This window comes from Castanea sativa, chromosome 11 (assembly GCF_040712315.1).
Source record: "Castanea sativa cultivar Marrone di Chiusa Pesio chromosome 11, ASM4071231v1".
Taxonomy (NCBI): domain Eukaryota; kingdom Viridiplantae; phylum Streptophyta; class Magnoliopsida; order Fagales; family Fagaceae; genus Castanea; species Castanea sativa.
The window spans coordinates 44,833,988-44,901,282 of NC_134023.1; the positions used below are offsets into that span (position 1 = coordinate 44,833,988).

The window sequence follows — 67,295 nt, forward strand, 5'->3', positions numbered from 1 at the left end:
TGAATCTGTGAACTGTGATTTTAATAGTTAATAGTTATTATTAATTTTTTATATAAGCTATAATGTTGTGACTTGGGTTTGATTTATTATTAATTTATATAGTTATTATGAATATGTGATTTGTGATGTTATTGTTAATAGTTAATAGTTATTATGAACATCATGTTTTAGTTATTATTTACTATTGCTCTTAAATTTGGTATATGTTTATATAATGTGAAAAAGTATGCTTAGCAATACATTAAAAATATAAATATAAATATTTTAATAATTTTTTAATCGCCACACCCTCCTGTGCCCCGCCGCACCCGCACCTGCACCCTACTTTTTCAAAAATTGCTGAGTCCCGCACCCGCACTCGCACCCGAATCCCAAAACGCACTCGTACTTCATAGATTAATTATAGTATCACAATACTTGTCCAACAAAGTGATGTGTTCCTTGCACTTACTGACCATCATGGCCATGTTGTTTTAATAGTTTTATGAACCTAATCTTCCTTTTAGATGAAATAATTTATCAAGGATAACCTTTGTTGTCTTTTATTTTTTTGTTCCTGACATTATTTTAGGTGATAGGTTCTTATGCAAGGCCTGGGTTTCCTCCTACTTCTGATAGTAGTTTATGGCCGGTAGAATTCAAGCAACACGAGCCTTAGAACTGGGCTAGGGCAGGCCCCTACAGAGTGGTTGGAGTGTTGTTGAATTCTACCAACCACAAACTATTCCAACCCAACTCACCCTAACAGCAGACTCTAATTTGGGGTGTCTCTTCCTTTCCTCCACCCTCTTTTTTTTTAATAATTTAATTGCTACAATAAATGTGAAAGTGTGATTATTTTTTTTTTTTAGACACTTTCAATAAATGTAAAAGGATGTCTTTATCATCAGATCAAGACACTAATCAGTTTTTGGTATAGGCGGGGATTGATCCCCAAGAGGATTGAACCCCAGATCTCTAATTCAAAGATTTTACCAGTCAAGCTAACTGGAACTCACTGAAAGGGTGATTCAAATGTTAGTTTTGTCTAGTAATGTGATTTAACTACAAGGTTCTTAATTGCTAGACCCATGTCAAAAGATGTGTTATGTGTAAAAATCTAATTCCTTTTTAAACTAATAATTTTCGATTTAGTTTTTTAGAAGATATTTTGTCTTTGTTGTCCAATGGTCACCCGCAAGTTATATGATTGTTAACTTTAACATTGATTTGATGGCAAAGTGTTAATTAGAAAAATTAGTCTAATTAGGGTGTTGATTAGAAGTTTGGGGTGCATATTGCAAAGTATTCACATAATTTAGGGTTGTTATTTGGATTGAACCTAGAAAGAAAAGCTATAATGGCATTTAGTAGAGAAATCAAATAAAGAAAGAAGCAAAGAAGAAGAATAGACAGAGGAGGAAGCAAAATTTGTACCAGCTCAAATTACATTCACCAACCAAAATTGTAGATACAGTTTGAGTATCTTTCAAGAGGCTTATCATAACAGATTAATAACTAAAATGAAAATTTTCAGCCATGTTGATCATTGCAATACGAGATTTTGCATTGGTTTTAATTAGAGTTTTCTCTACAACTTCCTTGTTCCACAAATACCAAATAATTACTCAAACTTCTTTGTTCCACAAATACTAAATAATTACTCAATAAATTCTTAGTGGCAAAAGTGTTTGGTTAAGAAACTTTTTCTTTTTTCTTTTTTTTTTTGAGAAGGAATAAAATGTTTGGTTAAAAAACTTGAATCATCATAAAATAGAATTAGGATTAAGACTACTAAACTAACTCTTGACATAAAAACATCTTGTGTCAAGGCTCCTGTATGTATGCTATCTATCATTTTAAGCAAGTCATCCATTATTATAGAATTACCCTTTAGTCCCTTTATGTGCTACACCGTCATGGAAGAGATTAAGGTATTTCATTACATGTAGATATGAAGTTGAGATCATTACATTACATGTACTACTAGAGCATTACATTATATATTGTGGACGACCATAATACATGTACTACTAGAGCATATTATATATTGTGGATGACCATAATACAAAAGCTTACACATATTTTTATATATTTCTTTTATAGAAAGGTTAATGAATGCCCTAAGAGTATTTGTTAATAAATCATTTTTAAAAACTTTTTATAAGAAAAGAAAAGTGTAACTAAATTTTTTGACAGTTTTTTTTTTCTATAAAAGTAATATTAAAATTTTCCTAAAATAGTTTATTAACAAATAGTCTAAAAGCACCTATTAGAACTTTGCCTTCCAGATTCCCAGTTCTAGACCAACATTGTAGCATTATCTATTTCAAGAAAATTAAAATTCCTCGTGCATCCACCACCTAATGTGGTTGGATTAAATTTATTTTATATATGTATATAATAAGTATTAGCCTTGACCCTTTTCTTTTGAGAAGGAAGTATTAGCTTTAACCTAGCTACAACTCCCACGTACGTTATTATTTTTGAGAAGGTAGTATTTGCCGTCTCTTGCTTCTCCAGTAAGGCAAAGCCTCTTGCTTCAACAATTTTGCAAAATCTTTACTTCCTCCCTGAATTCTTTACGAAAATTTTACAAGCAGGTATGATTTCTTTTATATTTTCATAATCTCCCTTTCTTTTGCAAAATCTTTACTTCCTACCCTAATTCTTTTACGAAATTCTCACAAGCAATTCCCCAGATTCTATCTATTTTTCCTTCTTTCTCTCATATAGTCATATATAACTTTTTTCTTTTGTATGTTCTTTTTCATCACAATTTTGTTTTCTGTGTTTCTCCAAATAAAATTTGAAAGTTTTGTACTGTTTGATGTTTAATATTAGCAGAAATCTATAAACTAGTAATAGTCTGGTGTATGTAAATAGGACTTGACTTTTTTTAGTATTTTTCTATATGAGCATGAGTCCAATTTCTTTTTTCTTTTTCTTTTTCTTTTTTATGAATAAGTTCAATTTCTTTTTTAATTGGTTATGGGTTATATCATATATGAAATAGATGTCATTATTCAATTATATTATATATAATTTTAGACATATAATAAGGTTACTATCAAATTACACATACACTAATGTAATTCTTTTGGTAATAGAGTCATGATTTAGTGATGTGAATAATATACTTTGTTTATAAGATGATTCAGTCAAAGTCAGTGAGTCGCCAAAAGATTTATATGATGCTGAGCTTTTTTTTTTTTTTTTTTCTGAGTAATATAGGTGGGAGTCTGAGATATTATTGATCATAAATAATGAAGCCAGAATCAAAGAGAGTTTCCAAAACTCACACGCACGCCCATGGCATTAATTCCAGCAATTCTAAGCTGAAAAAAAAAATGCTTTGACTTCACAAAAGTATCGGAGGCCTTGAATGCTGCACAGGAAAAGGGTACTGTAGGAGCAGTTGTAGACAATAGTAATGATGCTTCTTCTGCTTCTGCTGGTTCCATTGATGACTTCAGCAAACTCTTGGAGGTAGTGCATGGCATTCAAGATGAAAAGAAGAACGAGTACCATACAAATAGGGACACAACTAATAGGGACACAACTATTAGAGACTGGCAATTAACTATTAAGATTGCTGGATACAGAAACAGAAGAACTAAAAGATGCGGATATGCTTATGAAGCAAAAGACAATGCAGAAACTACAATTTTTGTAGGTTGCAGAAGTAGTGGCGCTAGAACTCACCTCATGGCAATTCTGGAAGCAACGGTGGAGGCACTTTCGAAGGCTAAAGAACTTGGATTTCAGAGCATCATTGTACTAACTGGAAGCAAGGAACAAGCAAAGATAGCAAATCTTCACTATCTCAGACAGCAAGGAGTGATGTTCAACATTAAGGCTGCAAGTAAACTTATATTGTCTAGTGTGTTTGATAAGGCCTTATTTGCCTCGAAAATGCATGTTCACCTCTGCTGGGTGCACCCAGCGTTTTTGCAATGCTTAACCTGAAGCAATCTTTGCATGTACTGCAGAGTCAAGGTTTTCCTTTCAGTATAAAGATTGATTCATAAGTGTTTGTTATACCCCCTGTATTACATATATATTCGTAAACATGTACAAAATGCATTGACTTCAAGAGAATTGTGAGTTCAACTTACCATTTTGTGTATTTGCCTTTGAGTAATTCTAGGACCATATTCTTTACCATATATTTTTTCACAATTATCTTATATCACATGAACTCACAACTTTTATCAACCCAGGTCTAAACTTCCAACACTATGAACTCATCTTAGTAAAGAAATTCAAAAAATCACTTTTATCAACCCGGGTCTAAACTTCCAACACTATGAACTCATCTTAGTAAAGAAATCAAAAAAATCATGGAGCATAGACTTACCCCCAAATCAAATATGACAATCATCAAACTTTGTTTAGCGCAGCTGCTATCAATTGATTGATGATGATATAAGAAAAGAGACTTATTGTTTGGGCATCATCTGTACTAAATTAACGTGACAATCATTAATGTTCACCATAATTGTTGGTAATCTCTACAATAATTTTGGAGAGGTGCTACGTCCACAACATTTTTACAACATTTTTACAACAAATCATAGGTGGTTAGTTGTTATTGGTTCAAATTTGAACCTAACACTAAGATTACTTTTTTGCCCCAACAATAACAACCAGTAACATCCTGCCACTTAGGATTTGTTGTAAAAATATTGTAAAAATGTTGTGGACATATCATTTCTCATAATTTTGAGAAAAAGCATAAAATACAATACCAAAAAGAGAGTAGTATCTTTGACCTGTTGACTTACCGACGCCCTCTCTAACAAAGGACTCAGTGCCCTGTGTTGTCACAAATCCAAGTAATGGAAACTTGACCACGCTTGGGGAACCAACCCCAAAGGCCTTAAGCAAGAGTTTGGCAAAAAAATTAAAATGGGTTCATCACTTTTAGTCATGTCACGTAATAAAGAAAGAGATTTTAAGTGTGCATTTGGATGAGATTTTAAGCTGATAGTTTGCTTAGAGAACCCCCAGGGCCACAGCAGTGGAGCTAAAAATTTAGCTATTTACTTTATCTATTCTACCTATTCACTTTACAAAATATGCTGCAGCAGTGGATTTATTTTAGCTTTCAACACAATAAAATAATATAAATATTACAATAAAATAATATATCTACTACAATAGAATAATATATCCACTACAATAAACAACAATCACAACCACCCGCAACCGCTATCGCTGCCACTACCGCCACCACTACAGCCACCGCCACCGACTCTTCCACCGCCACCGCAATCACTACCACCGCCACTACCGCTACCGCCACCGACTCTTCCACCGCCACGGCCACCGCCTCCACCGACTCTTCCACTGCCACTACCGCCACTTGATATCAAATAATCGTTTAGTGTTAACAAGTGATTTTTTTAACCCCAAATTATACTTATACGTTTTTCTTTTTTTACTAAAACAATTTCTCAATCATCATGATAGCAAATAAAAAACTAGAGTAACAATAATATTTTGTTTTAACCCCAAATTATATATATACAAATTTATGTTTTGACTAAAAAAAAAATTCTCAATATAGTGTCTCAATCCTCTAATATTTTATTCTGTCTCTCCCTTTCTTCTCTATCTTTCTATTTCTCTATCTCTCCTTTTCACTCTTTTTTTTTTTTCTCTTCACTCGGTTGTTTTTGGTTGGTTGAATCGATGTTTACAGAGTTTAAAGCGGTGGTTTGAATCGAATGGGTTTCATCGGTGGCTTGAATCGGCGTGGGTTGCAAAGGTGGTTTGAATTGGCTGGGTTTCAGAGGTGTGTTGGTTGAGTTTCAATTCGAGTATTGAAGTTGAATTAGTGTCTGGGTTTCAGAGGTGGATTGAATCGGCGTGGATTGCTGAATCAATGGTGGGTTTTTGAATCATTGTCGGTGGTCTGAGCTTGTTTGAATCGGTGAGAGTGGTGGAGCCATGGAGATCAAATTGGTGGTTGCGTTTTGCTTGGGTTTCAGTTGTTGAGTTTTGCATTTTGAATCGGTGGTGGGTCTGAGCTGATCGGTCTGAGTTGTTGAGTTTTGAGAGATGAGAGCCTATATTATTTTAATCGGGAGCTGAATTAAAAAAAAAAATTTAAAAATTAGCTCTTAGCTACAGTGCACATGTATCTATACATGTGCACTGTAGCGATTAAGCTAAAAAATTTAGCTATACCTCCACTGCTGCAAGGGAATTTTTCGTGTTTTGGTGGAGTTAAAATAACTATATAGCTATTTAGCTCCACTGATATAAGTGCTCTTATTGTGTCCACTGTTTATAGGTCTCACGTGAGTCCCGCAAGAAAGAAGCTTATTTCCAACTTCAATTAGTTTATTTTTGCCACAGCGTTATGAATCCCACTTGTTTTTGCTCCCCTTTTTGCTCATTGTGGCCTTACAAGTCCCATTCTTTTTTCTTTCTTTCTTTTTTGGCTATTGTACTCTTGACAAAAAAAGCAATCAGCTCTTAGTTTTCATCTATACAATATGTGCAATAAAAAATGAAATAAGCTATTCCAAAACGAACACAAGTTTCTCATCCAACCAACAAATTGTTGAGCAAAATTTTGTGCAACTCTTAGTACCACAGCACTTAAGGCAGCCAATTGAAATCTAGTACTTCACTGTTTCTCGTTTAACTCAACGACTTCTTATGGCTATATATATGAAGAGTAGTTATGTTAACAAGTGTCTTAATGACATAGGTTAAAGATTAATAATTACTCAATTATAAGCTAAAATGCATACTTTTTAAAAAATTAAATATGTTAATGATTTATTGGCTTACACGCACAAATTTATTGTGTTTGTGTGTGTTTTTTTAGATATATGTGTATAGTTTGAATTTATATTTTGAAAAATGTATAAAAAGTTATTTAATAAAGAATTAAATGTATCTTAACCATTACTCCTATCATATTCGTTAACAAAAAAACCATATAAGAAAGTCTTAGTGTGATTATAGTTGGGGGGATATAGGGATGTTGTCTGTATTCTATAGATGTGGATACAAAGAGAAGTGTTATGTCTATAATATTTTTACAATAAATCATAAGTGGTAAGTTATTATTGGTTTTAATTTAAACCTACCATTGAAATTACTTTTTTGTCTGCAAATAACAACCTGCCACTTATGATTTATTGTGAAAATATTGTGGATATATTTCTCTAATACAAAAAAGCTCATATATTTTCATATTTTTATTATTATTTCACAACGGTTTACTCATACACTTTCTCCTTAACCCAATTGGTTTTATTGTTCTTTATTTTGGGGGGGGGGGGGGGGGGGCCATGGAAGACTGGGCCTTCTTGTTAAGCCCACATATTTGCTCTAGCCTCACCTTGGAATGGGCTTGCTTGCCCACCACGTTACAGCTTTTGACGGCCACCGCCGCCAGCTTTGTTTTCTATGTTTCTACAATTTAAATTTGAACGTTTGTGTTTGATGTTTAATACTAGCACAAATCTGTAAGCTTCAACAATTGAAAAAATTGTGTTCATGTTAATAGTTTGGTGTGTATGCATAGGACTAGACTTTTTTGTTGTATTTTTCTATATGAGCAATTGAGCATAAGTCCAATTTCTTCTACTTTTTTTTTATGAATAAGTTCAATTTCTTTTTGAATTGCTTATGGCTTATATGAAATGGATGTCATCATTCAATTATATTATATATAATTTTAGGCATATAATAAGGTTATCATTAAATTCCACTTAACACTAATGTAATTCTTATAATAAAAGAGTTAGAATATAGTGATATGAATAATACACTCTTTTTTTATGAAAAAACGGGTGATATGAATAATTTATACTATATACAAGAGGATTCTTCTCTTTTCGATTGGATTTTTATGTGGTTCAAAAATACCCTCATCATTAAGAAATGGGGTCATAAATGTCTAATAACAAATTTTATTTTGAATTCAAAAAGAGATTTCATAAAATTTAGGATTTTTTTTCCCTTCAAATTTTAAAAAATTACAGTTACTACTTATCTCTAAAATTTATACTTTTATTTGTTTAAAAAATAAAATATATATTTCTAAATTATAATATATGCAAATTATTAACTTTTATCAAAAAAATAAAAGAGCCTAGTCTATACTTCTATACTATATATAAGGGGATTCTCTTCTTTCAACTAGATTTTTATGTGGTTCAAAGATACCTTCATTAATGAATGGTAACTTTATTTAGAAATAGGATCATAAATGTCAAATAACAAATATATATTTCTTATTTTTTTCCTTCACATTCAAAAAAGAAATTATAGTTACGGCTTATCTCTAAAGTTTATCATTTTTATTTATTTGAAAAATTAAAAATACATTATTTTTAAATTATAATAGATGCAAATTATTAACTTTTACACCAAAAAAAAAAATAGAAGAGTTTCTAAGTACGAGCGTAAATGCGTGTTTAGAGGCCAGTATACTTATAAGATGATTCAATCAATGAGTCGCCAAAACATTTATATGATACAAAACTTTTCTTTTAACTAAGTCACTAAAATAATTTTCCGATTCATCTAGGTGGGAGTCTGAGAGATCATTGATCATAAATAACGAAGCTAGAATCAAAGGGTTTCCAAAACTCACACTTACTCCAATGGCAGCAATTCTAAGCTGTAAAAAAAATAAAAAAATAAAATAAAAAAGTAGAAGAAGAAGACGAAGTTTTGACTAGACTACACTAACGGCGGCCGTGTATGATGCAAAGGAAAAGGGTGTTGTTGGAGAAGTAAGCTCTTGGAGGTAGTGCATGGCATTCAAGAGAAAAGAAGAACAACGGATTTTTTTGCAAAATAATATCATTTTCCTAACAATTTTGTTAGTTAATAACGTTTCCAAACCATTTAGAAAATTAGCATCTCGAGTCTATTAGACTTGAGTTCCTAGTCCTTTAGCAACTCGAGATTAAGAGACTCGATTTTCGTGTGCTAGCAAAGCTAAGGTGGACTAAAAATCCATGAGGAAATCGAGTATTTACCATCCTCTTCCTTCGTTCTTTTTCTCTTTCTTTTTCTTTTTTTTTTTTCTTTCTCCATCTGCCATCCCACTCCCTTCTTCCAAGCCCCAAAAACCCAAGACAGTTCTTCCTTCTTCATCTAAATCCATTTCTCAAAATCCCAAACCCATTTCTCAAAATTCCAAACCCAAAATCGGAGCAAAAATCCAAACCCAAAAATCACGATTTCGGCACCGGAGCGCCATGGTTTTGATGATCTCGACACTAGATGAATATTTTCTGTTGTGGGTTTGTGTTTTCAGTTCTTCCTTCTTCATCTAAATCTATTTCTCAAAATCCCAAATCCAAAAATCATGATCTTAATTGAAGCAATAATCCAAACCCAAAAATCACGATTTCGGCACTGGAGCACCATAGGTTTGACGATCTCGGCACTGGAGGAATATTTTTTATTGTGGGTTTGTGTTTTCAGTTCTGGGTTTGTGTGTTCTAGGTTGGTCGGAAGGAACTCGAGTCTCAAAAACTCCAGTCCACGTGGATTACACATGAACTTTTTTAATACACCTCAGCTATGCACCTCATGGAAATCGAGTCTTTGAAACTCAATTTGCGACAGTGAAATCGAATCTAAAAGACTCGAGATGTTAATTTTCTAAATAATTTGGAAATAGTGCTACCTAACAAAATTGTTTGAAAATGTGTATTATTTTGAAAAAAAAAATCCAAAGAGCAACTACCATACAAATTAATAGGACTACAGGCCACACATGACACAACTTGCGGAAATGCTTTTAATGCGAGAAAAATTGCAGAAATTAGGGCCCGTTTGGTACCACAACTTAAACAATTGTTTTCAATCTTTAAACAATATTATATATATTTTTACACACTTTTTCACATACATGTATTTTTAAAAAATACAAACAATATTACTAGAAGAACATTACCAAATGGACCCAATTATTGTAGGTTGCAGTAATAGTAGAGCTAGAACTCACCTCATGGCTATCCGGGAAGCAGTGATGGAGGCACTTTTGTACGCTCAAGACCTCGGATTTCAGAGCATCTTTGTACTATCCCAGACAGAAAGGAGTGATGTTCAAAGTTGAAGGCATCTCCTAAATTATTTTGTCTTAGTGTGTTTGATAAGGCCTTATTTGCCTCAAAAATACTTGTTCACCTCTGTCACTTGGGTGCACCCAGAATTTTTTTGTAATTCTTAACCTGATGTAATCTTTGCATGTACTGGGTTCATTCCGTGTAATCTTTCCAAATCTTGACTTCTAAGTTACTATTTTAATGCATTTTGTTCATTTGTTTACTAATGTGTAAAGTAGCTTGTATATAACTGCATTTCTATATTTCCACAATAATCTTACATGAGAAATTATAACTAATTAATTGTTATTTTTACATGAATCTACTACTTTTTTTCATCACTCATAATTTACCACATCAAAATTGTGGCACAAAACGATGTTATCCTTTTTCTTTTTTTTTTCTCATATTTTGATTTTGACCTTAATATTTGATTTTGGAGTAATGCTACATATAGAACAAATTTAATAACATTTTTCGCACCAATTAAATTGGCAATCTTTTACTAGTTCTCAATTAAGTCCACTCTATGTGTTTGGACTTTCTTTTGATTTTGATATGTGTTCCTTGCAATAATTGACCATCATAGCCATGTTGTTTTATGAACCTAATCTTCGTTTTAGATGCAATAAGTTATCTAGGATAATCGTTATTGTGTTTTTTGTTCCTAACATTCTATCCGGGTTAATTTGTTCTGTGTTCCACCCACAGTTTCACTACTAAGGAAGTATCAGTCGGTACTCTAATCCCAAATATTAACTTGTACTCTCTAAAACGAGGAGGCAAATCAGGCAATGAAAAGTGAACCATAGAATTCAAGTAGCACAAACCTTAGAACTGGGCTGGAGCTGGCCATGAACTATATATTCCGATCCGACCCACCACTAACATGTGATCCAAATTCCAGCATGCTCAAACTTGGGATGCTTCATGCTTGTACCCAAAATCTTAAAGCACTTCCTCTCCTCCACCCATGCCTTTTTTTTCTTTTTTCTTTTTTAATAATTCAATTGTTATAATAAGTGTGAGAGAGTTTCAAACCTTGGTTTTACTTTTACTCCTAAACGAGACCTAATAATACCACTTAACTAACCAAAAGATTCTTAATTCCTAAACCCATGTCAAAAGATGCAGTGTCAAATTCTAATTCCATTTTAAAGTAATAATTTTCAATCTAGTTTGTAAGAAGACATCTTATCTTCATTGTGCAATGGTCAAGTGCAAGTTATATAATTGTTAACCTTAACATTAATTTGGATAGAAAATTTCTAACGTGTACCCTAAAGACACACATTAAATCATTCATTTTTGGAAAAAATTTTATTTGAAATTAAAAAAGTTTTACAGCTTTTTCAATTTTTGATAAAACTTTTTCTTAAAATGGTATACTATTGTGTGCCCTTAGGGCACACGTTAGTAAAATCTAATTTCTAATTAGCACAAATAGTCTAATTAGGGTGTTTTTTTTTATCATTTCTCAAAGTTTGGGAGTGCACTTTGCAAGCACCTACGTAATTTAAGGTTGATATATACATTTTAACCTATAAATAAAATTTATAATTGCATTTAATGGAGAAATCAAAGAAAGCAAGAAGCAAAGAAGAAAAATAGATTGAGAAGGAGGAAGCAAAAACTTTTCAGGCTCAAATTACATTCACCAACCAAAATTGACGAAACAATTTGAAATGGCTGATACAGGCCGAAACAACTTGATGTTTTAATTGGTATGTTTCTAGGGGCTCATCCATAACGGTTTAATAACTAAAATGAAATTTCCAGCCATATTGTTCATTACAATACAAAATTTAGCTTTGGTTTAAATGCAGTTATTCTACAACTTCGCTATGCCAGTCCCCACGTGCCAAATGTTTTTTTTTTTTGAGAAACCAGACCACAGGTCTAGGAATTTATTCAAAACAAGAGACAAATACAAGTTAATGGACATCCCTTAAAACAAGAGGGACAATGTCTGAGGGAATATCCTCAAGCCAGACCTGCAAACCTACAGCTGATTTTGCTTTCTTAGCCAGACCATCAGCTACTGCATTACAAATGCGGGGCACATACTTAAATCCTACCATTTGAAAACCCAAAATCATCACACGTATGTCATCTAGGACAGTTCCATAGGAGGCCAAGACCCCAGAATCAGTGGTAAGTGCATTGATGATCACCAAAGAGTCACCTTCGAAAACAACCCGATTCAGTCCAATTTCTGCAGCGAATTGCACAGCTCTGCGACAGGCAAGGGCCTCCACATCTGCTACGGATTGAGGCAGGGGGATGGGCATTGAAAGAGCTCCAATTGCTTCCCCAAATGTTAGTACTAAATAAGTTCTTAGTGCCCAAAATGCTGGTTATTGAATTAACGTATCATTAAACCATATTCTCCAAAAAGATATCGGAAATGAATCATGTTAACGGATGTCCTTTAGACAATAGTTATTAAATCATAAAAAGAAAAGTTTTAACACCACTTTCATAGAAAATATAAAAAGTTGTCAACAACATTTATTATTTTATCATTCTCTGAATAAAATATTTCTAATAAGACAAGATTTAGGTACAATACTTAAATGATGTTCTTTAGGTTTTCCTTTTAAGATTCTGCTATATGAATTTTTTCTCATAAGATGAAAATGTATTTTTTAATTAAGTAGCCACATGTTTGAATTTTAAAAGGGGAACTTAAGAAACAATACCTAAGGTAATGTACCTAAGTTTTGTCATTTCTAAAAATAGTTTTTAAACTGATGTCTTAAGAGTATTGGTTAACATTTCCCAATAACATTCCCAGTAACATTAGGCTTAAGAACTACTAAACTAACCCTTGACATTTAGGGGTGTTTGGTAGAGTAGTTTGAGATAAGATTTTTGTAATTTTTTGAAATATGTGTGGATGAAAAAATGTGTAAAAATGTGTGTAATGTTGTTTAAAATGTAAAATTGTGAATTTGAGATGATTAAACAAACATGCCCTTAATATCTCGAGTCAAGGTTTTTTTTTTTTAAAGTATTTTGTCTCTCAATTTAAATAAGTCATTCATTCTTACAAAAGTACCCTCTAGTCCCACTTTGTGATACATCCTCATTGAAAAGAAAGTATTTCAATCATCGGATATACTAATCATCATTTTGATCATTTGTGAGCCTTATACAGTTGTGAAAAGTTTTGACACTATTTTTATGAAAAATATAAAAAACGTTTAACAACATTTATTATTTTATCATTTTCTAAAGAAATTATTTCTAAAAATAGTTCTTAAACTAATGCCCTAAGGATATTAGATAACATTTCCCAATAACATTAGGCTTAAAAACTACTAAACTAACCCTTGACATTAACATCTCGAGTCAAGGTATTTTTTTAAGTATTTTGTTTCTCATTTTAAATAAGTCATCCATTCTTATGAAAGCACCCTGTAGTCCCATTTTGCGATACATCCTCATCGAGAAGAAGGTATCATAATCATCGAATATATTAATCATCATTTTAATAATTTGTGAGCCTCATACAGTTGTTATACAGTTGTGAGAAGGTATGTGTGCTATGTTTGTTTTTGCTGAAAATATTTTCCTCATATTTGCGTGTTTGCTGTTTGGCCCAGCTTGAAATGCTGGTCAAATTAAAAATAATTTTAAGTTAACTGTAAAACCACACTCATTTACGGAGTCTTTTGGGTAAATATTGGTAAAAATGAAGTTTTTTGGGGTTATAGTCACTGTTCGAAGTTATTTGGGAAAATGAGGAGAGAGAGTGAATTTCGGCAACAGTGTTGCCGAAATTCGAAGAAAAGTATGAGAGAAAAAATCCAAACTGAGGAGAGAGAAATTTTGAGAATTTCGGCAACAGTGTTGCCGAAATTCCTTCTGCTCAAACCCTGCCCGCTTCACTGAGTGCCCATGCGCGTGAGTGCCAAAAGGAAAAAATAAAAAAGGTTTGCGGCAATCCCATTGCCGAAAATGGAGGGAAAAAAAAAAAAAAAGAATTACAGCAATGGGATTGCCGAAATAGGGGGGAAAGAAAAAGAAAAAGAAAAAAAAAAAAGTGGCCATGTAGTGCCAAAATAGGAAAAAAAAAAAAGGAAAATTCTCAATGGGTTGCCAAAATAGGGAAAAAAAAAAAAAAAGGTGGCCATGTAGTGCCGAAATAGGAAAAAAAAAAAAAAGGAAAATTGGCAATGGGGTTGCCGAAATAGGGGGGGGAAGAAAAAAAAAAAGGAAAATTGGCAATGGGGTTGCCGAAATAGGGGGGAAAGAAAAAAAAAAACAAATGTGGCACTACATGGCCACCTTTTTTTTTTTTTTTTTCTCCCCCTATTTCGGCAACCCCATTGCCCATTTTCCGTTTTTTTTTTTTTCCTTTCCCCCTTATTTCAGCAACCCCATTGCCAATTTTTTTTTTTTTTTTTTTCCTTTTCCCCCCTATTTCGGCAACCCCATTGCCATTTTTTTTTTTTTCCCTTTTCCCCCTATTTCGGCAACCCCATTGCCAATTTTCTTTTCTTTTCTTTTTTTTTCCTTTTCCCCCCTATTTCGGCAACCCCATTGCCATTTTTTTTTTTTTTTCCTTTCCCCCCTATTTCGGCAACCCCATTGCCAATTTTCTTTTTTTTTTTTTTTTTTTTTTTTTTCCTTTTTCCCCCCTATTTCGGCAACCCCATTGCCAATTTTCTTTTTTTTTTTCTTTTTTTTTTCCTTTTTCCCCCCTATTTCGGCAACCCCATTGCCAATTTTCTTTTTTCTTTTTTTTTTTTCCTTTCCCCCCTATTTCGGCAACCCCATTGCCAATTTTCCTTTTTTTTTTTTCCCTATTTCGGCAACCCCATTGCCATTTTTCTTTTTTCCCTATTTCGGCAACCCATTGCCAATTTTCCTTTTTTTTTTTCCCTATTCGGCAACCCCATTGCCAATTTTCCTTTTTTTTTTTTTCCTATTTCGGCACTACATGGCCACTTTTTTTTTTTTTTTTCTTTTTCTTTCCCCCCTATTTCGGCAATCCCATTGCTGTAATTCTCTTCTTTTTTTTTTTTTTCTTTTCCCTCCATTTTCGGCAATGGGATTGCCACAAACCTTTTTTATTTTTTCCTTTTGGCACTCACGCGCATGGGCACTCAGTGAAGCGGGCAGGGTTTGGGCAGAAGGAATTTCAACACCTTGTTGCCGAAATTCTCAAAATTTCTCTCTCCTCAGTTTGAATTTTCTCTCTCATACTTTTCTTCGAATTTCGGCAACACTGTTGCCGAAATTCACTCTCTCTCCTCATTTTCCCAAATAACTTCGAGCAGTGACTATAACCCCAAAAAACTTCATTTTTACCAATATTTACCCAAAAGACTCCTCATTTACGCCCTTGAGAAAATGTAAAACAATTTCCCGCACTATTTCACAACAAACCCTCAACGCTCCCTCCCCCCAAAACCTTGCTAATTGCTATCCTCACATCTCTCTTTTGCTTCTTTTCTCTACTTTCAGTTGCCGTTGCGTGGCTGGGGCTATAAATACAAGTTTGGTAGCCGTATGGGTCAATGATGGTAAGCTTTGATAGGTGTGGGAGTTGAATTTGCTAGACCTGGACAGATAATTTTGATATCGTGGACTTGTTTATATTTTTGTTTGTGTTCATTATGTTTCATACAAACCAAACACTTTCCGAAACATATTCCAAAATGCACCCATTCCTATGTAATTGTTTCGTTTAATATTATAATTAATAACATACTCTATTGCTTTACCAAAAGCTTTCTTTCTAATGAAAAGGTGTGGATAAAACTGTGAACTCAAAAACTCACGAAACATAGACTTAGCCCCTAAACAAATTTGACAAATTATCAAACTTTGTATAGAGCATCTACTATCAATTGATTGATGATGATATAAGAAAAGAGACTTATTGTTGGGGCATCATTTGTAGTACTGAATTAACGTGACAATCATTAATGTTCACCATAATTGCTGGTAATGTCTACAATAATTTTTGAGAAAAAAGCTTTAGAATACGATACCAAAAAGAGAGTAGTATCTTTGACCTTTTGACTTGCCCACCCTCCTCTCTAAAAAAGAAGAAAAGCATGACCCAGTTGCCCCTGTGTTGTCACAAATCCAAGACTTAAGTAATGGAAACTTGACCACGCGTGGGAAACCAACCCCAAAGACCTTAAGCAAGAGTTTGGCAAAAAAAAAAAATTTTAATATAATAATGGGGGTTCATTTCATATCACTCACTTTTAGTAGTCAATTCACGTAATAAAGGAAGAGATCTCGAGGGATACGATTTGGTATCAGCTATTGTTAATATGTGGAGAGCAAAGCTGATACTGGAGATGAGGTCGGGCTAGCTAGGTGCTGCTGCTGTGCTCAGAGAAACTGTTGGGTGGCTGCCTTTACGTCCTTGGCTGCTGCTGCAAAATGTAGTGCTGCTGCTTCTGCTGCATGCTGCTGCTGATTCTGCTGCATGATGATGTTATATACGTACGGCCATACGCCATCATCGAACCCATCTCTATCTCTCTCTTTGTCTGCACCCTCACATAATCTCACCTGTCAAGTAGCAACATTTCTCTCTTTGCTTTTCTAATGCTACCCCCTCACACTTCCCACTTCCCTTCTTTATTTAATTTTTTTAGTCTAATTTAAATAAATATGTGAATGAAATTTCTTTCTCAAAACTTAAACATAGATCTTTGCCTTTAGTTCATTAGAATTTTGTATTTTATAGAATGATTATCACATAAAAGGTATAAGATAAATCTAAAATTTTAAGTCTAATGATCAAGCACCTCGTCTGTTTTACCTTAATCAAAGCATAGATTTAAATTGTGTAAAACGTATTAGTATTAAAATTTGTGAGGCCATCAAGCATGGGCGTAGAAAATGGCTTGCTATGAAGATTTCACCTTTTTTTTATCCAAAAAAATACTTATTGAGGAACTTGCATAAGTTTATGCAAAATAGCTTAAGAGCAAAATTTTGCCTAATTAATATTAAAAACCACCTCATCAACTTTATGTAAAATTGTACAAAATTCATCCAAAGCTACAATAATTATACTAATTTACACTAAAACTATTCATTAGCATTTTAGTCCTTTATTCTTTTTCTTTTAAGAAGAAAAAAAAATGGAAATGGTAGTGTAGTTGTGGTATTTGAAAAGAGAGAAGGTATTAAAAAATTTTGATATTTTATTGAAATAGAGTTTAGAATATATGTTTGGTACACCATTTCAAACAATAATTTTTAATTTTTAAATAATATTACACATATTTTTATATAATATTTTAATCACCCTAACTTTCAAACATATTGTTAAATAATAAAACATATATACGAAATAACTAGCAGGGTGATTTAAAAACAAAAAAAAAAACTAGCAGGGTGATTTTGAAAAGTAGTTTTAAAAAAAATTAAAAAAAGAAGAAGTAGGAGAAGATAAAAGAAACATGAATTTTTGTGAGGTGACACAAGTGCTGACAATGGCTATGCCTTTTCTCAAGAGCATTGATTATTTCATTTATTTGATAGCCCCTAAACAATGGTTATGCACGGACTAGAATTACAAGCCGGGTTGTGGGAGTTACCATTTTAACATGTAGGATGAGGTTTCCGGCGAGGAATTCCTGACAGTTTCAATAAAATAGCAAAGAATTTTTTGGCCTAAAATATTTACTCAAGCATAAACTAAAGTTCCAATCTTTTTTCTCTAATAGAAATTAAAAAAGTGAGAGTTCCCTACCTAGAGCATTTCTAGTAGATTCTTCAAATTTTTGTACTGTTTGAAGAATCAACAGTGACATTTAGCTATTACCTACCCACTTTTTCAAATACATTTTCCAATAGATTATCTATCACATTCTTTATTTCATTTAAATATTATTTCTTCATTCATTCTTTATTCTTTTTTTAACAACTACTCATCTTTCAACATTTTTTTTATTCAATATCTGATTATTATAATAGAAAAAAAACATTTGAAGAATGAACAGTAGCCCATCATATTTGATGAGCTACTGTTCATTAGCAAAAAAAAAAAAATCATGTATAGAGAATCCATTGGAGACCATTTTTATGGTCTCATTCTCTATTATAGACAATATTTTACCTTTACCTATTATAGACAATATTTTACCTTTACTCTAAGAGCATCTCCAATGGTATAGCTAAAGGCAAAATATTGTCTATAATAGAGAATGAGACCATAAAAATGATCTCCAATAGCTTCTCTATACTTGGGTTTTTTTTTGCTCATGAACAGTAGCTCATCAAATTTGATGGGCTACTGTACATTAGCAATCCCATTTTTGGGATTAAAAAATTACACCGGTCCTTTATTATATCAATTCTTTCTCTCTCCTCCACATTTCTTTTTTCTCTCATTCTCTCCATTGCTTCTTCTTTTCTCTCATTCTCTCACAAAACAATTCTTGCTCTCATAAAACTGATATAAATTAAACAACAAATCTAAAATCAAAACAACAACAATAGCAGATCAACAACAACAACAACAACAAAAAATTAGAACAACAATAAAATATCAAGAAAAAAAATAGAAGCCGATTTGAATCATTCTCTCCATTTCTCACACAATCCAAATACAAAACAAAATCCAATTCTTAAAATAAAATTGAATAAGAACAAGCAAATATGAAAAAAAGAAAAAAAAAGCAAGTCGATCTGACCCAGCCTGGTGGTGGGGAGGAGGACGAGCGGCAGTGAGACGGTGGACATGGTAGTGCTGCATGGTGAACGCCGATCTCCACCGGCAAACGAGCAGCAATCTCTCTCTCTCTCTCTCTCTCTCTCTCTCTCTCTCTCTCTCTCTCTCTCTCTCTCTCTCTCTCTCTCTCTCTCTCTCTCTCTCTCTCTCTCTCTCTCTCTCTGATGTGTTGGAATGTTCTTGAGGTGTAAAAGAAAATAAAAGAAGTGGGGATAGAGATAGGAGTTGTGTGGAGGAGAAAAACAAGAAAAAAGAAAAAAAGAAATCAAATGTGTATAGATGAAAATGAAATGAAAGAAAGAAAAATAATATAAAAAATAAAAAAATCCTAAATGGAAAATACTACCACAATATTTTCACAATAAATTTTAAGTAACAGATTGTTATTAGTTAATATTGGCAAGTAAAAAAATAATTTCAGTGGTAAGTTCAAATTAGAACTAATAATAACTTTCCACATAAATTTTTTTTGAAAGTATTGCGTAAAATATTGTGAACATAATACTTCTTATTGAAAAATATAGTTGTTAAAAAAAAATAAATGATGATTAAAAAAAGAATAAACAATAAATGAAGAAATAATATTTAAATGAGATAGAGAATATGATAGATAATCTGTTGAAAAGTGTATTTGAAAAAGTTGATAGGTAATAGTTAAATGTCACTGTTCATTTTCCAAACAGTACAAAAATTTAAAGAATCAGCTAAAAATGCTCTCAGTACCCATGTTAAAAAAACAAAGTAAAAAATAAATTAGCTTCACTTTTAAAACAAGTCTGTGTTTGGAGAAGATTGAAATCCAACTTATTTTTAGTACCATAAAACTTATGTACAACTTTTTATATTTTACTTTTTTCTTAGGTAGAAATATATTTTTACTCGCTTATTATTTTAAGCAAAGATAAGGAAATGTATTTTCTTAACAAGCACCCGTCAGTGCTTGTTAAGATGCAAAATAAATAAATAAATATGAAAAAGACAAAAAAAAAATTGTCCAAAAAATTATAAAAAAAATTGTTGTTAACAGGCAATTGTTAATGCAACTATTTTTTCTATCTCTCTTTTTTTTTTTTTCTTTTTTTTTTTGTGTGTGTGTGTATAACGTCTACATCCGCAAGCATATTAATCTAAAGCTGTACATGCTAGTATAAAGAACAGAAAAAAGACAAATTTCAGCAAAAAAGAAAAATAAAAATGATAACTACATGTGAGAGATAAATTTCAACCATGAGGGCCATCTCTAGCAGAGCTGTACGAAATAGCATGTTTAAAGGAAATTTTGCATCCAGTTCTTACTATGGTGACAATGACATTCCAACTCTTGGCTCATCACCTAAATTATGGCAATTCTATATAATTAATGTAATTATAGAAATATTTGCTTTGTATTAGTAATAACACAATTTTTAAGAAGAATATTTAATTACTTTTTAAATTGTAGAAATTTGAAATTTGCTATGTTAAAAGGAAATAAAAAAATAAAGATATTTAAGTAAGTCAGAAGGAAAAATGTTTTCCATCAAGAATAACAAAATTATTTTTGTCGTAAGAGCATCATCATTGACTATGGAATATGCCAAATGTAAGGCTTATATCCCATTGAGTCTTATTTAAGCCCAGCACCGATTGTGGTAAACTATCATTATTGTAGAAAAAATACAATTGAGCTACAGTGCGGTTCTAAATGTAGAACCGCACTGTAGCTCCAATGGTATAAATTTTAATCTATTTTATTCTTCTTTTAATCTATTTTATCCATTCTTTTCTCTCTCTTTCTCTGTACGTCTTCTAGCTCTTCTCTCCCTTGTTCTTGTTCTTGGTCTGCCCTTTCTAGATCAGCATGGTAGGTTTCCAGATCGACGGTGGTGCAACGGCGTTTTTCCTTCTTCGGCAACTCTCTCTCTCTTTCATTTTTCCTTCTCCGCGTGGTGGGTTTCTAGATCGGCGGTGGTGGGTCTCTACTTTTTTCCTTCTCCGGCAACGGTCTCTCTTTCTTTCATTTTTCCTTCTCCACATGGGTCAACAAAATCAACTTCCCTTCCCAGCGGCGAATCCGCTTCCTTCGAACTTCAACAAAATCGAGCTGGGTTAGTGTTGGGTCATGTGGGTTGTGTGGGTCTGGTGGTGCAGCGGCGTGGGTTTGCTGGTGATGGCTCCGACGGGTTGCTATGTGAGTTTACTGGTGATGGCTCTAATGGGTTGCTGTGTTTGACCGTGGGTTGCTCTGTTTTTTTTTTTTGTATTGACGGTAGATTATGGGGTGCCAGTGGTGGAGGTGGTGTTAGTGTTGTAGTGCAGCGGTGGTGGTGATTGTATTGTATTGTAAATAAGGGTGATTGGGGGATATATTATTTAATTACGTAGATATATTATTTTAATAAGTAGAATAGAAAAATAAAAGTTTTGATGTTGGAAAATTATAAAATGGTATGATATAATTGATAAAGTGGATTTTTAAATGGTAAAATGTGATAGAATTAGAAAAAATAATGGGATGCTCTAATAGAACAAATTAAAGTCTTAAATCATTAATTTTAATGGTTCTTTGGCCTATTGACATATCCATCTCTATTTATTGTTGGAAAAATTATCTTATATACAATGTCTCCCTCACAAACATATGAGACCTATTAAACGTGAAAGTAACACTTCACTTTCTCCTATGACTATCGGATATACTTCATGGCTTCATGCCTGCATGTGAGTCTACACTCACATAGGAACAAAATCTTTGTCAACTAATAAAAATGCAACTAGCTAGTTGCATAGACAAACGTGTGCCCTGTCTACATATAGGTAGCTATATTCCAGCATTAATATGATATGAAGCTTGCAACTAATGTGGGCCATATTTACATATAGGTATGGAACCTATATTCTAGCCTTAATGCGATATGAAGCACAAGCATGGTATATTTTAGAATAATAATAGTTAAATAATTAAAGTCCATACTTCTTTTTAAAAATTTAATTTTTTTAAATAATCGGTAATTTATTATTATTATTATTTTTTAAAAAGTTTTAATTTATGGCGTTTATTTTTAATGATAATTTTTTATCATTAAATTAAGATATTAATTAGTTTTTTTACGTAGATGGAGATTGAACTCTAAATCATTGTTTTCAAATTCGAACCAGATTGAGAGGTTTGACCGGGAAAACCAAGACCTAGGATGAAAAGTGGGTTTTCAAGCATAGAGAACCGGAATTATTGTTAATTTTATGAACCCCTTAACTGGGGTTGGACCACACGGTTCATGCAGAACCGATGGCCTGAACCGTGAGGTTCAACCCCAGTTCTTTTTTTTTTTTTTTTTATTTTTATAAAAACAACTTAATACAATTCTATTATATTTAATTAAATTATCCATATCTTACAAGGAATATAAAAAAAATTATAATTAAAATCCTTTAAAGATATTCAACTTTACTTCAAAAATTAATAATAAATTTTAATGTTTTGATGGTTATTATTTTATTTTATTAACTTTATTATTTAATTATTAAATATATGCTTGAAAATCATTAAATTTTCCTCACATATATAGATATATTAGTCAATTTTGCTAGTTTTATAAATTTAATATCTATATTTAGGCTTAAATTAATTATTAAATTAAGTATGACGTTATCACGGTTCGACCTCAGTTCAACTTCGGTTCGACCTCAAAAACCTTGAACCTCCTCCTTTTATGGTTCAATGAATGATGCGAATTTCAAAACCATGCTCTAAATCTCTTATTTAACTATCAAAGACTTTACCAATTGAGCTAAATAAAACTCACTATTAATGTTAATGTTGTAATGTGTAAATTAAGCTAATTCCGGTTACACCCAATAATAATAATAATAATAATAATAATAATCATAAGAGAAAGGAAAAACCAAGAAAGAAAGAAGCCAACGGTAAACATGGGCTGGAGGTTTTTTCAAAGCCTACTGATCAAGATTGACTTTGCCTGGCTTATAATTGTAAGTGACTTTGAGCTCCCAGAGTTAGGAGAAATATGCAGTCATCTCATTTATTATACATTATCCGTTGGTTTTGGTATAGTGATAGAATTAATGATATGCACCATAAAAAAATTAAATAAAAGATTAATGATATGCCCATTGTTCGATGTTCATCAACCTACTATACCAGCTTTGTTCATTCACAGAACTAATAGCTCACCAATGCAAATTTGCCATGATCATCACCATTCAAGGTTCAACTAAACATTTGTAGTCTGCTCACTCTTAGCGCGATAGTTATTTTGTAAGTGTTAAGTGTTTGCGGAGTGTGGAGGCAAGGGTTAGAATTCAAGTTTTCAAGAAAAAACCTTACATACATATACACTTAAATTAGACAATAGTATAATTTATTTAAAAAAAAAAAACACGGAAAAAGATTTAATGCTCAAAATAGTATGAAAAGAAGTCAAAATTAAAGCACAACACAAGATTTTCATCACTATTTAACTTATTATACACAAGTATTTACTTTTTCTTCATCATGAATCTACCAATAATAATAATAATAATAAATCCTCCAAATCAAGAATCCAATTGATGAAGTCCTAGTTACACTTATTCCATCATATAATGGAATTTTGTTGTATTCGGGAACACGTTACCAAATATGTTGACTATGAGGTAAAACTTAGTGTAAATCTTTGAATTAATAAACAAAATTTTTTGTTCATCATGGTTGTCACGCTTCCTATGCCATGTAGCGTTTGACAGGGGTCTTTTTTTTTTTTTAATATAGGAAAGTGCTTGATAGTTGGCTTGCCATAAATTGAGAAATTTGTCCCTTATGTTGGAATGTCCTTGATCCCTGTCATTGAATATGTTATTGTCTCATTCATTAGCCATCAAATCATGCAAAGATGTTTCTCCAAAAAAAAAAAAAAAATCATGCAAAGATAATGCCTTAATAACAACCAACACAATGGATAGCCGCAAGAAGTAGCAAGTTTAAAGATTCATTTAAGTGCAATATAAATCTTCATGCCCACTGGCTTACAACCACTAACTTATATCAAAATACATTAGAAAAGCCTAAAGAGAGTTAAGGAATCCTAAAAGAATCCTAATTGATCGTGGTAGACATGAAATTAGATTTAAAAAAAGGGGTCATATTTGTTAATAGAAGAGTAACATTTGTTGTTATGTTTGATTTCTTCCCCATTATTTACTATTTAGGCATTCATGACACAATTACACACAAATGTGTGCTAATATACAATAATTTTAAAAAGATCAAGGAGCACTTTTGGTCTTTCAAATTTAGAGCTGTTTTCATTTTTACAATTTATGTTTCAAAAGTTTAATTTTGGCACTTCATATTTGATTCCATTTTTACATTGACTATATTATCCATTTATGTTAGTCATATGGTTTTTAAGTGATATTAATATTTAACTATTCCATGAAGTAGTAGCTTTAAAATGTTGTGGAATGCAAGAATTTTATTCTTATAATTATAAAACCATATTATGCATGATCAAATTACTGATGAAAATGGATGGCAATAACAATATAAAAACAAAATCAATCGTGAAATGTCCAAATAAATATTATGAAATATAAATTGTCAAAATGAAATAACCCAAAACTTGAAAGGCTAAAAGTATACTTTAATTTTTTGAAAAGAAACATTCTCAAACCATATGAGATTTTGTTTATATAGCAATAAAATTTATAGTATTCACTTCTGTTGTGGGTTTAAAATATCTTTATAAGATTGAGTTTGTTGCATGCGAACCATCATGATATTGAGTTTCTTTTTTTTTTTTTTGGTTGTAGGATTTGAACATATTGAGTCAATATAGTAATTACTTTATTTTTGGTGTAGGGGCACAATTTAATTTAAAATCACATCTTATAAGTGATTTTATCCATTAAACCAATTTTTTTGTGATTTTTTTTTTCAGAATAACATTTTTTTTTTGGTCAATTGAACCAACAACCATATTGAGAATTTAATCATTAGTATTAGTGGTGCTAAAAAGTCATATTACTATTTTTAGCACCACTAATACCAAAAGCATGCTACAATGGTGGAGGGAAAGCCAAAAATTTTGGCTTTTGAACTACGGCGCACAGCTATAACTAAGAAGGTAAATTTTTTTTTTTATTAAAACTTATATTATTTTATTGTGTTGGTGATGGTGGTTGTTGTTTATTATAGTAAATATATTATTTTATTGTATTATTTTATTGTGTAAAAAGCTAAAATAAAATCACTAATATTTGGTGTTTTCTAAAGTAGAGTGGTAAAACAAATAAAATAGCTTTTTGTGGTACTAAATTTCTAAATTTATGGCTTTACTAACTATGCTTAGAGTAGAGATCCTTCTTCATTTTTTGGGTAAGTATTCTTTGCCTCCAAAATTTATAAATAGGTCAGAATCTTGCTTTCACTCTTACAAAGTCTTCATTATGCAATCGTGCCACAATTTTTTGTGAATATTTTTTCTGAATAATATCTATTTCTTTTTTTTTTCTTTAAATATTTAACCTACCACCATATAAAGAATTTAAACCATACGAGTAAAAGATTCTTCTGCATTTTTTGGGCAAGTATTCTTAGCCTTCAAAAATCATTGTATAGGTCAGAGAAACTTGCTGTCACTCTTACAAAGTCTTCAATATGCAATCATGCCACTTTTACAAAGTCCACGTTTGAAGCTTACTGCAATAACAATAACAATAACAATAACAATAACCATAGAATTTAACAAGGCATTGATTCTTGTATGCCATTTGAGTCATTGACAAATATGATCCATCAAAACCCTTGTTTTTCGGTAAAAGAATATGCAATAACAATAATCTCTGGTTTTATATTTGAGGATGATATGGGCACATCCTAGAAAGCATTATGGGTAAAACTGGCATGACGATATTCAAAAAATAGTCATTTTCAAAGCTCCATTCCAGCTTGCATCCTTTTTTTACCGTTTTCTACCGAGAAATGAGAAAAGTCACTACTTCCTGTCTTGTCATGTAGCACTTAGCACAGCCACAGAGTGAGAGAGAGAGAGAGAGAGAGAGAGAGAGCCAATTAGCCAACAATTCCATTTCATAAAAGAAGCATTTGGTTAGGGTTTTCGGGACATGGGATCTCTCAGTACACAGAGCAATAGAGAGTAGAAAGGGAAACCGAAACACATTTATATATTACTTTAAATCTGCTTCTCTACTTTATATTTATTAGTATCTTAGTACCAATGTCTTTGCTTATAATAAATTAGTCAATTTAGTGCAAAATTGTGAAAATACTATTCAATCAAATACTAGTAGTACTTTTCTCCCCAAAAAAAAAAAAAAATACTAGTAGTACTGTCCAACACCACACACCCTCTTCTTTTAAATGAGGCCAACCCATCCTATCTCTCTTTCTCTCTTTCATTGGTAACAGTAATACTGCTCTGGTCTCTCAATTTGCCAGGCGCCGTTTCTCTTTTCTTGCACTTCTCTCTCTCTCTCTCTCTCTCTCTCTCTCTGATAATGGCTACTCCACCAATATCTTCTTGAAACGAAGCCCTGTCAAAAAAAAAACCACTCCCTACCTCTCTCTTTTTAAATTGAAACCAATACAACTGGAAGAAAAACATGGTGGGTCATAATTTCTCCCTCTCTCTCTGTCTCTCTCTCTCTCTCTGTCTCTCTCTTTTAGGTTTGGTTTTATTTTTTTCTTTGTTGTAAAGAGTAATTGAACTTTGGTTGCTATACCTGTGGTTTTTTCACAGTTCGTTGCTTCAAATATTTTACCACGGTGGCTTGAGGTGCTCCTCACTGAGAAGTTCTACAACGCTTGCATAATTCATGAAGAGGCTAAGAAGAATGAAAAGAACGTTTATTGCTTGGACTGTTGCATCAGTCTTTGCCCTCACTGCTTGTCCCCTCACCACTCTCATCGACTCTTGCAGGTCTTTCCTACAAAATAACTTCTTCTCTTTGAAACTTCTCAACTGGTTTTTTTTTTTAATTAAAAAAGACCTTGCTTTGTGCATACATGTCTGATTTTAATCCTTAATTGTGTTGTCTTTCAGATAAGAAGGTATGTGTATCACGATGTTATAAGGTTGGATGATGCTGCTAAGTTGATAGACTGTACCTCTGTTCAGGTAAGTAAAATTCTTGAAAGCAAAAAAAATCATGGTCCACAACTTAAATATTATACGATGTTAAAAAAAAAAAAAAAGTAAAGAAGACACATGATTTAGATAGAAGTAAAAAACCTAAGAAATTTTACATGTTTGAATTTCTTTTGATATGTCTTTTTCCTCTTCTCCTCCTAGTCCTAGAGTTGCTCAGAGAAGACTGACTTTATTTGGACTAGAATTTGAGAATTGAAGATGAGAGAGGAACCCCATGTTTAAAGCTGTCATCTTTTTCCCAATTTACCAGATGGTTTTTCCCCCTAGTCTCTTTCCTTGCACTATTGCCTTTTTGTGAAGAAAGTTTCAAAGCTTTGAAATATGAACAACAACACACTCATAAATTTATGGTTTTGTGTACTGAATTAAACATCTTTTGCCCTGGTTTACATGATTTTCTAGAAAGTACTAGTACTAATTAAAAGTCTTTAACTTTTCTCTCTCTACAGTCATACACAACAAACAGTGCAAAAGTAGTGTTTTTGCACCACAGGCCACAGACTAGGAACTTCAGGGGCTCCGGCAATTTTTGCAGCACCTGTGACAGAAGCCTGCAAGAACCATACCTCTTCTGCTCTCTCTCCTGCAAGGTTAATTAGTCCCTCTCTTGCATGCCTTAAAGTTCAAAATTCTCACTCAGCCAAAACAAAACGAAAAAAAAAAGCTAAAAATTCTCTCTCATTCTCAGAGTGTATTTGACTTCTCAATTCTCTTCCCTCGTCTACATTTCACACTCGTACTCAATTCTTTTTCACTTTCACATTTTAAAATTTTCATCTTTGCTAATTTTCGAAGTCTACCATGCAGACTCTAAAATTTGAATTTTCCTACACAAAAAAATGAAAAATTCTCAATTTTGACACTCACCCATTTCATATTTCCACCTTTTCTCACTTGGGTTTCTCTTATTTTTTGTTGTTTTCTCAGATTGATTATCTCATTAGGACAACAGGTGGGATTTCAAAGTACTTGTTAGAATGCAATTTCATGTCCTTGCCTGAACCGGGTTCAGACGACGGTTTAATGACCCCTGACTCCATTCTTGAACCGGACGGTTCTAGCCGGACCTCTTCTGGTTCAGGTGGCTATGGCGGTGGTAGTGGCACTGTGGAGTGTAGGACTCTTGCTTGCACCGCCACAACCGAGATTGTGAGGAAGAAAAGGAGTAGCTTATCGGCGTGTCGGCCGGTTTGTTCACAAGTGTCCGAAATTTCGGCTATGAACCGACGAAAAGGAACACCACAAAGAGCCCCACTTTATTGAAATGAATTATAACTTTACTGTAAGGATTGGCAATGAGTTATGGACTAATGAGAAAAGGAGAGAGAAAAGGGGGTTTGGGATATTTTTTTTTTAACTTTTTTAACTATGAGGTTAATTTGGGGTTAAAGGGTAAAAAAATCTCCCAATTTTGTTGATGACTTTCTCTATATAGGTTGGGACTCATTGTCTTCAAATTGTTTTTTTTTTAACCTCCCTTTCCTTTTTACAAGGTCATAGAGACTTTCATAGTAAAAATTACTGACAAAAGTTTCTTGTTTTATATTTTGCTATTCCCCTATATCTGGGTTAATATGATTATTAATTTTACTTTATTGTAATTATGTGTGTTCTATTGTTTTGTTTTCTAGCTTAAATTTCTCAAAATGGTTGGTTTGGAAGTTTAGTGTCAATTATTGACCATTGTGTATTGGAAATGATGAGTTTGAGAATGGCAATCGTTCAAAATGCTTGGCTTTTTGTTGTCACCAGCTCTTTAAATTAGGAGTGTGTACTCCTAATGCAGCCAAAAATTCTTGACATTATATTTAATGGGTAAAGTGGAATTAATATAATTAATAAGTCAAACGTCATCAATTTTTCCTGAACTAAAAATATTGAACAGTTCCTAAAATAATATCTTGGTGTTTCCTAGTTCTCTTTTATCATAGGTTTTTTTTTTTTTTGAGAAATTTATCATATTAGCTTACAGGAGAATAAAAAGAAAAAAATTTGTAGATTTTTTTTCTCTCTAGAAACAAAAATATTAGAAACCTGTGGCAAGTTGGAGGGGGAAACCAATGCCCTATAGTTAATAAATAAAGCCTTAAACCAATGCCATATAGTTAATAATTAATTTATTCCTGAACACTAAAAATAATACTCTGCCATAATAATTAATATATATATCTTTAAAAATTAATTTTGTTATTCGTAAATATATACAAAATTGTTTGTTATTGAAATGTAAATAAATTAATTAATAAAGTCTTAATACCGGTATGCGGTATGAAAAACAAACATGCATGCCCTAAGCTAATATACTTATATTTTTTGGGGTAAAAAAAGCTATTATACTTTACCAACTTGGCAGAGATAATAAACAAACTCGGAACCGTCTGGGAAATTACTTAATCAAGTTTAAATACTAAAAAAAAGCTCAGTCTTAAAGCTTGAGTTCAACTCGACTTTAAGAATAAAGTGAACTAACCTATCTTGACTTGATTAAATAGTGTGTTTGAATGAGTTTATTCTTATTGATTTATTTTATAATTTAAAAATAAATTATACTACTATATAAACATAATTATTCTTCAAAAAAATAAATGTTTAAAAAAGTTTGGCTTGTTTGGTTTCAAAAAGTGATTTATCTACTTTTCATTTTTTTTATTCTATATTCAAATCCTAAATTAGAATATAGAAAAAAAAACATCTATTTTTATATTTGGTAGTGTTTTGTGAGTTGTTTTGAATATATAATTTAGATATAGAATACATCATACTCGGATTTGGTCATTGTTTTTTATTAATTTTTTTTTCTTTCACTTACATTCATCACATCACTAAAAGAAAGTAACTTTTTTTTTCTCATAATAATTAAAAATGTCACTATTCATATTCATAGAAAATGAAAACATTGAAAAGTTATATTCACCTTTTGTATTCAAGTCCAATTTTTAGGATACTAAAAATGAAAATAGAATAGTCTCAAACCAATTTTTTTAGTGATGAACCCACTAAAAGCCGAAAATAAAAACAAAATAGGTGTTTTTTTTTTCCTTTTTCAGCTAACCAAATGGGGCTTAATATCTAACAAATACAAAAACCGACAACGTATTCTATTTGTCTCTTTCCTCTTCTTTTTCCTACTTCCCTAGGGCATCATGAATTGATAGCGACAAAAATCCAAACCAAATTGCTTCAATTATTTACTGTTTTCCCTCCCAAGGTCTCTCTTCATTTGAGAAGTGTGATGAGTGATAACTTTGTCTAATATTTATATTTTTAAATTTCATCTTCTGGGGAAACTGTACCATCATTCTTCTTTTTATTTGAGTTGGCCCTTCTTTGTGCAATTGCAAAGAGATTTCTCTTTCTCAACTTAATTTTTTATTAGTTGGGATTACTACTATTTAGCAATTCTAAGTTTACCTATTTTTTAATCCCCCTCTCTTTACAAAATTTTGGGGTATATCCTTTTTTTTTTTTTCCTTGTAAATGTTTGGAGCCCATGTGTTTGCATTTCCTCCTACATTTATGCTATGTTTTATTTATAAAATTCTAATTCCTTTAAGATGTATTCGTGTTGCTTCTAATTCTGCAAAAGATAATATATCACTACTTAGTTAAAAGAATGCTCATATTTTCTTTTTTTTCACTGTATAACGTGTCGTTGATAAATAAAATCCTATATCAATTTTTTTTTTTTTAAATTTTTGATGAAATCATCCTTTTATTTTTAGTTAAATTGATAAAATTTAAGTTTTACTCGAATGGGTGAAAGAAGATTTGAACTCAAATTTTCTTCATCAAAGAATTGAAAAATATCATTAAAGCGCAAGATATGCCTTACTCCTAAGTTAAAAGTAACCTAACCACTAGATATATGTCTTACACTCTTACTCCCACGTCCTATCTTACCATTACTCTCCAAATTTCATAAGTAGATAGAGATAGAAAACTACTCTCCTTTTTACAGTCCTATTCCTACTCCCATTAATGTTAGATTGTACGTGGAGTATTGAATTATTAATATCACTTACCCCTAAATTATACATTAGGAGACTTTCAACCACTTTTGGTAAGAGCTGAAGAGTTTTTTTTTTTTGCCCCCTTGGTATATGCTTGTACTCACAGTAGAACATAACTCATTTTATCATTATTAGTCTCATAAAGTCATAATTGATCTTGAAACATAACTCATTTTATCATTATTTTCTTATAATTGATCTAGGAACATTACTCATTTTTTGATTATTAGTGTCATAATTGTTGTTTCATTAACTAATGAGAAGTGTTGTGTTCATAATATTTTCACAACAAATATTAGATGGTAGATTGTTACTAGTTTTAATCTAAACTCATCACTGAAGTTACTTTTTGCCCACTAGAAGTAACAATTTGTTACTTAGGATTTGTTATGAAAATGTTGTGAATGTACTATTTTTCCTAACGAGTGCATGAATTCTTTTAAAAGAAATGCTATGTTCACGACACTTTCACAACAAATCATAAGTAGCAGGTTATTACAGATTGTTATTTATAAATAAAAAAGTAATTTTAGTGATATATTTAAATTAGAACCAATAACTTATCACCTATGATTTGTTGTGAAAATATTATAAAAGTGTTGTGAATTTTCCTATTTCCAGATATATTCAAATCATGAATTTTCCCCCTGCTATTATTCAATAAATAAAAAAAGTTTGTGTCATGTTCAAGTTTTAAGATGCAGTTTGAAAGGTGCAACTTCATAGGGTCTTTAAGGGGTCGTTTCTTCCTATTAATTTATGAATTAAGTCAATGCATTTTTTCAGATACAGTTTTTTATAATTCCATGTCTTTTAGTTTTAAATAGAGCTTAGTTAAAAAAAATCCAACTTATATATTTTTAACTCGACAAAATAAAAACTATATCAAACACATATCAAACGAGATGGTCTTTATTTTTCTCTAGAAAATTCTTTGTTGTAGTTGCCCTTCATTTATCACATTGTTTGCATGTGTTTCTGCAGAGCCAAATTCATAGCTTTTCCACAAACCTTTACTGTTTAGAAATTATGTTTGCTCCGAACTACCAAACCCACTCCAATCAACAATAAGTGAATTGTAACTTGGCCCACTATACCAGTCCAGAACTGAACAAATGATATGGGGGGGGCAAGATGATTATTTTTAGATTTGGTGGGGTTTTGTATCACCCTGGGTTTCAGAAACTCATATATATATATATATATATATATATATATATTCCTTTGAGATATGCTTTTTCTCTTGGGGGATTTTAGATACATTATACTCCAAATTCAAGCTAACTTTCATCCAACGTGATACGAAAACTAATTAAAAGTGCCCCAATGGTTAGTGCCACTGTTTCTACTTTCAATTTCAAAACGTGATTTTTTTTTGGGGGTTAAATTTTCCAATCATGCTTTCGGCTTAGTAAACGTGATTTTTCTTCGGAGTAACAATCCTAAATTGTAACAAAATGCAAAATAAAATCATCACTTATCTTTATAGGGTTATGTTAATAGGTGCCCTTAAAAAACTGTTAACAAAATTAATTATTTGATCATTTTTTCATCAAATATTTTTAAAAATGGTTCATAATCCAATGCCTTTAGGGCATTCTCTAACATTTTTTTTATATCACATAGTTTTAAAAAGTTGAACCAAATTTACCATAGATCTCATAGATTCACTAGAGAATAATTAGACGTTCGAAGAGTTCTGGACATTTGATATTTTTTTTAAATGCAAATTTCATTAATATACTCTAAGATTTAGGCTAATATTAACTAGGTCAAAAGCTTTTCAAAATTGACTAATTTAGTCCCTAAAGCCAACTTAGTTCCTAAATACTATTAAGCCGGTTAGTTATTTTTTCTCAACGGTCTTAAAGACTAAATTGATTTTAGAGACCAAATTAATCAGTTTTGAAAAATCATGAACTTAATTGACATTAACCCAAATCTCAAAATATGTTAAATGAAATTTACCCTAAAAAAAATTTGAAATATAAAATCTTTTGATAGAAAAAGAACTCAAGAGTAAAATGGTTGTAGAAATCATGAAGTTGATTGGTATCTTCTACCAAACAAGAAGGCAATTCGAAGGATGAAATTCAAATTGCTCATCATATAAAAGCTGAAAAAAAAAATTAAGAAAAACAACAAAAACATTTTGTATGGTTGTGGAGTAAAAAACTAAAAAATTGGAGCAGTGAATGGCCCCAATGACCAATTAGTACCATTTGGATTCTGACGTCGCAGTTGAGAGCTTTGAGCAATTCTTCTTTCTTTTCTCTACCCACCTGGTACAAGGACAAGTGTCTGTGTGTGTGTGTTGTGTAGTATTTAATGGTCCTCTCTGGGTATCTGCCACGTGTCAGTACAGTTACCACACTTGCCTTCTTCATGTTCATGTTCATGCCTTTTCCCAGACACATTGATATCCTCCAATTTTGTTTTTTTAGCCATCAGGCCAATCACTTTACACACCATCCTATTCATATCTTTGTTTTTGCAAAATATTTCTCTTAAATATTGTTTAAAAAATATTTGCAAGTTTCAAAATAATGAAAAGTTAAATTGAATTTAAAAAAAAAAAACAAAGTGTTTAAATTATCTGACTATTTTTTTGAGCAATAAATTCAAACTTATAAATTCTTGGGTATTATAAAATCTTAGAAACCTTTAAGAAAACTTAAATTGAAAATTTAAAGACAAATTAGACAATCAATTTGAGCAAAAAATGTTGGAGGGTGGAAATGTATTTTAGTCAGTCTTTAGCTATGACATAAGTACATGCCATATTTGAATCAGAAAAATGTCAAATATTGAAATTACTGATTTTCAAAAAGAAAATATTCTTTAGAAAACATAATCGTATTTATATTTTTTATATTGTTAAATTATTTATACTAAGAATTTCAAGTAATTATACCATATTTTTTGGATTATTTGGGAGTCTCAACGGAAAAAATATACATAGTAATTTAGGAATTTACATGAAAGCTTAAATTGAAATATTTGAAAAACAAAAATAAAAAAATAAAAAAAATTCAATGATTGGTCAGTGATCAATTTGTGGAGGGAGACAAAAGGCAAAGAGAGAAACCATTGTCGTCACAGGTTATTTCTTTTTTGTACTAGTTGTACGCAACAATACATCTCCCAAAATATTTTTCTTTGTCTTGGGTTTCCAAGGGCCGTTTGGTAGTTAATGTTATTCTGTTTGTATTTTTTAAAAATAAGTGTGGGAGAAAAAAATATGTAAAGATATGTGTAATATTGTTTAAATACTGAAAACCTGTTGCTCAAATACCCTATCAAACAACCCCCATTATCCTAAACACCAAAAAATTGCTTTCCGCTGAAGTATAATAATAAAACTTACAAATGTCTAAATTTTATAGTATGTGGTATATAGACTATAGAAACTTAGAGAGTAAAGTCACTTTAAAAATGCATTCTTATCGATTTTAGATGTTGCTGTAGCATCCAACCCATAATTTGTGCTTCCTCTACATAGCTTTAAATTTGAGTAATATAATCCTTCTTCTATATAGCTTATGTTTGGGTGTCCCTAACATAAGAATAGGAAACGAATTAATGGTATCATCCAATTAGATGCATAAAGCCATAGAGTCATGTTGGATTTGGCTTGTAAATAATTTAGGACAAAATTTAGGTACATTATCTTAACTGTAATTTCTTAGGTTGTTCAATTAAATTATTTATACATGGTCAATTTATCCATGTGAGCACAAATTGTGTGAACTCATCTTTTAACTCTATCAATTTTTTTATTTATTTTTTTATTTTTTTATTTTTTATTTATTGAAAAGAGAAACGAACCTAGCAACTGTCTTCCTACAATCTTTTCTCCTCCTCACCGTTGATATTCTTTATCTCGTCGATATTTTGGCACCCAAAATTTCTAGTATATTAAAAGTTTAATTAAAAAAAAAAGGCAAAACCCAAACATATAAATCCAATATAAGATATTAAATTAAAATGACATAGTCGGAGGAGGAGTGATGTTGGTGAGTGGTAGGGGGGGGGGGGAGAGAGAGAGAGAGAGAGAGAAGATGGGTCCATGACAAGGACCAAGTATTGGTAACCAATAAAAAAAAAAGGGCAAAAGCAAAAGCAAAACATATCAGTCCAATATAAAACATCAAACTAAAATGACAGTTGGAGGGGGAGTGATGTTGGTGAGCGGTGGGGGATGGGGGGTTAGGGGGGAGAAGATGGGTCCATGACAAGGACCAATTATTGGCACCCAGGTGGGGCTAGCGGTTGGCAGGTTGGTACTCGGTGTGCTTCCACGCCATTGGAGGACGAAAGTAAGCCTTAACGTATGTTCGGAAAGCGCGTTTTGCACGTTTTCCAGTGGCTAACGTTTTTTTAGTGGGTCCCATGCATTATTTACAAGACCTACAAGTACTTTTTTTGGCAAAAATAACTTTAAAAACTAGGTCCCACGACACTATTCACACATTTAAAAATTATTTTGCTACAGTGTTTTCAGTTTTCAATTTTTAGCAATAAGCGGTATCCAAATACAACCTAAGAGGGTAAGAAGGAGGAGGTTTGCCAGAAACCTCCTCTCCAACTCCAAATCAATGAAGTAGAAAAGCTTCTCAATATAAATGAGTTTGACATTGTCTATGTTGATGTGAATAAATTTATCATGTGTCATGATTTAATTGGGGTATCTAACAAATAACAACTAAGGTACTATACCTAAATTTTGCTCCATTTTTTTATATCTGATTCGTGATTTTATGTCTTTTATTATTATTGTTGTTGTTGTTGTTGTTGTTAGTAGTAGTAGTAGAAAATTAATGAACACAAATGAATTTTGTTGAGATTGAAATAAACGATTGATGTAGAAAGACGTTGAAGCAAGAGAAAGAGAGATGGAAGACGATAGTTATATAGTTTAGCCTAACAGTTGTTAGGGTACTTTTTTTTACACCTAATTCTATTTGAGCACCACCCATTTATACCACTAACAAGTTATTGGGTTTTCCCAAATATTTTTGCTCTATTATTCCATTAATTAGAAATATTTCATATCTCATTATCTAAATTGGGTCATGATATAAATTATCACAAAAAGCCCAAAAGCTCATATTTTATCCAAATTTATTATTATTATTTAGCTAAGCCCAAAACCGGCCTTAAGAACCCAATACACACATCATATTCTATTTAACGCCTAAGGATACTTATGCTTGGCAATATTCAAAAAACCCATGATTTAAGTCCATGGCAAAACAATTTTATCAATGGAATTCAAATCTATGATCAAAGCCCATGATTTAAACTCATGGCAATATCCAAATCCCAATTCTCATTGACAATATCAAAACCCAGTTCTCGCTGGCAATATTTAAATCACAATTCTCATTGGCAACATCAAAGCCCAATTCTCATTGGCAATATCAAAGCCCAGTTCTCGCTGGCAATATTTAAAACCCAATCTTCATTGGCAATATCAAAGCCCAATTCTCATTGGCAATATCAAAAGCCCAACTTGCGTCAGCACTATTAAAAGTCCAAGCTAACTACTTGACACTATTCTATCAAAAGCCCAAGGTTATTAATACTTGGCAAAATACTATATCATAATTATTACACTTAAAAGTTCAATAATGAACAATACTTTGGATTCTTAAACCTATTACTATAATATTACAAGCTCATGGAATTTATGAATTATCTACTTTCAAAACCCATGGCGATCATCTTATAAAAGTCCATGGAAAGATATGATTATTAGACTCATGACATTTATTTATTTCATATTATAAACTCATGTTCGCTATTAATCTTACATCACAACATTCATAATATTTATTACTAAAACTCATGGTAATTATTCATCCTACATGTCCATTAGAGAAACTCATGAGAACATCACATTATTCCATTATAGTGGTTGTTACAATATTTATTTAAAACCCATGGTAAATATTATTCTCAAGAACAATATTGGAGGTCATTATTTAAAAAAGCCCCAATTAAAATATCATCTACAAAGTAATCCATAGTAAAAATTATGAGAAACTAAACAAGTTGTTATTTAAAGCTCATGAGAATTAATGCCCAAAATCTATCATAAATATTTATTAAACTCATAAATTCATTTTATTTCTATTAACAACTAAAGCCCATGAGGAGTAAAAACCCATGGCAAAGCATGTCTTTAATGCCTATTTTGTAGGTCCAAGAATCTCATAGAGTAGGGAACAAGCCCAAGCAAAGAAAGGGTCATGTGGCCCAACTAAAAGTGCTGAAATTGAGCAAAGTTCTAGCCCAAAAAAGTCCCAGCAAGAGCCATGATAGAGGGCAACCAGCCCTTGTTCATCCCTAACCAAAAAAACAACTAGAGACCCAAGCCTTTAAGGATGAACTATGAGTTGTCCCATCAGTTTTCTGCCACCCTTTGCCTAACGTGAACAGTGCCAGAGGGCCATCATATCAGTTGAAGTCTAAAGAGTGATCAAACTCCATCATTTCCCTCAAAGCTATACCTCTAGCGGAAGAGGAGTTGAAGCCAAATTATCCAAACTTCAACAAATTGATGCTATAAAAGTCAAAAACGTTCAAGACATGATTCATGTACCAAGCCCATGAATCCTAAAGGGGAAAAATTCGGAACATGTGGTTTGGAGGGCATAAAGAGATCTCCAACGGAACCCTTTGAAGTGGACTTAAACTTTGACACTTGGCTTGGGGTGTTGAATCCTACTTCCTAGGGACCAAATCTTAGTTGTAGCACTAGGATTCTTCCTTAATACTTGCCTTAATCTCATTGCTTGAACATAATCTCAGCAATCTTAGCATTTAATGTAAGATTACCCCAAATACTACCCATGTGTGACATTGCCCAAAGAAGCAAAACAGCCCCAAAAACAAATCTTCCATTTTTAGGCCAAATCCAGGTTATTAATTCAGTTGTCTTCCTCCCCTAAATTAGACCTACGTTTTTTTTTGGATTTTAGCTAATTAATACTTGCTCTAATCCTCTCTATAAAAGGCAAACCACTCCAGACCCTAAGGGGGGACCAAGCTTCTCTAAAAATTTCTGTCATCAACTACATTATGCAGAAACCCAGTCTCTCTTAAGCTTTCTTGAAGCTTCCCAAGCTCTCTTGAGCTCACTCACAACCTTTCTCAACCTATAGTCACCATAACACCAACATTCCCCACCTTGCTTACACCTTCCTACTCCATAAACGACCCATAACTGACCATAACCACACAACAATCACTCCCTCTGAAACTCCTGATCTATTTGTTATTTTTACTAGTGGTTTAGCTTCCCTCAAGCCCACCACTCATCATCCTCAGCCCACACTCATCTAACCTCAAATATTCTTTCCTCCCCTTTACATAATCACATCTCAAAAACGTCTCCCAACTGGTCACAACAGCCTACTACTCATAAAAAGCCTTGATCTTGGTGTTAATCCCATCTCACTCACTCAAAATAGCCCACATTTATCTCATTCATGCCTTATTATTATACACTCACCGAAATCTTAGTTTAATACTTGCTGCACTGAGCTGGGGATCTTTCTCTCCCTTCATTCCATCCTATTTTTCCTCTTTTATTTGTAATAATGAAGCATTTAATCCTTGTTTATTGTTATTATGATGAAGGCTATAATATTTTTCCTAACATTGATGTAATGATGGCTAAACGTACTATAATTTCCCTTAACCGAGACATACAAGGACGCCTAGGACCGAATACCTTCATAAATTTATTTAATCATTAACTTCTGGACTTTTATGTGTAATTTCATCTTTACCACTAAAGGACTGATTTGAACTATGACGCTGTAAAAAAGACTAATGATATAACAAACTAACAATAATAATGTGTTTATTGTGCTTTATTGTTGTCTTCTTATTACGGTGCGGCCTCCATCTCTTGTTTGGGTGGACTTATGCAACACCGAAAGCCCTTGGGCTTTATTTCAGAAGCCCATTGTCGAGTTTTGGTCGGCTTGACTATCCCATATTCTATTTGGAAACATCAAAATTTTCCCCTCAACAACAGTTTACGTCTATAGGATCAATTTATTTATTTTTGGGAAAAATATATGAGTATTTCAACCCCTCTTTTTTATCCAATGCTCAATCAATGACCTACGTATAAATTAAGAAAAAATTTTGGATTTGAAAGAAAGAAAATGTTGCTAAAATTATTTGTTTATTCAAAAGAATAAATCTATGATGGCTAAATTCTTTTTTATTTATTTATGGATAATTGATATTATAAAACTGAAATTGGAGTACAAGGATAGAAACAAGAAAGTTCATAGAGAATTAGAGGCAATCAAGGTGGAGGAGGTTTCGCACCGTAGGAAGTGAAACTCCTTTCCACACTTGATTTATCTTTGCACATCTAGCATATCAAGTAAGCTCAATGTGCGACCCTGTTGTAATCCCTTGTTCAAATATCATATCAAGTAAGCTCATGTGCAACCCTAGTGTAATCCATTTTTCAGATGGATGGCTACATTCTTACCATAATCTCAACTGTGTTATAACGAACTCAATAGGAATATTTATACGATGCTAAATCCTGATCTAATTATACAATAAACTGAGGTTAATTGACTTATAGTATAGGTAATATTTTTAGCTTAAACATCAAGGATTGGGCTTGGGCCTTAACTATGGTTGGGTTTGATACTTTCAACAATTTTTTATTTCCACATCATCTCAACTGGGTCGTGAATCCTGAATTGATTCCTGAAGCCCAGCTAGGGATGGCTGGTTTAGAGGTCAAGAAAGAGGTTCCATTCTAATTAGGCCATAATGTAATTTCAAACCATGACGTAACACTAGTTTGCTTATCCCCGTGAGTGAGTCGTCCTTAAGTCCTAACCCAAAGGACATTCCAAATTCCTGTTAAGCTAGTGGTAAGAAACCAAAGAAGCATTCAAATGATAGTGAAAAGATGTGACACAAAAAAGAGATACCAGTACATATTTCATTTTATTACTTCATTTCAACAAAGGTTGATTCACAATCACAAGTTACTTATGTAAGGCTATCTAATGCCCGTGATTATTTAGTACCAAACTATCCAACATAGACAAGACAAGTGAGAGGATTCTTATCTCTATTGCATTTGGGAAAAACAAGGATTCTTTAAGGAAACAATACAAAAACCTACAAACTTGAAAGCTGGCACTGTCTCACTTCTCTACTTGATCAAGCGTTTTGATTTTTGATTTTGATTTTTTTTTTAAATTTTGGAATCCGCAAGAAAGGTTTTATAAATGAACTAAATTGACTTAGAATATAACATTCAACTTAAATGGAAGATCTTCTAACTATGCAGCAAGATCTGCAAATAGAATTGCTCTACTAGCAAGAGAATGAGCACGCTGGTTGTTATTCTTTTCAAGAACAATTAAAATCTTCAATATTAGTAAATAAACGATATGATTAATTCTCCAAGAGTCTTATACCTCAGTGATATTTGCTCTTATTCTTTAAAAAGAACCAGGTTTTGAATACCCCATCCCCATCCCCATTATTGTAAATTGTAACTATTAAATTATCAAAACCCATATTATTTAATATAATTTCCAAGTTTTCCCTTTCTTAAATCCTCCACATCCATATCTTGTCTATATTTTAAAATGAATGGATTAAATTTTATCATGTCATAAATAATTTATTCATGCAAAAAAAATTGTTATCAACAATTTAAACAAACACTAAATTTTGATAATTAAAAATGTTGATCATGTTGTAAAATTCGATTCATTTTTTCTTGAGAAGCTCAATTCATTTTTTTTTTTCTATAGACTATAGATAGAAACCTATGAAGGGATTTACCTAACAACCCTAGGAAATCTTAATCCATCTATTCTATTTCATTCATGATATGAATCCAGGAGTTACACCATTGTCACAATAGCTACAAAATCTGTGACCATGAATTTGTCATAAAGGCCCTGAAAATAGGCTAAGCACAAACCTGGACCTTGGCAGTTGTGCATATAGTAATAGTGCATGAAAAAGCCCAACCCAGCTTGGCCCGTCTAACTCATAACCCAAAAGCTACCGAAGGGTAGAGCTAACCACTTAGAGCATCCACATTGGTAAAGCTATTTTTTTTTAGCTATTTGGCACTATAAAAAGTTATTTTATCTATTTTACATTCACACATTACAAAACAATCAAAATCCATGGTTCTATTTTTTTTGCCTATTCATTTAAATATTATTTTTTTATTAATTTTTTATAATTTCTTTCACACTTGTCTCTCCCTCTCTCATCTGAAGATTCTGAAGAAGAACAAGCAAACCCAAAACCCCAGCCACCTCCACTGCCACCCACAACCCATAGCCACCTCCACTGTCCACAGACCACCATTAACACAACCCAAATCCACCAAATTTGCAACAAAATCATCTCAAAAACCAACCAAAATCACACAAAAAAACAAACAAAATTCAACAAACCCACAAATCTTGCAACAAAAAAATCCAGTGACAACCAACCTAAAAAAAAAACCCACACCATCGCTATAGCCAACAACAACCGCCCACAGCAATGCCAAGCCAGACCAGGCTTCAACCCAACCAATCTCAACCATCAACACAAACCCACAAACACAAACATAGTCCGATCCCGATCCTGACCACCACCACAAACATAGACTCACAAACACAACCCAATCAACAACCCACCACCACTACCACCACAAACCCACCTTAACAACCACCACCCACAACTTTGATTTAAAAATATATATATATATATATATATATTTATTTAATAAAAGAAGAGAGAGAAACCAATTAAAAGATTAATTTAATAAAAGAAGAGAAAGAAACCAATTAAAAATATATATTGCCTTTGAGCTACTTGTGCACTATAGCAGAGAAGGCAAATTTTTTGACTATAGCTCCACTATTGTAACTCACTTTTTATAATTGGTGGTGCTAAAAATAACTATATAGTTATTTAGCACCATGCTAGGGCTCTTATATAGTATATGTGGGATTGAGGCCTGATGCAATTCTACCATGCAATTAACCCCCTCTTTTTCACAATAATTTTTGAATAACCTTACTTTTTTTTCTCTTATTTTTTATATTCAATGTTTGAGATTTAAAATTGTTTTTTGCAACTTTAAATCTCAGTCATTCATAGCAATTCCATTTGAAATTGTTTTTTGCATCTAAAATGGTTTTTTTGAACTTTATTTTCTCTTATTTTCACCTGGTCTCAATCCGTATATGTACAATAAGCTTTACTTCCCCCCCCCCCCCCCCCCCCCCCCCAAATTCAGCCCCCTAAAATATGCATGAAAATTGAGAACACATGTAAATTATGGCAATATTTGCGCATACATGGTTTACACGAATGGAGAGATATAATTATTACTCGTAGACACTTGCATTTGATGCATTATTTGGCATATTGGATCTACCAAATTTCAAGGTGAAGATTAAACTGTATATATGTTTTTCATAACCAAGGGGCTTAAATCAAGTCTCCACTTAATTTCAATTATACTAAAAAAATTAAGAAAAATATTTAAACTTTTTTTCTTAGTTACTTACAACCTAACAAAAGTTTTCTAAAAAGAAAATTGATTACAAATAAGATCTAACCAAAACTAGGACGATTGGAGGTTATGTTACAGACTAAGAGCATTCACATCAGTGAAGGCAAACTTTCTATCTATTTTGCATAAAAAACTACTTTTTCTATTTTACACATTTATTTTTACAAAACACTCACATCAATTTATCTATTTTACAAATTTATTCAATAAAATATTCATTTTTTTACGCTATCATCTCTATCACAGACCCAACAGAACCCACCCTGCCTCCCAACCTCTATCATCAATTCACTCAACCACCATCATCAAGCAACTAGCCTCCAGCATCAACCCACCCAAATACCCATTCAACCCAGTTACCATCAATGAAATCCAAATATTCATCCAACCCAGCCAGTGTGCAACAAAATCGATGCCTCCCATTCAACCAAATACTCGACTCTGATTGACGCTTGATCAACCAAATACCCATTCAACCCAGCTCTGATCGACGCCTTCAACATCACACCTCGCTGATCTGTGGCTTTCAGTTTTCTCTCATCCATCATCTCTCTCATCTTCCTCTGAGCTTGTTCTCACAAGCAAAGCCCAACCCAGCCCAACTTGTTGGCGGTGGCATGGCTGTGGCAAGAGTGAGGTGAGAGTGAGAGGGTCCAGAGAGAAAAAGAGAGTGAGGTGAAGGAGAGAGGAAAATTTTAGTAAAATATTAAGTATTTAATATTTTACTAAAATTTTCCAATGCAGACAGATGCAAGTGATGAATATTGGGCAGCAGCTACTATAACTGCGCATATATGGTTACTGTAGTACTGGTCCATTTATGCATAATTTTACATCCACTGATATGGGTGTTTTTTTTGTCAAAATGTGTAAAATGATGTGCTTTTTCTATTTTGCAAGACTTTGCATCCGCATTAGACACTCATCCCAAAAGATCTCCAGAGCACAATAGCTTATATGAATGGTCTACCTATATGACATAATCAAATAATAGAAGGAAGGAAAGTGAAAGAAAACTAACAACATTCACATTACTGCAAACATAAAAATTAGAATGAATGTTAAAAGCAACATATCTTCAATCAACACATATATGAATAGGAACACAAAATTGATCCCAATTTGTGCACAATAATATATAATCCTAAAAATCCCTAAATGTGATTAATTTTGTGCACAAATTGTGATTAAAACCCTAAATGTGAATTCCATAGGATGCATAAAACCATTTTCGCGGGCAGTTTTTTGGTCCATTTGGATTGAGAGGAAGGGAGAGGAAGTAAAGTAGAGTAGAGTGGAATTGACTCAAAATTAGCCTATTTTCAGCTAATTTTATTCTACTGTTCTCCACTCCCCCTCACTCCCCTCTTAAGCCTTAAGAGAAAGATTTTAGGTTTACCATGCATATTACACATTTTATTCACATGCTAAAATTTTGACATTTTAATGACTTTATTTTTGTATTTTATGTGAGTTTTCTCATATTTTATGTGAGAAATGAACATGAACCTAATTCTCATGAATTATGAATGCCATACAAGAAGGAAACAACATTTTATTATGTGTTTTCTTATTGTTTTTCTAATTTTTCTAATGTAAAACAAAACTAACATGATAGGATTTCTGCTTCTATGCATGAATGTTATCATTTCATGTGACCGTTTTGTCAAAATTTTTTATGAAATAATGTCTCACCAACATTCTAAGCACATGGATTCGCATTCTATAAGAACAAATTATATCAAATCCTAATCTAATGCAACAGAAAATTTATGGAAAGAACGTACAACATTGACTTCTATATCCTGCATGATCTAATATACCATTTTTCAATAATGTCACGACCTATAATGCACTTTATCATTTTTTTTTCTGATGAAAAAAAAAAAAATTAGTATGCACGACACCATGACAAGTGAGAATGAAACAAAGCACAATTATCATAAACTTGTGTAGCTAACAACTGTTACAACCTGATGGATATTTTTCTCTGATAATTCGGCCATTGACTCAAACAGGGACATAGTCTAGGGATTTTTCCACCTCAAGTTGTGGGCCTAATTCTCATGGGTCAATTCCAAGTTGACTCGCATAGAGTAAAATAATTGGGTCAAAAGCCCAAAAATAAAGGGAGAGAAGTTGGGCATTAAGCACGAAACTAATAGGTGGCCAACAGGGTTTATATTTTTTTTGGATTTTATTCAAGCCCAAACCAAGTTTTGCACGGAGGTGATAGTTTTTTTAATGTGCTGGAGCATGGATACATTGACATGGGAAAATAATTGGGTCAATTCCAAGTTGACTCGTATAGAGTAAAATAATTGGGTCAAAAGCCCAAAAATAAAGGGAGAAAAGTTGGGCATTAAGCACGAAACTAATAGGTGGCCACCAGGGTTTATATTTTTTTTTGGATTTTATTCAAGCCCAAACCAAGTCTTGCACGGAGGTGATAGTTTTTTTAATGTGCTGGAGCATGGATACTTTGACATGGGAAAAAAAATAGCCTGAACCCTGAACAGATGGTAATGGAGTAAGGCGGAGTTTTTTTAAAACATTATTTTTATGTATTTTTAAGTTTTTGATAAATCATTACAACAAATAGAGAAATTGGGATTTGAACCTAAATTTTCCTTGTAAAAGAAATCAGAATATGCAGCTACAAGGCACTTGGCATAGACCGAATTGCTATAGATATATGTTACACCAAAGTTAGAAATATTTCTTTTATTTATCTTTCATGGCAACCAAGAGAGGTGTATATACTTTCTCAAAAAAAGAAAAAAAGAGAGGTGTATATATGTTGGGCACCAAGAATAATAGCTAATGTCGTATCATTATTGAAGGAGATGCAAAGAGATGCTTTGACCCTTTAGTAATATAGTTAGTAGTATTTTAAGACTTGAAGGTTGTTTGTTCAATGTTATCTTCATTGGGTTAAAAGGGAGAGCAATTCTACAACTCATGTCACTACAGAATTCTCCCTTGCTGCTAGTGACTCATTTACTTTTCATAAGGATAATCTCCCCAAAGTTGTCCACTCTGCCTATTTGAGGGATTGTCTTGGTGCTTTTTTATGTGAACAAAATTGAAGTTTATTTAAAAAAAAAAAAAAAAGTTCTCTGTAAAATCAGTTTATCATGTTGAGCAAAGAGATTTGCCCTAAATGGACCATTGTAGGGAAAATTTTTTTTGGGAGGGGTGAGATCTGAGTATAGAATAGAGTTTTATGGGTCCAACTCAAGGAGGTAGAAGGGCCCATTCCCTCATTAGTTTTGACCCAATACATAAATGAGAGCCCGAGAATAGAGGTCGATTGCCTAAAGAGTTCGAATAGCAAGTGTTTCTCAGGAGGCATTGAGCAGGCCACTTAGACCAAAGGACAAAATACCGAGGAAGGCGGTAGAGACGTGCAAGCAAAGAAAAAAGAAAATATCCAGGAAAATTACTCATCACCTTCGCATTCAATGCATTGCACCAACTCAACTAGCCACATTAATGGTAGAATGACTCCTGAACAGTACTCTCACAACTTACAGCACATTCTACCATCTCCAACAAAACTTTGATGGGACAAGTATTTGAAGGAAAATCAGTGGCTGTACAAGTAGAGAGATAGGATACAATTTATATAGCTATATAAACAAAGGGAACACCTCCAGATTAAGGGGACGAAATAAACTGGAAAAAGAAACATACTCTGTGTAACACTACCTTATAATCGAGATTTGATTATTATATGAATTAGTGCTTCTCGGACTAACCTGAGGAAGAGTTAATATCAAAATCTACTTTTCCCCTACGTATTATTTGATATTTTTCCATTAACTTAAAAGTTAAACCATATAGGCATACTAAGGTTGACCTTGAAAACCCATTCTTTACAAATTAATTATATTGGGCCGTCATATATTAACCATCCATCTAACTTGAGTTAAAATTGATTTTTGTCCGCTTACCATATGGAAAATGAAATTGCATGAGTGGATGAAGTTATGGAAAATGATATGGACAAAGAGGTTAAGACTTAAGATAGATACTATGAAACATGTATTTTTTTTTAATGCCTTGTAAAGTTGTAACTGAGCAAATTTGGTCTCAATGTGTCTACAAATAGGAGAAATTATAGGTGAGTCTTTTAGTGTAATGGAGAATAAGTGACACAGTCTACCATAATTCTCCTCAAATAGGGTCAAATGACTAATCATAGTTATAGAACTTTCTGTTTGATTTGTGGGGTTTAAAGATTTGGAAGCAAAAAATTTCTATTTTCTCTTTATTTATGCTGCCATGATAGTTGAATTGAGTTATGTTTGAGCATTGAGTAATGTGGATGTAAAAATTAAACACACCCAAAATAGAAAATTTTCCGAAAGTTGGACTAACTCAATTTTGATTTAGAAAATAGTGAGAAAAATCTACACAAGAATAAAAATGACGTCATAGACTAATTTGATAGCTCAAAATACAACAATAAGAATTAGGTTTTAGTACCAAAATTTCAAAATCATAGCTCACTAACAAACTAGTTAAGATTGATCACATATATATTCTTTTATGCTCTACACTTACTTTAAATTTTGTATTCTTATCCTTGGACAAAATTCATGTGTATTTGTTTGGACATTGTGTATGATCACATCCAATACTTTCTTTTCTTAGTGTTGTCATAAGTTGACGTATAGACTAATTAACAACATATCTCTCTCAATTGAAGTTGCAAGGTGTGTATACCCTTCAATGAAGCTGGAGGATGTTCACATTGTATCTTTTTAAAGCCTTGGTTTTAGGTACAACTATAGCACAATACAGCTAATAAAAACAAACCGCACCGAGAAGAACAAGAGAAAAAAAAAAAACAACTCTTGTACGTGACAGAATATAATATAAGTGGCTGTCTACGAATTTTGTGTGGACCATACCACTCATAATTTGGGCGTGTTTTAGTTAGTTTAACTGTTTAAGTTTTGCATGGTTAAATAAAAAATTTGAGGCTCAATTCTTTTGTTTATACTAAAAATTGATTGATGTCGTGATTTAATAATAAAGAGTTATATCAGGAGCGGATGCCTTTAAATAAATAATACTAAGCTGTGATAAAAATTAAAAATTTATTCTCTGGTACAAGATTTTTTTTAATAATAAAAGAAAAGAAGAATCTGATCCAAAGAAAACTAATAAATTGTTTTCATTCTGTTTACCATATAATAATATTCTTGGCTGACAAATGCATTAATTAATTACTTCAAAGAAAATAAAAAAAGAATAAGCATAGCAATACAATTCAAATCCCAACTGGCCACAAAATGCCACAAATAAGAACTACCTCCAAACTTCACTTTCTTCCATTTCTACCCTTCTACAACACCCCTCTCCAAACACCACACCATGCATAAAAAAAAGAAAAGGAAAAAATAACCAGGGGCATTTTCGTCACACCAATCTCAATTACCCCAGATCAACCTAACCCAAAATCAAACCAAAGAAAAAAAAAGCGAACCAAACAAGAACCCAAATCTTCCGTCACCGTCTGTTCAAATCACGAAAATGACAGCCCAATCACCCACCGTCAGATCATCATTCAAACGGTCAAAAAAGGAGTACTTAAAATCACACCCGCATGTGACGCTATCTCCAACAGCTCTACTATATTTTGAAACCACGAAAACTGTTTTCCGTGATTTCTATTTCCCAAAATAAATTTTGTCAGATCATTCACAAACATAAACATTTCTATATTAATATCTCTATATATAGGATTTCGTTTTCCATTAACCCTAATTTCAATTTTACTTACAACAATTTTTGTTTTTTCGTTTTTCATTTTCAAAAAAAAAAAAAAACTTTAGGATTCATAGCCATGAGTACTTGGGATCTTCTCAACATTCAACCTACAGAACTCAAATTCCAAGGTAAGTTTTTCATTTTTCCCATTCCTTTAGTTTTCTCAGCCTAATTTCTGTTTGGTTCCACAGAAAATTTAGTAGGTTTGTTGTGTGTGTGTGTGTGTATTTTTTTTTTGCTAAATGCTGCTTTGGTTTGATCGGAATGCAAAATGCACGTTGATAATTGATGATTTGCCCTAATTTTCTGTTTGGTTCCTGGGAAAATTTTGTACTGTGTTTGTTACGCGATAAAACTGAGGGGGAAAAAATAGAACATGATTTGGGTTTTTTGGGTTTGAAAATTTGCAGTTTATTTAGGTTGCTTTCAGAATCTGTAAGCTTTATGGGTTTTTTTTTTAATTTTTATTTCTGTTTGCTGTTTTGTCTAATTGCCTATGATGTTTTTTTATTGATATATTTCCTGTTTGTATTTTTTTTTTTTTTTTTTTTCAATTTGTTTGTTTCTGATATATGGGGTTAATTTTGGCATGTGATTGGTAAAGTTGAATTGAAGAAGCAGAGTTCATGTTCTATGCAATTGACCAATAAAACAGACAAATATGTGGCATTCAAGGTAGTTTGGTTTCCTATTGAATTTTAATTTTCTAGTGTTTAATATATTTGGGTTAGCTATGGTTTGGCATGTTGTGTTATGCTTATCTTATGTTTGTAATTGATTAGGTTAAAACAACAAACCCCAAAAAATATAGCGTCCGGCCCAATGCTGGTGTTGTTTTGCCTGGAGGCTCATGCAATGTTATAGGTAAATACTTTAATTACTAGTAACTTTAATAGTAAGTGGTTCTTCTTGTTCATTTCTTTAATGTATATAATATGTTATTTTCCACTTTCCACTTTAGAATTTGAATTGCCTGATGATGGGTTTTATTTAAATAATTTTTGCCACATTGGTTAAGTATTAATTTTAAAATGCTTGTCCAGGTTTTAAAGTTCTATCATTTTACATTGTAATTTGTCTATATCAATCTAGTTTTGGTTGATGAGTTTCCTGGCATGTATTCTGGCAGTAACAATGCAAGCTCAAAGAGAGACACCTGCTGATTTGCAGTGCAAGGACAAATTCCTTCTTCAAAGTGTTGTTGTGCCTGATGGTGTGACTACAAAAGACATAACCCCTGAAATGGTGCGATGGTTTTCCTGCTTTTTTTTTGGGCTGGGGGGGGGGGGGGTGGCGTTGTAGTGTTTTTTGGATTTTTTTTCCTTCCCTGGACTAACGTGGTATAATATACTAGTTTAACAAAGAGAGTGGTAAGGCTGTGGAAGAGTTCAAGTTGAGGGTCAGTTACATTCCTGCGAATCCCCCATCACCTGTCCCTGAAGAACCTGAAGAAGTTTCTTCCCCAAGGGCATCATCAGTGCTTGAGAATGGGCATCAAAATCGTTCATTGTTTGATGCTGTAAGTGTTTTTACTTTTCCTGTCTTGAAATCTATTCTATTTTCTTAGCATTTTAAACATTATTTAAGAAGCTTGTATGGAGACATTGACAGCCTTCTGGTTTGCTATTGACATGGTATATTGTTTTAAATGTTCTAAAATTAGGTGTCAAGATCTTTAGAGGAGCCTAATGAGAAGTCTTCCGAGGTAAACCTCTATTATTTTTAATGATTAATGTATTTCGTTTTAATGATGAATTTTTTTCCCCATGCTGTTCCTTTGTTAATCTTTGAGAGAATGTGGAGTACTTATGTTTTTAGTGTATGCTGAAGGATGTTTGAACCATTTAGTGGTATAATAATTATGCTTACTTATTTTGCGTGTATATAAATAGTTGGAAGGATCTATGTGGTGTTATCAAGCTTATAGTTTGATATTGCCTTTCTTGGAAGAGTCAATGTCTGCCTAGGGTTTAAATGGCTGGGAATGGGTATGATGCTTTACAAAATTTTATGGAAATAAAGACTGCAGAGCTTCATCAAATCATAAAATTAGTTGTTGATGCTTCATATTGTATTCTTTTTTTCTATGTTTCATTGACACTTAATTGGAAAAGCCAAAATCTATTTGTTGATAGCTACCATTTTTTGAGGAAAACTTCTCTATTTGTCATTTTCTTCAGTATGAATTAAATTTGTAATGATGTTAAATGTTGATGCAAAATGGCGATAGTAAATGGTGGTGCTAGATGTCCTAATGGTAATATAGCATTGATGTTTTACATTATTCTTTTCTCAACTGAGTCAGTTTAATATTGTTTGTTATCTTAATCATGTCTCTGAGTTCCAGTTTTGATGAGCTCCTATGTACTTATAATTGTAGGTTATATTATGTTAACTGATTTAGGGGGAGTTGGTTTAGCACTTCAATCAAATGACAAATTATAAAGATTTTTGGAAGTGACTCTTCATGTAATATTGCATGTCTGGCTGGTCCAGCGTGAAAGGAAATTCCAAAATTGGGGAGCCCTTGAAACTTTATGGACCTAGCAGGAGTGGAAATTTTTGGTCCAGTTATTTGCTATTAAATGACGTGCCTCTCTTAAGATTTTTGTTTTTATTTTACTCCAGTTGTGCCAAGAAAGGCATTTTCTCCTTTAGGATTTCAGGTAATAGCCTGGCCTCTGTTTGTGGGTGTCATCCACTCTATGGGACATTCTCAAGTAAAGAAATATTGATTTGGTGTTCAGGAAGTTACATGTTAGTCACACCCTCCTCCCTACTTATAGTGAGGTCAAATCTTAAAATGCAAATTTGGGAGTCAAAGAGTAAGGTTATTTGTAGGTTATAGCTATTTGGGTGTAGCAATTTAATATAAACCAATAGTTTCACTTGCTTTTGTGGAGGCTAATTCGTTTAGTTAATTAAATTTTAGTTTTCATGCTTGGAGTTGGCTCTTTTCAGGCCTAAAGTATAGGGGGGAAAAATTTGTTACTTAAATGAAATAATTTAAGTAATAAAGTCAGAGGTGTACTTGTTGTACTTATAGCCCACCATTGTCTTAGGTTTCGGCTTAGATTTAGATGCTTTCATCTCAGCCTTGTTATGGTGTCAACAAGATACAGATAAAAGTGGTCTTTGCTAGTTGGGACATTGTTTGGGTGGTCTCGAACTTGGGGTTTTACACAATGTATTTCCATTTTTGATTTCGTGCATTCTATCTCTGTTTGATTTGTTTGTATTTGTTTCTTGTACATTTTGTTTATCATCATGAACATGACGTACTTTTTTTAATGAAGATATCTATTAACTATAAAAAAGAATATAAAAGTCAATTTGAAACATGTTCTAAAGTTCAAGATTAAATTTTAAGTTGGGTCAACACAAAATTAGATGCCCCATTCTCAGCCTTGTTTCAGGAGTTCACTATTTTGTGTAAATTTTGACTTCATCTCTCTTGATACAGATACTTTCTAAAGCCATATGCTATGCCAGTGGATAGGAATTTAGAAGTAGAAGAAATGAGGCTTGCTTAAGCTGTTTAATGTATGGGATAATGGGTGTTATTGATTAGTAATGAAGAATTATCTATCTGGAAAAATTGTCTTAGGTATTGGCTTACAATTAGATGCTCTCATCTCAGCCTTGTTATGGTGACAACAAGATACAGATAAAAATCAATGTGAAACACGTTCTAAAGTTCAAGCTTAAATTTTACGTTGGGTCAATACAAAATTAGATGCCCCATTCTCAGCCTTGTTTCAGGAGTTTTCTATTTCGTGTAAATTTTATGTCTTCATCTCTCTTGATACAGATACTTTCTATAGCCATATGCTATGCCAGTGGATAGGAATTTAGAAGTAGAAGAAATGAGGCTGGCTTAAGTTGTTTAATGGATGGGATAATGGGTAATATTGATTAGTAATGAAGAACTATCTATCTTGAAAAATTGGTTGGTAAGGTTTAAATGGGCTCCTTACCCCTATGGGAAGCGTACCAAATAGGAAAATTGTTGTGTTTTGTACTTTTGTTAAGTACTATCTTCACCTATCAAAAAAAAAAAAAGTTTTGTTAAGTACTATCTTCTTGTCAATTTTGAAACTGCTTGTCTTTCATTTTGCTTGAAGTTTGTTTTATGTCTAATTTATTTTCTTTGCTTAATGTGCTGGATTATTTTCATTTTCCCTTTAATAGAATTGGTTGATTGCCTTGCCATTTTGCAAAGCAATAATTAATGGATATTTTTCCTTCAGGCATGGTCTTTGATTTCCCAGTTGACTGATGAGAAAAATTCTGCATTGCAACAAAGTCAAAAACTACGTCAGGAGCTGGTATTGGTTTTGTTTTTGCATTTATGGTGTTAAATTTTTATTTTTATTTATTTTTAAATACTCCTGTGGTTTTCCAATAAATTCATATTCATATTGCTTGTTTCCAATATTTTCTAGAGATTGTGTGATTTTTCTTGTTATGTGGTTTCAGTAGAAGGCCCTACTTCACTTAACTAAAGTAATTTGAGTGGGGCCATACGTAATTGTCAATCTTGAAACTCAGTTAAGCAAAGTGGGTACAACAACTAATCCATCTGCTTCAGTTAGCATGTTAAGTATTTGATAGTCTGTTGTACAAAAGTTCTCTCTAATTCACTGCTTTTGGATGGTACGGAAATATTTACCACTTGTAAGATATAGTACTTAATTATTGTCGTGGAATGTTTATATAAGATATAGTACATAATTATTCCTGTGGGGTTAGCCTTCAACTTGGTTTACTTAGGTATTTGCTGGTTGATCAGTTCAAAACTCCCTCTTCCTTTTTTATGGACTTGGGGTTTGCAATGAATCCAGCATCCTTGATTGAAAGTTAATATAATAGTTAAAATGGAAAGAACATTTGTTCTTTTACAAATACCCTTTTTCCATGTGTAATTCTTTGTGACGAATGTGGTGCATTTTGTCAATTTACTCCATCCTGTTTTCCGTTGTCATATTAATAAATTTTATGTTTCATACTTGCTGTACCTTGTCATAATGTCATTACTATGTTTGACAGGATATTATGAGAAAAGAAATTAGCAAAAGTCGTGCTGGTGGCTTCTCGTTATTGGTTGTGGTGCTGGTTGGTCTCATTGGCATCTTGGCTGGTTACTTCGTTAAGTAAACGTAGAAACCTGCATTTCAAGCAAATCTTTTATTTCTTACCCGGTTGTTGGAATCAAGATTGTTGTTGTTGCCCCATATCTTTCTAAGACTTTTTAGGTCTTTTTATATAGTGTGTAAATTGTAGCCTCTTATAATTTTACTTGACATTTTGAATGATTATTCTGTCTTTAAGCAAACTTTCTTGATTTGAGGTGTGGTTGGATGAGTTCAGCTTTTTGTAAACACTCAATACACAATATTGATTGTTTGGTTTAGTTGAGATTTTTTACTTTCTTTGAGTGTTTGTTATGAATGGATTCGTTTATTTAATTGGTGCTCAGCCCATTGATTACCACATATTGTAATCTGGGGATTTTTGCTTCAACTCAAGAATTGTGCTAGTGATGCTATTTGGTGAAATATATTTAAGTGTGCTACACGTTGGGAGCTCTTCCTGGACCTGATAGCTCTATGGTTTTGCTCTTGCGGTAAGACTTATTGTTTATCCATCAGAGACCCGATTTCTGTGTTGCACTTGCATGACATAATGGTCCCGTATTCTCTTTTGTAATTTGCATGGGAACACTGTTTGTCCCACGCTACTATCAAGAGATTTCCATTTCAATTTTTTTCCCCACCCTGGTGAAGTGAACAATGGTATGTTTTCTTGCACTCAATAAGAGCATCTGCACCTGTGCCTCTAAAATACAAAAAAGTGTCAAAATTTACACAATTTTCCTCCAAAACTACCCACGTCAGGGGTGTAAAAAATGTGTAAATTTACACACTTATTACAGTAACCGTGCAAATATACACGGTCACTGTAGTTGCATTTGGTAACACTAGACTATATTGTGAAAATGTATTATTGTAGAATGCATTCTAGCAAACTTCATTTTAAAAAATGTTTTTGTAATGTATTTTTTCAATGAATTAATTTTCTAATTAAAATATTAAATAATTTTAGTTAAAATAGTAAAAATTAAAAAATGTATAATTTTTATTTTCAACATAAGGTTATGCACAATATTTTAAAAGAAAAAAAAAACAATTCCTAATTTAAGTCTCATCTCTTTTCTTAGTAATTTCTCTACTATCTTTTCTGTTTCCTCAGATTTTATATTATTTTATTTTATATTTTTGCAAAACACAGATACAGTTCTTAAAAGTTTTATTACATATGTTTCTCAATAAAATATAAATACATAATTTGCATTGATCACTAAAACACAAACAATTCTATCTTTTCCAAGAACAATTAAATGCAAAGTGTAACTTCACATGTTCACATATATAACCTGACTAGCTTCCTTGGCTTGTTTACGAAGCTCTCTTATAAACTTTTCTGAGAACCACACCTCCTCCCCCAAAAAAAGCCTACTAAATCATTCAAGTCCACACAAGTTTTGCCTTATATTATTCTTCTAGTAGTAATATCATATGACATACCTCTCTCACCATTGCTCTAGTTTAACCTTCTACCTTTCCTTCTCTTATTTCATTAATATTCGTGATACACATGAATCCACACAAGAAGAAATATCAAATCTTCCAGATGCCACATGTAGTTTTGGTGTTGGCGTGTGAGTGTATTCCATTATCTCATCCCCCTCACCTATATATATATATATGTGTATGTGTGTTTGTTTCTCAAAAAAAAAAAAAAAAAAATCTTCCAGATGCGATATTGGACATTCTCTCCAGGTTTACCCTCCAAACCCTTTCAGTGCAGGAACGTCTTTAAAACTTGTTAAACAATGATTCACTCGCCTTGCTTTACTAAGTTACACCTTGACAAAAGTTTATGTTGATTATAATGATGATTTCGTGGTTTTGAAGACACCATTTTGCCAAATTTGACAAATTGTATTGAGGTTGATGTGAATACTCTAAAACTATGCTAGACGAAATGTATACAATATGGAAAACATAATTTTGTAAAAATATGGTATAAAAAGCAGAAATGAAAGGAAAAAAAAAAAAAAAACCTATAAACTCGGCACTAAAGAATTGAAATAAGTTATTTCTTCTACCATATTTCAATTTAGTAGTATTTGCTTTATTTTAATTTGGTTTCAAAGATGTTTTAAGAATTCAACTTATTAAACATTTAATATATATACTAAATTGAACATTTAATATAATTAGCATATATACATTTATTCCATTTTTAGTATTTACTAATCATGTAGAGAGTTGCAGTTGTAGGAGAAGATAAACAAGAGCATGGAGTTTTTGTATTTGCTTCGAATAACCTTAATACCTTCCTTCTCTTATTCACAGGCCAAACTTACTTGGAACACTTCAAATTGATCCTACATTTGAAGTACAGCAATTAATTTGACTTTACAGTTTACACATCCATGAAGGAAAATTATTTAATAACAAAACATAATCCTACATAATCCTCAACCATGATAAAGTCAAATTGGAAAGTTAAAATATAAATCTTGTTCAAAATAAAAAAATAAAAAATTTCATGCTATTTCTTGCATCCACTTGTCAATATCCCAGGTGTCCCGAAAATCATCATCATCAATTGAAATAATCTTCTTCAATGCAGAGAAATACATCTGCTCTCTCCATTCCTCCAGGGGTGGTAAATCCAATATTTGAGTGATTAGCCAGTCTTCATAATCAAACTGATTAAATAAACAAATGTCAATAAGCAATGTGTGTGTATAAGAGAGAGAGATAAAGGACTAATTATTTAATATGGCACTTGGAAACCTTGTTTTGAAGCTGATGAGTGTGGCGCTTAGGCCATCCACTCTCCTCCATATGCTGGTAGAGTTCTTCAACAGATGATGCCATCTCTTCTTCACTTGGCAATGCCACCTTGCCGGATAAAACTCTTGCCACCCATCGGGATTGTAACTCAATTATTAAAGTGGTAACACCCTGATTACATATTGAATAACACTTAGTCAACCTAAAAGATGAAGCAATAAGAAGTATTGGATATAACATTAGAGAGATATTATGTATAACAAAATATAGCTTTTCAAAATTGTTGTCATCAAGATAAAGAAATTTAATGCTTTGATGTCTGACATTTTTGGAACACCAATCTTCATCATTTTGTCTTTGTGGTGATCAAATAAGGACTATCATAACCACTTTGAGGTGCTAAGTTCATCTCGCAATGTCAAACTGCACATTACTTAAAGAAATATTTTCTTGTTTTTGAATACTTATACATTCATCAACTTCATAGCACAGAATAGCATACCCTGTAAGGTAGTCCTACAAAAGAAAGCCAAGGAGCTAACTGCGGCGGGAAAACATGTTTATACAGGGGTCCAACACGATTGTCATCCACGCTCACTATTCCATTTGTCCTTAAAAATGGGAAATGGTATTTGTACCTGCAGGAGGAGAGTAATAATCAACATCTAAAAGGAGATTGAAAATTTTTCAATAACCAACCCGGCATATGCAAAAAAGTTCTTAATTTATGTAACTGAGACTAAGAAAATAGAGCAGATATGAAATCACTTTCAGCGCATTACCCAGTGCAATGCATGATGACATCTGCATAGACAAATGATCCATCTTGGAATACTACTTTACCATCTTCTTTAGTACATTCTATCTGCAGAAGGTTACCATCCATTGGGAGAATAATTTATTTATTTCAAAGTTTCTGATGTCAAAGCTGTCAGAAATAAGAATTTTCTAGTAAAGAGATCACCAAACCATTGAATGTTGCCAGATATTATTGTGACTTTCCAACTTTTTGAAATGGATATCTGAGGCTTGTAGGGCTTGATGAACTTCTTTTGCAACAGAGGAGATCTCTGTCAAGATGTCAACTGCACTAGATCCATTTCCAATTACCACCACAATCTGTCAACCATGATCACACAAATACAATTAAAGAAAGGAAATGCACCAAAAAAAATTACACTTCATGAATGAAATTAAGTAAGAAGTGTGGAGCCAATATATGTGATCTTTTAGTATGCCACCATTGACAAAGCAGACAAAGTGAATTTTACTGACTTTGGATATAAGGTCACTTTGTTTGCAATACTATCTTGGCCTCTTTCTCATTTTTTTTTTCCCCTTCATCCCTGTAATCTAAGCAAAACGTTTTATGATTCTAAATCCTTACTTTAGCGAAAGTTTGTAGTTTGAATCTTAGTACCAATAATTAATTGAATGCATGCAATCTTATACAAACTAGATGCTAGATAAAGCCATGAAATTTGCAAGGTCATTGCATAAGGCAACATAGACAAGTATGGAAGCAGCGCTGGAGCAAAATGTAATAGAAAACTGAAAGATATCTTAAATGGTTACTTCAGAATGTGATAGACACCTAAGACACCAAACCATGTCTGAACATGTAATGACTTGGGTATGAGTGTATGCAAAATCTATCTGAGAGTTCCACTGGCATATGAGGATATATTCCTAGATGACTAAAATTTCCAAACAATAGTCTTACATTGTTCTCCTGTTCTCAAACATATACTATTTCAAATCGTGTCTAGTATGTTTCTATAGTAGAGGCAAGAAAAATTATACACAGACAATTGTTAGTTTCTAAGTCGAATAATTAAGGAATTAAACATATAGGTGCCTTGACATGCACACAAGCACACCCTTGACAACTCTATATAAGTCCATGGAATATAGTATGCAAGTTGTTTTGAAAAGAATAAGAGAAGATTTTGTGTCTCTTTCTGTTGCCTTAGTAAATCTACAATTTCTTTTGTATGGAAACAAGTCTTTCATCTTTTACAGACAGTATTATTTTTATAATTCAGTTCCCCTAAAATCTATCAACTAGAACACAGAACATTCCCAAGCAATGTCTTTAAAAATGACGATAAAAATCATACCTGAACTCTGTTTTGTATAGTAGTTTATAAAATATTATTCCATAATCTTAGTTTTGCTTCTATCCATTGCATAGATCTAGATAATAAAGTACAAGAATGTATTTGTAGCAAACAAGGTGAACAACTTAGCATAGAATATCAGCGGCCAGCAACAAACTGTATTCATGATTTAGATGAAGACAAATTGATGTTGGAAAACAACAATGCTAACTTTTACGTACTAGATTTTGAAATGGTTCGGGAGTCCGGTAGTTGTGGCTGTGTATTTGCACTCCTGGCCAAGAATCCATTCCTATCACACAATATAAAAATGGCAACACTCGTAAAAAATGAATAAAAAGTAATCGAAAGAATAAAAAAAATACTAATTATAATCTATTAGGAAGCACATCCACAACAAACATGCAAAGATCAAGAAACCATATAAAAGCCTTCAGCTTCATGAAGACATGCGCTGCTTTTATGTCTCTCTATGTAAAGTTTATAGCATATTTTTGCCACAAGGTAGTCACATACTATATTACTTCATATGAAGCATTGGAGAAATCGAGAAATGGAAGCAATTAACATAGATGGCCTAAATCCTGTTAAAGAAAATGTAGGAGTTTAGCACTCTTGTATATGCCAAATTTGACAAATAGCACAATTTTAGCAAAATTTTAGGAAAAAAAACATCCTAACAAAGTTATTCAGTTATGTAGCACATTTTTGGAACTTGAGTTTAATTGTGCTATTCGGCATATTTGGCCCTTGTATATAAGGTTAAGCCACTGGTATATATTTCAGGCGAAGAAAACTTGAATATGGCTACTCTTCCTATTCAATGGAGGTTAAGTTTTATGTAGGGTAACTTCAAGGTCTTTACTCTTTATCTTGGAGGACAGCAGGTACTTCAGCGAAGTGTTCCAAACAAAAAATCATGGTGCAGATATTAGGATTGTATTTGCATATTAATGTAGCTATACCTTTATGTTTGCAAAGTTTCAAGATTATTATAGATTAATAGCTACCTCATCTATAGAATTAAAATGTATAAATTTCAAATTTGCATTTTTAAATTATTGCATAAAAAATAAGTTTATAAATCGAATAGTAAAAACATGCGATTGACACGAATTTTACATGTGTAATTGGTGAACATTACTTTTATTTGGCCCTATAATTAACATTATTTTTATTATACATTTAATAATTGTGAAAAAGAAGCTATGAATCCTTTTTTTTTACAAGACTAATTTTTTTCCAATTAATATGATAGCATACAATAACAAAAATAGTTAAGTTATAGCTTAATTGGAAAAGTCTCTGATTGTTGAATAAGACATATGATGTTTAATAGCGAGAGAGCTGAAGTCTTTTTGGTTTGTTACTTATGTACGGAATAAGAGTTTGTTGTATTTTAAAAAAGGAAAGCATATGGTGAATGGAGGTGCAAAATTGTAATTATGTTCATTTATGATGTTTTCCATTCTCTTTTTCCTCAATTTGGATTTGGTAATTAAAATTTGTGGGGTAGTATAACACCACCCATCTGTTCCACATCCAATTTTCCTTCATACCAATCATATGAAAATTTTGTCAAGATCCTTATAATTTAGTGATATATCTTGTTCCTCCTTTATTAAGAGCAATAGAGTTTGATCAAATCTCCTTCCCTATTATTGTAACTATCAAATTATTAATAAATAAAATAATCTTATTCTCAACTTGTTTAAGGTTGTTAAAATTGGAATCTTACGTCAGATTGGTGGAAGGGTTTCAAATATCGAACTTTATTGTCAAATTTTAAGATTCTACTTTCATTGAAAAATTAAACCAAAAATATAAATAGTAATTATTAGAATTATAAAATTTTCAAATGAAAAACAATGTTTTGCTTCAATATATTTGATATCCTACACTATTTCATCTATGTTAATTAATGAATGATATATATAAATGTGCAGCATCTAAATAAGGCAAAGTCAAATAGCTAAGAATAATTAATAGTATATGTGAGATATACTTATAAGTTAAGATTGAAACAAGATATGTTTAGTAAACGTGATAAATTGGTAGATTCTAGTTAGCTTAACTAGTACAGTCTCTTGTTACACCAAAAACCAAATGAGCATTTTGATTTTATAATAAGAAGCAATTTTCAGGAGTGGATGCTATAAATTAAAATTTTCTATAAAAAAATTCTTTAAATAAAAACATGATAAATTGGGAAATGAACGAGAAAAATGAAATGATGGTGTTTTTTTAGTGTTGAAGTGTATTGGTTAAAGTTAAGTTATTTTATCTCATTTTATTTTAATTAAAGTTAAAGTTAAGTTTTTTATTACAATTTACTAACTTTTTTTAGGCATTCAAACACTTTTAAGTAAAAGAAAAAAAAGTATTTATTTATTAATTTTTGTTATTTTCCAAACCTTTCTTTTATTTCTAACTTTTTATTTAAAAATTACACTTACCAAAAAGAAGTGCATGCACCGATAATGTTCCACTTTTGATGGTTTTAGTGTGCGTTTAATAATACTTATTTTACTATTTAGTTTATTTTTGTTATTATTCATGGCCTTACTGCACTTTTTGGTACTATTCATGAGTCTCACTATACTATTTCAATTAATTTTTATCTTTATCTACAATACTTTCAGCAAAAAATTTTCAGTTTCAGTAAAAAAAGTGGATCTTAAACAAACCCTCACTACTTTTTATCTTTTTTTTTCCTATTCAAAAAAATTTGAAAATGAAATGTATGAGGATGGGATCAGAAAGGACCATTAAGGTATTGGAGTTGCAAACCAACTACAAAGTAACTATTAAACTATCCTAATGAGGTTTTTTTTTGGGTTTAGTGTTATAATTTTCTATTAATCTCAGTTTGAGACGTTTTTCTCTTCTATCTAATTAAACCACATGCATAATGATTTTTATTTTGAATATAGAAAATACATTTATTAAAAAAAAAGTACAAATAGATGTGAAGAGAAAACAATTTAGACACCAATATAAATAAATAAATAAATTATTAAAAAGAAAAAAAATGGAGTACATTAAAAATCACTTTTTTTTTAATAATTTAAAAATAAAGAAGGAGAGATTTGAAAAAATAAATACAAATACCAAAAAAGAAGAAGTGAGATTAGAATTTAGAAGAAAGGAAACCGAAAAAAGAAGAAGAGAGAATTATGCTTTTATTTTTATTTTAAAAATTAACTTTATAAGTAAATAAAATAATTTAAAAATTATTATAAGAGTGATCTTATTTTTTAAACAATATTTTAGTAAGTGTTAAAATTGTATTTTTATCGAATTATCTTTTAATTTTGTATCTAAATAAATATAAGAGCCAAACCATTAAAAAAAAAAAAAAATGCCAAACAGGAAACCTTTAAATAGTACAGATAAAAATCAAAACAAACCTGGGAAGTGAGCAATTCGTGGCTGGGTGTGATGACCATTACAAACCACCACAGCCTCAAACACCTCTTCCTTTTCCTCTTCTTCTTTTGAATCACTCCTCCGAGTCCTTGACTCAACAACCCACTCGTGACTCACTTCATCAACTCGTTCAACCCGAACCACTTCGTGCTCGAACCGTACCAACTCAACCAACCCAAAATCCTTGGCAAAATCCTCAAGGTATAAGAGCATCTCCTCGTGACCCGGGAACTCTCTCGGATCCTTTCTCTCCGTAAACGGGTAGTCCAAGAACCCCATGAGTCGCCTCGGCAGGTTGACTCGGAGCGACTGGTACAAGCTGCTGTGGACAATTTCCCGACCCGGGTCGAGACCCAATGGGTCGGGTTCCACACGTGGATCATAGGCCCACGTGCCACCGAGTTTCTTGGTTTTCTCGAAGATGGTGACAGCGTGGCCTTGTGTTTTGAGCTCACGTGCTGTGTGTAATCCGGACACACCAGCTCCGATCACTGCCACTTTTAAGGATTGCTCTTTCATGGGCATTTTTTTTTCTTTAAGGCTTTGAGAAAGTAATAGATGTGTGCAGTTTTATATAGTAGTGTTTGTGTTTGTGTTTGTGTTTTCTTATGTTTTGTTTTGATGGGTAGTCTTTGTGTGCTTTTGCTTTTGATGGAAATTTTGATTGCTCAACTCAATTCATTGACATAAACCGTTGATGGTTTTAGACTGGATTTTGTATTTACTTTTGCGCATTTGGTTTTACTATTTTCCTATATTGTTTTGACATTACAATTCAAACGACAGCTAAGTAAGTTGATTATTTAATATTAATAGGCTATGTGACAATTTTTCTTTAAAAAAAATTCAACTTTTCATAAATAAAAAATTATATGTTTTTTAATCGCTATCAAGTAGAATAATCATTAAAGTAACTTTTTAAAATATAATTTCCTTAATTTTTTTTTTTTGGAGTGTAGACTTTTTTGGTTATATTTCAAAATAGCAGTAGTTTATTATTATTATTATTTGATAGGTGGTGGAGGGAAGATTTGAATCCTCAATATTTTGGTTAGTTGTTACAAACATTAGGAGATGTCAATTAGTTGAAATATAAGACTTTTGACCGAATAACAATCCTTACAATCAATCAATCAAGTGCTCTCTTGAATAAGAAAACTTTTCACATAAATTCTTTACTCAAGTGCCACATCATAGATAAGAACTAATTAAAATTTAAAAGATAAAAACTCTTTATTTTCTTAGATTTACTGTATCAGGACATTTTTCAAGCATCACATTAGAGATAAGGATTAATTAAAATTTAAAAGATAAAAACTCTTTATTTTCTTGGATTCATTGTTTCAAGACTTTTCTCCCTCTCATAAAGTGATGTCGTGGAAGCTTGAAGAAACTAAACTGTTAGTTTCCTGTAGTAAACCTCGAATCCACGAGGGGTTCCTTGAATCCATAAGATGATAAACTAGAATCTACCAGAGAAAAAATCTGACAAAACGTCTATATTTTATTGATAATAATCTATGAAAAATGTTTACAAACTTAAGAGCCTATTTAAGGGCTCTGTAGAACTTGACCAATTTTTTTTTTTATAAAAATAAATCCTTATTAATACCTAACCATAACATGTCAAATTTGACCTAAAAAATATTAAATGCACCTAAAAACAAGGAAATAAATGTCTTAAACCTAAAATAACGAAAATTATATAAAAATACCAAATATAATAAATTACATAAATTAATTTGAAGATTTTGTTCTACATCACAAAGCACAAAACTTTTCGTGTTTCCACTCGTCATTTTCACCTTTTGCACTTCTGTTACTTTATGTACACATATCCATAGCCTTTTATTTTCATACCATAGGTTAGGAGCTTTTTGATTTTGTTTTAGCCCTAAAAATTTATCGGTTTCTTTGTAATTTACGACTACTATTTAGTATGGTATTGGTATTAGCGCCGACCATAAAAGTATTAAATGATGATGAAATTGGAGTTTTCTTTGTTGTGAATCAAGACTATCTCAACTTTAGTTGCAACCTCAAGTTTAGTTCAGCTATTCAAGAATAGTGTGCAAACAGTGTACATACTATAGTTATATTGTTAGTTCTATCCATCAAAAGTACAATCAAGTAGTTCTTCACATAGTTTTTATGTTCATTCTCATTTATCTTTCACATACAGTACTTATCCGCCTGTATCTTTTTTATTACTTAGTTGTTAGTGCTATTAATTATAGTTGTTGCAATTTTTTAGGATTAGTTTCAAATTATTTAATTTGTTGTTATGATTTTGATATATGATTGTAAGTTAATTAGTGTGCTCTACTTTTCTATATAAAGACAATGCTCATGTGTAAAATTAATAATACAAGATCAATAATACAATGCTTATACGTTTCTTGAATTTTAGCGTTCTCTTTGTTTTTTGAGGATATAAAGGTCCTATTAGAGGAAATTAAATATTGATAAATGGAAGTATATTTAGCAAATTTTTCTTTATTTGATTGTGTTCTCTTTATGTTAGTACACAAATAATTTTGTTTAATTTAGATTATGTACAAAGTGTTTGAGATTGAGGTCTTGGAATTTGGTGGTGAGAATGAAGTGGTTAAGGAAGTGTTCGGTTTTAGACATAAAAGTCTACCTTTTATGTAGATGTTATTTTATTTTTTTAAATATTAAATTTATAATATGGTATAGACTCTTAAAAATATCTAATTTCTATGAAATTCCAATCTCTCTCTCTCTCTCTCTCTCTCTCTCTCTCTCACACACACACACACACACACACACACACACACACACACATATTAGTAAAGAAAACTGACTCAATAGTCAGAAACTACGAATAAGAAAAAATTATAAAATATGAATTAAAAAAATTAAGCTTCAAAGTAGTTAGCAATATTATGGGAAACATTATAAATACTATATATATATACACCAAAATGAGTATTACATATGGATCTTAAAAAGAGTATAAATTATTTTCAGATGAAATGATCAAGCGTCCTTGCATCGTGTGGGACATTATCGCATGGAACATTATCTAGTATAATTAAATTGTTTGAGTAAGTATGTTTAAAAAATATATATATATATATTAGTGACGATAAGGTATATAACTTCATGCGATTTATTAGTTAACTTTTAATAATGGATCAGATTTTGATAGCTTTTTTGTTTAGTCCATGTATCAACAAAGTAAAGACAATAATCTCTCAAGACCCATAGGAGCCTTGTAGTTTGATACTATCATCCATTCTTAGGTGAATCTCTCACTCACCCGACTCAAAATACAAAAGAATATCTATTTATATCTATTACCTATCTAAAAAGAGGCAATGCCTCTACCCCCAACACCTTATACAAGTTAGGGTACATAATTTCTGCCCGATTGCCTTGATCAACCAATACTCGCCTCACATCATATCCCCCTATCGTGAGGGTAACCACCAATGCATTATCATGTGGTTGTAAGGTACCGGCCTTATCCTCATCAGAGAAACTCAGCATTGGTCGGACCTCCATCCTACTCTTCTTGGGCTTAGGGTAGGATGCCTACACAGGTGGTTAGGTTACAGGTAGTACCCTAGAGTGGTAAGAACCAACTCTTCTCGGGGCAGCAAGAATAACATTGATTGTACCCAGAGATGGTTTTGAAGAAGCATCTCTCTGAGATCCCGATCCTGCCTGGCCCCCCTGCCTTTTGGGATGATAAAGGAATTGCTTTAACTTGCCACCTCGGACTAGCTGCTCCAGGTGCCCCCATAGAGTTCGACAATCCTCGGTAGTATGTCCTCGCTCTTAGTGGTACTGACAATGAAGACTTTGGTTGCACCTTGTGGGGTTTCCTCCCATTTTATTTGGCCATTGAAAAAAGGGTTCATTCTTGATTTTTTTCCAAGATTTGATGCACTGGTTCTTGAAACAACACATTAACTACTTGTGGTGCAGTAGTAGCCCTAGACTGCCCAAAAAATTCCGCCGAGGATGATTATTGTTGTACTTATCCAACCTGAAGTCTCTCATATCTTGAGAGACCACCTTCGCTTTGCCTTTGCCTTTACCTAACTATTGGTCCTCCTCTACCCGTTTATACTTATCAATGCGGTCCATAAGTTGAAGTACATTACCAACTGGTTTCCCTGTTAATGATTTCCTCAGACCGTGCTCGGCAGGTAGGCCGACCTTAAAAGTTCTTATGGCCATGTCATCAAAGTCCTCATCGATCTCGTTAAATATCTCACAGTATCTGTTTGAATACGTTTTTAGGGTCTCTCCCTCTCGCATAGTCATAGACTATAAAGAATCTAGGGGCCGAGGAACCCTGCTGCACGTAATAAAGCGAGATCCAAACGCCTGGGTGAGTTCCTTGAAGGAACTAATAGAATATGCTCCCAGACCGTTAAACCACCTCATTGCCACAAGTCCCAAACTAGATGAGAATAACTTGCACATCAAAGTCTCATTCTTGGAGTGCATAGCCATCCTCTGGTTGAAATGGCTCACATGCTCCACAGGGTCTGTTCGACTATTGTACATGGTGAATGTTGGCTGAGTGAATCGCCAAGGAAGCCTTCCTCCTTCAATTCTACGCGTGAAGGGTGATCGAGAAATCTGGTTCAACTCTCTACTCATAACGTCATTCCTTAGGCCTCTACAAGATGAATTCCTATTCCTGCGGTCACAAGAGTTGTCTTTCTCATACGAGAATAATTCACTAGGGGGAGTCCTTGACTTGGGCCTATAACTGTTATCCCTACCATCATCAGAAGAAGGGTTAGAAATGGAAGGAGTTCGCTTCCGTCGTTCGTGATGCAACTTTCTCCTCAAATGATCAATCTTCAACTGCATGGCTTTGGCATTTTCTTCATGAGAGACACAACTCTTGCCTCTTGATTGACTCCTGCTAGTATTGGTGGTGTGTACACTCCCCTCCCGGTCCCTATTTCGTTCAAGATTTAGGAAGTGATCTTGACGTTGAGATCTCATAGACCCTGCTTGGTGTGGACCTGATCCTACCACAATGTTAAACTCACTAAAACACAATGATTCCCACAGACGACGCCAATTGTAGGGACACAATTTGTACCTAAGCCCAAAAATAGCAAGGGAAGAGGCCCAAAAAGCCCAATACAATGAATTTATAGAGAGTGAGTTTGAAATATAGATTCTAATGAGTTTGTGCATCAATTGTAATGGGCCAAGATGACTATAGAACAGAGATGAAACAGTTTTATATAAGGAAAATCGTCTTTGGACTCAATTTGAGGAGGCTGGTTCTTTTATATATCTCACTTAATGACAGCTTACAAATATTGTTCTTAAGTCTACAATGTTTTTCTCTATTTCTTCTCCGATCCCTCATCCTGGTAGTCTCCTCTCCCTTTTATGCCATCCTTCCTCCTCTCTCTACCCTCCACGTATGGATTAGATTGCTGGTCTGGATACTTATCCCATCAACACCTTTTTAAAATCTTTGGAAGTAGTTGTAAGGTTGAACCTTGTTGCTCATGTATCACTTCCTCATTAATGTGGCCAGAGAGTTAACTGCAGAGCATTCA

At 32.4% G+C, this 67,295-nt stretch overlaps 4 protein-coding genes across 4 annotated transcripts; 2 read left to right on the plus strand and 2 right to left on the minus strand.

Moving 5' to 3' along the window:
- Positions 1-12,004: 12,004 nt before the first annotated feature.
- Positions 12,005-12,361, minus strand: LOC142616565 (uncharacterized). Its single transcript, XM_075789390.1, has one exon. It carries the CDS (start codon positions 12,359-12,361, stop codon positions 12,005-12,007), a length of 357 nt encoding a protein of 118 aa, XP_075645505.1.
- Positions 12,362-26,154: 13,793 nt separating this feature from the next.
- On the plus strand, positions 26,155-28,532 carry LOC142617493 (protein RGF1 INDUCIBLE TRANSCRIPTION FACTOR 1). The gene is made up of 5 exons (XM_075790376.1): positions 26,155-26,388; positions 26,523-26,702; positions 26,826-26,900; positions 27,383-27,523; positions 27,861-28,532. The coding sequence occupies exons 1-5, from the start codon at positions 26,386-26,388 to the stop codon at positions 28,194-28,196; spliced, it is 735 nt and encodes a 244-aa protein (XP_075646491.1). The 5' UTR covers positions 26,155-26,385; the 3' UTR covers positions 28,197-28,532.
- Positions 28,533-48,201: 19,669 nt separating this feature from the next.
- On the plus strand, positions 48,202-53,743 carry LOC142617227 (vesicle-associated protein 1-3). The gene is made up of 8 exons (XM_075789997.1): positions 48,202-48,439; positions 48,916-48,986; positions 49,094-49,175; positions 49,441-49,556; positions 49,666-49,830; positions 49,975-50,016; positions 52,562-52,639; positions 53,361-53,743. Exons 1-8 carry the CDS (start codon positions 48,388-48,390, stop codon positions 53,466-53,468), a joined length of 714 nt encoding a protein of 237 aa, XP_075646112.1. The 5' UTR covers positions 48,202-48,387; the 3' UTR covers positions 53,469-53,743.
- Positions 53,744-55,826: 2,083 nt separating this feature from the next.
- LOC142614625 (flavin-containing monooxygenase FMO GS-OX-like 2) lies at positions 55,827-62,434 on the minus strand. Its single transcript, XM_075787179.1, has 7 exons — positions 61,710-62,434; positions 58,521-58,591; positions 57,149-57,298; positions 56,962-57,044; positions 56,682-56,817; positions 56,180-56,350; positions 55,827-56,091 (listed from the first exon to the last, which is right to left on the minus strand). The coding sequence occupies exons 1-7, from the start codon at positions 62,251-62,253 to the stop codon at positions 55,927-55,929; spliced, it is 1,320 nt and encodes a 439-aa protein (XP_075643294.1). The 5' UTR covers positions 62,254-62,434; the 3' UTR covers positions 55,827-55,926.
- Between the last annotated feature and the right edge of the window lie 4,861 nt (positions 62,435-67,295).

Coding starts and splice junctions, on each gene's coding strand:
- LOC142616565 (XM_075789390.1), bottom strand. CDS start 12,361: ATGCCCATCCCCCTGCCTCAATCCGTAGCAGATGTGGAGGCCCTTGCC.
- LOC142617493 (XM_075790376.1), top strand. Junction 26,703..26,825: donor ACTCTCATCGACTCTTGCAG/GTCTTTCCTACA, acceptor GTTGTCTTTCAG/ATAAGAAGGTATGTGTATCA. Junction 27,524..27,860: donor TCTGCTCTCTCTCCTGCAAG/GTTAATTAGTCC, acceptor TTGTTTTCTCAG/ATTGATTATCTCATTAGGAC.
- LOC142617227 (XM_075789997.1), top strand. CDS start 48,388: ATGAGTACTTGGGATCTTCTCAACATTCAACCTACAGAACTCAAATTC. Junction 48,987..49,093: donor ACAAATATGTGGCATTCAAG/GTAGTTTGGTTT, acceptor GTAATTGATTAG/GTTAAAACAACAAACCCCAA. Junction 49,176..49,440: donor AGGCTCATGCAATGTTATAG/GTAAATACTTTA, acceptor GTATTCTGGCAG/TAACAATGCAAGCTCAAAGA.
- LOC142614625 (XM_075787179.1), bottom strand. CDS start 62,253: ATGCCCATGAAAGAGCAATCCTTAAAAGTGGCAGTGATCGGAGCTGGT. Junction 57,299..58,520: donor CCGAACCATTTCAAAATCTA/GTACGTAAAAGT, acceptor CATGGTTGACAG/ATTGTGGTGGTAATTGGAAA. Junction 56,351..56,681: donor TTGTAGGACTACCTTACAGG/GTATGCTATTCT, acceptor ATATGTAATCAG/GGTGTTACCACTTTAATAAT.